The sequence below is a fragment of the Empidonax traillii genome, unplaced genomic scaffold (genome assembly GCF_003031625.1).
Source record: "Empidonax traillii isolate 1590-97213 ecotype Southwest subspecies unplaced genomic scaffold, ASM303162v1 scaffold646:size549819, whole genome shotgun sequence".
Classification (NCBI taxonomy): Eukaryota; Metazoa; Chordata; class Aves; order Passeriformes; family Tyrannidae; genus Empidonax; species Empidonax traillii.
In genome coordinates this window covers 483869-549819 of record NW_020955839.1, presented here as the reverse complement: position 1 = coordinate 549819, position 65951 = coordinate 483869, and the positions used below count along the sequence as shown (strand labels likewise).

The window sequence follows — 65951 nt, the reverse complement described above, 5'->3', positions numbered from 1 at the left end:
AATACAAGCTTTTCTGTCTATGAAACACAATTTATACATTGTTTTACAAACCAATTTCAGTTTTACAAGAATTAAAGCTGGTTTGATTATACATTTTTACAATATTGGTGACAGCAAAAATAGACATAAACCACTAGCTTGGAACTAGAAAATAATACTTCATGTTTGCTACTGTTTAAACAAAGTCCCATTTAAATCCTTGCATACTGGCTCAAATGAAAATTGAAGAAAATGGAGCCAGATCCCATGTTCCTCTGACATTAAGAATTCAGTCCTACAAAACTGCTGTTGGGACTTCAAACACCCATTTGCTTTAACTGAATGGAGAGATTTCAGCAGTATGCAGGAGAGTACATGCTTACTGATTTGCCAAATAAAGCCTCTAAAATTTCCATCCAAGTCCTCAGATCAGCCATAAAGAGGACAGACATGTTGGGTATTTCAAAGCAATTTACGCAAGTGTCTTTGTAAAGAGCATACACACCTTGTCTGTCAGAATTATCCAGGATTAGCAAGGTGACATACTGGAGGATTTTTCAGGGGTTATCCCCATCAAGTTTCCTACCATTCTAAAAATTAATGGCATTTACAATGTCTTTAAAGTATTAAAGTCTCCTAATTTTACCTAAATATTTCCAAATGGAAAAACAGCATTTAAATTCCCTTTATAAAAGTTAGGCACCTTCTGAAACTGTACTCATAAAACTAATAATTTGGTAGTTTTGGTTGTTGCATATCTGAACCAAAAGAATGTTACAATATCTACAGACTTGCTCTCTGACTTGCCACAGGCTGGATCTGTTGTAAACTCTGTTCATCAGATTCTTTAAATTTGATTTCTATCTTCATCCCCTAAGTAGAGCTGAAGAATAGACTTCTACAAAGCAAATACCCTGGATATTATTCTTCACCACTGAACGCAGCATCACGTGGAAAATAGCAAAGAATAGAACCAAAGGCTATTTAGCAAAAGTTTTTTGAAATGTTCATTGAAGGTAACAAATCTTTTTTTTTTTTTTCCAGCTCAGTTAGACCTTAAAGTAACATATGTGATTCCAACAGAATACACCAAGATAGCTGGTCCCCAGCAGGATCTTCCTAAGAAATGTTATTCTTTAACTTGTTTTTACAGACATGTTTACAACAAGTTTAAGATTTTTTCCCTTACCTTAGCACAGTATTACATTATTTTAATGTACCTGCTTTGCAAATGCTGGACTGCAACAGATCTTCTAAGCACAGGTTAAATTCTGTATTCCAAGAGCCTCTTTGTCAGCCCAGCCTTAAATTGGTGCAACTCGCACCAACTGTAAACACCTGGCTTCATTCATAACATATTCAGACTTTCAAATCATCTCACCTGCATCCATTAGAAGTCATCACTGCCAAATTACAAAAAAAAATGCCTATTCCCCCTGCATTTTGCATCTGTAAAACCAGAGGCTGTGGTTTGAAAAATCTGACCTTTAATAATTAAACAGAAATTGAGTTGACAGATTTTATTCAATACAGTTGGAAAGGAAGATACGTAAAAATAACAGCCTCTGAAAAAATATTTGGAGTTTAAAAAAAATCACATTTTAAAAAGCCAGTAAAAATAACACCTATGACTACATATTCACTTACCCTACCATGCCATGAAAAACATACCATATGACTCAAACCTTTCTAGCAGCTCTGCTGCAGATACAAAACATTCCAAATCCTCCTCCAAATGCCTTCTGCCACTCTTCAAATCCTCACTGTCTATGTCCAAAATTTTGAATTCTCTTGTCCAAAACAAGACAATTTCTTCTGAATTCTCAGCTACTTTTCCTCTGAATGCTGTACCTTCCTGTATGCACATTCCTGCTGCATTCTTTTGGTTAATTCTTGTAATCTGTATTTAAATTTAAAGCAGACATGTGAGCATTCATGCCTGAAGGGCTCAAGCTTTCATTGGGAATAAGCCCATTTTAATTCCCACAGAAGAACTGCAGGAATTTTGCATTTTGCAGGACTGGACTCTGGCTTTGCATGACTTTGCAGTATTTTAAAAAGCCAAAATCAAAACCACCCTAAACTCTAAAGCACTGAGTTCTTAGCAACTGAAGCACTGATTCTTTTAAATTAATAATTTGAACTAGCTATTGAAATATAGTAATGGGTTCACTATTTTTAAGTCCAGGGATTTAATAATGCTACTGATATTAAAACTGAGGTCTCATTACACAGCTAGCTTGTATGATAAACAACCCTGCAGCTCCCAAGTTTGGTCCAGAGGCCATTGAAATCTATGAGCTACTCAACTTTAACAGCTGCTCCAACAGGAAATATGTAGCAGCAGCCTCAGGTAGTCTTACTTATTAAATTTAAAGGAGCTATTTTGGAGAAAATTGCTCCAAGTGTTGTCCACTTCAAACAGATACACAGAGGATTATATGAGAAACCAGAAATAAATTTCTCAAAATGTCAAGAATCTTTTCCATTTTAGTACAAATTTATTTTACTTTTATTTGTTATTACTTTATTTTACTTTCTGACCTAAATATTGACGATAACTTAGAGCAGCTCTTCATCCACAAAAATACAGGGACCCTGCCTTGCTCACCTGCTTTGAATTAAATATATTTCTACATATGAACTGTAGCACCCTGCACTTGTAGTGTTTATTGTTCACTTGTGCAAAAGGTATTGCAATGAGTGCAACACTAAGGCATAAAAGTTTTCCTGCTCTTCCCAGGGTACAGCAGAGATGGAGGGCACTGCTGTGCAGGCTGCACAGACTGTGCAAAACTCCCCAGTGTGGCACAGAGCTTCTCCCTCACCCACCAGGGCCGGGAGGGAGCTGCAGCCTACAGATAATCCAGCTAAGTCAGTGACATCTTTGCAATGGACAGGGCTCTGACTTAGCTTCTTAGAGAAGAGCTTCTAGCCCAAAACTACCAAGATTCACTGGCCAAAAATCTCCCATCAGAACAACCAAGAAAGAAATGAAATGTGCAGAAGTCCTTGCTACAATTTGCGGGTTCTTCTCCTGACTCTTCGAAAAATTTGATCCTAAAAAGCATCTTCCACCTAGCCAACAAAAGACAGTCAAATCTGTCTCTTGACAGTTCATAGCACCTTTATTTGTCCCTGAGAGCTCTGATATCCCTAGAGATCAGCATCATTTTTGCCATTTACTGCAAGAATGTCTTCATACAACTTTTCTTACTAAACAAAATCTGTTCAAATCTTGCATAATGATCTGGTTTCATCCCTGTAAAAACAGAAACACATTTGGCAAAATGGACAGGCTTATAGTGAAATTTTAAGCTTTTGACAAATAAATCTTTGTCCGACTCACACTGTGACCGGATTTGGACAGTGGATGTTCTTCTAACGTCCAACACTTCATGAAGCACCCAGCACAACTACAAATAAAAATGCATCCCTTTCCAAGGCTCAGAACAAAGTGCTAAAAACTGAATTGTCTTTTATAAGTTAACTGAAAATCTAAACAATGGTTTTAAAAATCATTTTGTTACAGGGGATCGTGAAGTATAATTTCATTTGGTATCTTCAGAAGAGAAACTGCTTGTTTTCAATGCTCACTCAGAGCCATATGCTTACATACAAACACAATCCTGCAATCGTCAGCAGAAAAGTTCACATGAAGTCAAGTCTATTAAGGTCAAGTCTATTAAGGCAAAAACAGACTGCTGATGGACAAAACTGAAAGCTGAAGGGGAGGAGGTAGCAATGTTATGCTTAAAAATAAAAATCAAGACTGTCACTTTCAGATTGGAGAGCAACTGCCTCTAAAAGTGAACACAAATTCTTTCAGCAAAACAGAAACAGAAAAATAAGCCAAAAGACACATTTCTCACCCACTTCAGATAATCCTATAAGTTTTGCATTAAATTGTTTCTTATAACTGTTCCTTCTAATGCCTAGCAGCTGATATTCTGTTCCAGTAACTGCTGAACAGCTAAAAGCTGTTGTTTGAAGTTCTAGTTGTCCATCATGTCATTAGAACTGTATTTATGAGGTTATGAAGATCACAGTCCAAAATTTAGACACAGAAAAGGTACAAGCTACATTTTAAAGCCTGCCCTTCCATTCAAAAAGATTTCTGCAGATAGCAGTAAACTGTGGCAAAAATGAAACATGTTTTTGAAACACAGCATGATACAAATAGCTAAGAATGTTTGTTTCCTTCAATATGTCTTTCAACACAGAAATGTCAGCTTGGTTTGTTTGCAAGATTTATATGTAAAGAATCAGTCTTCAATAACTGGTTTCCTCTGGACTTCCAGTTTTGCATTTGGCAATTAATAATTCCTAGGAAATTTATGTAAGAACAACATTTCTTTTCCCTAGTCTGAAATATTCGATCTAACTTATACTGAGAGTACAAAAATTCAGACCGCCTCCAAGCAGACCTAAAAGCATCAGATCAATACAGTGTGCCTTAAAGTAAAAGATTTTGTACAGAATTACATATTAGCACAATGTCATTTGGACTGTGTGTTTTGTGGAAGTAGCTTATTATAGAGAAAATTAAGGCAACTTATCTATCATTCTTAATTAATGTTTTGGGACACAATTATTATTTTGAAAGGGTTTTAATAGTTTCCAAACCCTTGTGAGAGCTCAGAAAAATAATATCATTTCAGCACTGATAAAAAATACTTTTAGTTTCATTTCATTTCATTTCACTAAGCAGGTATCAAGGGAAATGGACACTTAAGCGTTCCAGCAGACTGATCTACTATAGGGTTTTTTTGAAATTAAACCAGATATCTAAAAGCTATAGCTCATTTTTTAATAGGTTTTCAACTCAGCATCTCAAAAGGCAGCTAAAACCACACTGTCCCCATCTGAAAACCACAGACAGAGGATTATTTAGAGATACTGCCATTAGATCAGCCCCCATGGGACAAAATAGAAACTACCAAAGGCATGACTCATCTTCAGGTCCATGCCACAGCCATTGACTCAGCCACCTACACAGCTACTAAAATACCCACATCTCCAGTGTTACCTCCAACAGCTCTTACATTCTACAAGTGTTCTCAAATACTCTTCTTTGCAATGCTGTGCAGCACTGGCAAAAGCTGTTCTAGTGCTGACAAAATAATCTGGAGGATTCTACAGAAACTTTCAGTGCTTTAACGGCTTTCTTGGCTGGGAACACTAACATTTTGAATAGTCATCTTTGCACTGTGTAAACCAGCAATCACAGCTGCCACGCCTCCTCCATTCTGCTTCATACAACCATTTCTGCTTCACCACTGTGCACCTTCTTACTGCCATTTTGGTTCTCTCATTTCATCAGCTTAAAAGGCTCTTCCTAAAATATCAGGTTAGTAATGGTATATTACCATATGCAACAATGCATGATTATATTACCTATGTTTAACTACATAAATAACAGAGAAAAAAAAAGTGCTTAAAACATTTGCATCCACTTTGATTTCAGCCAGTAAAATCAAACTGTCCTCTAAACATATGAATAATACTGAATACGTACTTTCTCTCATCCATTTGTTTCCAATAACCTCGTAGATACTTAAAATATTTTTCCTCTGCTTATTTCAGGTAGAAATGCCTCCACTAAAATGGAAGTTACCAACAGATGGCATTATCTTTCTACTTGTCAATTCTATTACATGGCACTACAGCTAATTACCAATAGCTTCCCCTAGGACTTTCTGCATGATTTTTGAAAAGTTTGTTCAAACATTGTCAGTCTTCTTCTCTGAAAATATTGTTCTGCTTCAAAAGTTTTGTGTTGTGGTGTTTTGGTTTTTTTTAATTTAAAAATTATGAATATAAAAATAACTGTCATTAGAGGAATAGCTTGAAATATCTACGCTGCTAATTTTTCTAAATAAACCAGAGGAAACCAAAAGTTCATTTTTAAAAATATAGATGTATTGTTCTAAATATAAAATTGAAAGCAGAATGAAACTGCATAAGACCTTGACATTCCCAAGGAGCAGGTTTCTCACCCCATGTGCTCCTACAGATTTTAGCTTTCACACAGTCAAAAATTATGTTTCAAAACATAATGTTAGTAAAATTGTGCTGTGTACTTCCATTCCGTGATATTTTGCCCAGAGTAACACCATTCCAAAGAACATGTATAAGTACTACAGACCAGTACAAGTGAAATTCTTCCTTAATATGATTGCAGCTGAACATACGAAGAATTTAGTCCAGCGAAGATCCTACTTTGTAGGGACTGTTACACTTTTAACAGGCACACAGCAGCCCTAAAAGGTAACTGTGTGATTCATCATACAAAGAAAACACCAGGTCTATCTGGACAACTGTGATTTCCTTTCTGTAAACTCTTGCAGTGTCCCTTAGGAAGTGGCAAGGATTAGATAAGTCTAGAACTTTTGAGAAACTGAATGAGAACTCCATAGACAAAAGTGTACTGCGAAAGAGTCTGCACCATCATCATTCTCTGCTGCCTCAACATGTCCAGCACTCGTGGGATGTCCAGCATCTGAAAGAAGAGAACAAATCATTACAAGTGACTGGTGAGCAAGGAAACTGGGTTGCACTTTCTCTGCTGGAGGTTCAGAGCAGTACCTTGGTGATCTAAGGGCAGCTGTTATAATTTCATCCCTCCCAATTCACTGCCCATGTCTGCAGTATGGACTGTACTACACCACTGATCCTGTGTGAAATATGCAGAATGGTAAAGATACCTATCTCATGGGGTATTGGTCTTCACAAATATAATGGCTGCAAAAGTCTGTCACAGTGTTAGGACAGCAATGTACAACGAAACAATAAGCTTGTTGAGTCTCAGCTGGCATATTATTAATAAACGCTTTACAGCTGTTCACTTCTGGTTAAAAGCTGATAGGACTAGGTTTTATTCTATTAAACTAGCACTTTGTCCTTTGCTGAGACTGATACTACAAGTACACTACACTTACAAACAAAATAATTAATAACAAGCATAGAGATTGCCTACAAAGCATGTTCTTGAATATTATCCATTCTAATTAAGGCAAGAAGTGTTAAAGTCAGGATGAAATCCTGAAATATGCTCAGTAGGCTAGGGCACACCTTGTTCCATCAGTGACTCAACATCTTACAGAGTCAGGAATCCAAATGAGCATTCCAGCACCTGGTGTGTATGTGGGCAACTCTAGAAGATCATTAACTTCTGTTGAATTTCCAAGAGCTCTTTCAAGCGTAGTTGTAAGGGCTCTTCCAAAGACTGCTCAGATGAACAGCCATAAAATATTTTAGGCAGGTTATTTTGTGTTCTACTACCTAACATTACTGACAACACGAGAAAGAAAAAGAGATCACCTCATTGTGTTCCAAGCAAGCAATCATGATCTCTGATAGTATGACCACTCCTGTTCGCCCCACACCTGCACTGCAGTGCACCAGGACAGGGGGATTGGAGCTTTTAGGATCCGCAGTGCTGTTCGTATGGCGCCGCACGGACTGTATCTCTTCCAAGTATGCTATTAAGTTCAACAAGAAAAGATAATTCATTCAGGACATGAAGCCCCAAAAGCCATGCTATTATGCTGTATGACCACCAGAAAAGTAGTAATTTTACAAGTGACATCCCACAGAAAAATAGATTATATAAATCACAAGTCATACCCCAATGAAAGCAATGTAGATCTACAAAGATCATCTAACTTTTATAAGGATTTCCATGTCTTGTTACCCTATTCCCCCCTAAAGGTGGCTCATGGCCATCTTGCTACCGCCGCAACATACTCAAATATGCAGTATGTGATGCAACTATGTTTTAATCTATATGAACTTTTAGTAAATTATTGGCTTCAGACTTAAACAGTCCCTTATTAAACTGTCAGGTATTTTCCTGCTAAAAGTATAATTCAGTATCTCTTGCTCGTGTGAAGAAACCTTTCACAGCAGAATACTTGGCATACTTATCAAAAGCTAATTGCTATATAGCAGCCATTTTAGAAGGTATTAAAAGAAAACAACACAAACCACACCCCAAAACAAAGCTATTAAATATAACTTACATAAAAATCCCTTTAAATCTTCTGGACAGCCATGCTCTGGCCAGTCAGTGTACTGCAAATGCCAAACCGTCCTCTCCTGTCCTGTGAGAAGATGTTTAATCTTCAAACCTGTAGTTGCATAGCAGCCTGAGTCTGTACGGAATCGCGTGGTAATCTTAAATCTTCCATAGGTTACGGTGTTGTGTCGTGAACCAAGACGTGGCCAGTATCTGAAGCTTTTTTCTCGCCCACTTTCCTTAAAAGTAAAACACTTGCTTAACAAAAACAACCATTCATACAACTAATTCTATTGTAGTAACAACTGTATCTCTCCTCTATTAAATACTACCAGAATGTTATGGTTTCTTACTGAGTAAAACAACTTTCCAGCAGAAAGAGTTTGCGAATTCATCTTTCTACCAAAGAAAGCAAGAGAGAATAGCAAAGGAGTCACTAGAAATTTGTCTTTGATTGTTCTTGTTAGAGCAAAGATCCCTTCCCTCTAACAGATTATAAAAAACTCTTTGTGGAATATTTGGGAGAAACCCAACTCAATTTATACTCACTTCCTCTGCCGTCACCATAGCTATGATGGCAATTCCTTGTTCCCAGATCATCTGCCAGAAATCCTGACATGTATTCTGCAAAGGGCCCTGTGTAGCAATGTAATCCCACTCTATGCCCCCAACAGAGATCTGTAAAAAAGAAAGACATTGTATTAGTAATTATGCAAAACCCTTTCCCCAATTCTGAAGATGCACAAAATTAAAAAAGACAGCAACACTGCAGAAGTAGGAGCCCATTTTGAGTTATATCTGTCCCAATTTTCAGCTGTGTCTTGTCACGTTAGATGCAGAAGAGACAGAATTGTATAGGCACATGACTAAGTAAATGTACTTTACATCATAAGCATAATGTAAAACTGAGAAAATAAAACTGTATTTTTCTTTTGAAGGTACTGTAGCAAATTCAGGTTCAGAGAAGCTTGCATATCTTGGTGCTGTAAATGCTATTATAAGTAATAAAAATTCAGAAATTTCTGTTTCCCCCAAAAATATTATTTTGCTTGAGAAGGGTCAGAAGATTCACACAACATTTGTGAATGAAGCAGAGAAACAATGGTACTGTGTCAGTGTACAAACAGATTGATTAAAAAAAGAGAGCAACACAGGTACAACTGCTGCTTTGAGGATCTCAGCTCTTTTCAGAGAAAGCATGGAGCCAAGAATAGTTGCACTTTAAGCAGGTAAATGTATTGAAAAATGAATGAGCTGCCTTGAAGGTTCTTGAAGTCACCCTGCAAATTCTTCAGTTTTTTTAACAGAGTTTAAAGAATTAAGGATGGCAAAGGGGGACAACTGAAGATTTTGAAAAAGCAGATTTCCCCCTGGCTCCATCAATTCCTCTAATCTACCAAAAAAGCTTAAGCTGGGAGCTCACTTACTCCCTGTTGTACATACAGTCTGAGAGTACAGAAAAAGAAGAAAAACTGATTATCACTGCAGAGCAAAGATACCATAACCATTCCAGAGGATCCAAGTTTGTTTTAAAGCTATTTGCCTTTTTAACTCTGAGACACATGCCTTCTGTTAGCACTAATCTCCAGAGAGATGATATAGAGAGAGAAAGGAGACAGTAGATCAATAGAGGAGTGAAATGCAGAAGATCCCTCCAATAATTAACCCTCCTAAGTAATGATGAAAACAGGATCCTCCTTTCTCCAAAGAAACCTCTGGAGAACAAGGGGAAGAGAGAGAGATGGAGAGATTCTCACTCATCTTAGCAACCTAAAATTGACAGCCAAATGCATTTTTAGATACCTCATGAACCGCAAAATATTTTCCCAACAGTATTCCTCTCACCTTGATATGAGATGCATTGATGTAACCCGTGTTATTCTCTTTGGTTGGGACTAGCTCTACTCTGGTATCATCATAAGGCAGGACGTCCTGGAACCGGTTTCTTTCAGCATTTTCAGGAAGCCGAGCTATTGAGCACTCACCATCGATAAGCCTTTTTTTCTGGATGCGCTCGTATTCAGTGAACACCATGCCCTGCTCTAACCGCTGTTCCAGAATTTTACACTGAAAGACAGAAGACAGATAATGATACAAACTCACTCTAAGGTGAGTCAGTTTTAACAGAGTATTCATGAAGGATAAAATGTATGTAATTTTGTCTCCTACATACTTCTTCAATGCTTTCCCAGCTGTTAATGTTTTCACAAATATACCAGAATGAATTAGAAGCAGCCCTAACCAGCAGGAATTTTGTTCAAGTGAAAACTAAGAAGCCTGTTATACTTCATTAGGTCACAAAGACCTACGTGAATACTGCTGGTGAAGGAAAAATTACTTCATAGTTTCTATAGTACTGCATACTGCCTCAAATACCTTTGAACAAGGAATACTTATTAACCCACCTGCTCAATTTAGCATGTTAAATGCCATTATTTGAAATGTCTCCTTTAACCTTGTAATAAAACAAACAAAACCCAAAAGTAATAAACAAACAATCCAAACTTTATTGTTTGGATGGAGAAAAAATAAACTTTTCATAAAGCAGCTGCACCTTCTTAGAATCTCTTGCTCCAGCTGAGATTTTTTTCTAATAGTATAACTCAATCTGTTCTATTTAATAAGCTGCTCTCCCTCTCGCCCTCCCTTTATTCTTTTGAAACCAAGTTCTTTCTAAATCATAAGACACTTCTGGAATTTCAGCATCTCTTTGCCAACAATAATTAGAGGAATAATATGTAAGATTTCAGCCAGAAAATTTCATCTATGTCACATGCCCCCAGATTCTCACAGCAACTGCTCTGTGGTATCAGGTCATAAAAGTATCTTGTATCAAGCAAGTACGCCAAATGTTGCAGAGGAAGGTGTAAAACCTCAATCATATGCAATTTGCACACCAATATATCAACTGTACAAACTCCTTTATTACCTTTAGGCTAAATTCCCTTATTTAAACTGATAATAACATGAAGCTGACCAATGAAACAGGCACTGAATCAACACTAAATTCATCTTCTAAAATATCTGCACTCTGGACTTCCTTTCACGTCATGTGTCTACTTTGCATTGCCCCTTCTCAACTGTTTTAGACACTACTCCCATTTCATGGTATCTATTCTGCCCCTACATGACTGCCTCAAAAGAAAGTGCAGTGACATGTCTCTTTCATAACATCACTTCATGGCTTCTTCTTTACCTCAACCCTTTTGGGCAGTGCTAGCTGAATAATGAATATGGCTGAATTTAGTGAAGATCAACCCAGAAAGAAATGATGGCAACTTTCCTGCACTTGTTTAATGATCTATGAGAAAGGGTGAAGCGTATTTACTGAGGTTTTTTATCCTGACACAAGTAGATGGAGTCTTGTATTTCTCAAAGATCCTCAAATTCTAGAACCTGATGTCGTCTCATTGATCTGAGATCTTTTACTGTGTTTAAAATTTCTGCAGATAGAACAAGTTCCATCTATCTTTTACGGGAGCCACCTGAGGAAAACATAAATACAATCTGTGCAAACTGTACTCTGGGGATGCAATTTAGCTGCATAACTTACTCTAAACTCTCTATGAATTACTAATAATTACAACTAAATTCAATCTCACACTCAGAATTACAAGTTTCAGTCTGGAAACCCAAAATTAAGAAACAAAACAGAAAGAATTTCATTAAAATGTATCAGTAAGTACTAATAATTTCTTCCTATATATTCAAAAGGTAAACTATAATTGAATCAGTGTCTTAAAAATCTAAGCTACACCCCATACTTCTAGCAATAATTTGTCAATCAGAAATCTCATTCTTCATTGTTTTATTCTCAGCATTTGATTTGAATCTGAAGCATTTTAAAGTCAACAAAAAGCACCATTCATATGCGCTTCATTTTGACAAATTACTACTGTAAATCAAGCACTAAACATACCCTTTCATCATTTGTTGCTCTTGTTGGTTCTTCCTTCCCCTCATCTGGCAGAGGCATTCTAGTCAATGCCAGTCCATTCAGGGCAGCTAGCTTTAAAGGCCCCATTTTTTTTGCATCATTTTTATTCTTTTTCATACCCTGCAAAAGAAAATACAAATTTGTTAATATTCTTAAATACCTGATGAAGTTATAAACAGAAAACAGCTGACTTCAACTAAGCAAAGGATACATCTTTGACCCCTTCTCCAAACAGATCTGACCTTTTTTTTTGATAAGCACTGCAGTGAGAGATTAGGGTGGTGGGACTACATTCCTCCAAGAACACAACACAAGTCTGTCTTCATTCCAGACAGGCTAATGAAACTGCATGAGAATGACAAATATTGTTCCCTACAAAGCTCCCAACTGAGGGTGTGAGGTGACAACTCTGGATAATTAACATTCTTGAATAGAACTGAAATCACTTCCCAACCCCAAAAATACATACAAATTATTCCTTCCTAGACTATTCAGTTTGCAGGCACTTTTCTTCCCCACAAGCAGGCATAAAAATGAGCATATACATTTCAGACATTTGGATATAGTTAAATGCTTTACTACATTTGCAACAAACTGTACATATAAATCATGAACACAGAACTGCAGACAGATTTGAGTCCTAGGCCAGGCCATGAATCTAAATTATTTAAGTAACTATTCATTATTTGAGAAAAATATCCAAGGGGGATTTCTATGAAAGAATAAATTCAAATTATTCTTTTAAAAAGTGTAAGAGAAAATGTCATCCTTCCTGCAATTGCAAAGTTTATGTGTTACCAAAAATACAGTAAAAATAGGAGTGCATATGCTGCTTGAATGATAATCAATGCTTTCAAAAGCTAAATGGTGGTAAAAAATAGAAAGACAAAGCTAAAAGGATGAGACCACATTTAGAATTGAACACAAACACAACAATAAAAGTTCACTGAGAAGCAAAACATGCAAACATTAGTAGGGACCAGCTTTGTAACTAGGATATTCATCTCAGTTATGAATATAAAAAGGTAATATTCTGTAGTACGCAGTGGCACTCTTAAGTGTTACTGCATTAGAAACTATGTTACTGAACACTTCCAATGAAAAAGTTGTAATATCAATTTAATTTCAAAGGTTGACTGGAACATTTACATAACTGTCGAAAGGAAAAGCAGGGTATGGTTTTGGTAGACACGTTACTGTCTGAAAATGTATCTTTTGGAGAAAAAATACTAAGTGACTATCAATATGTGAACACAAGGAGAAAGGTATCACTTTTTTTTTTCCAGTATCCACATAAAAACTCAGGAGGAAGGGATGTAGAAAAACATACATAATTATAAAATTAATCGAAGCTGATGAAGGTTCATTTCATTGTGTTCAGCTCCATGTACAGCATGTCTGACAGACAAAACATTGTGACAGCAGTAACTATTTCAATGCATAGCTTTTGCATATGTTAGTTTTTGCAGCATCAGCTGTAAGTTACCACAGCACTAGAAGTTATATCTAGTAGTTCCACTGCAGTCCAATTTGTGCAGAAAACAATTTGACACTAAATCAGACATGCAAAATTAACACCAATCAATTTAAAAAGCCAAAATAATAATAAAAAATATCTTCCTCTATTAGTACCTGAAATCTGCCACAGACTACATAAAACTGGACAAAAGTTTAAAACAAAATGGGTGGTAAGGAGTACCAGTAAAACTGTACGATCCACAAAGACCTTGACACTTCTGTGATATGGGAATTATAGGAAAGGTGGAACTTGTGGGTTTTTACTATTTATGGCTTCATAAGATTGGAGTAGGAGAAAGAGGCATGGCAAGGAAGAAATACCTTTACTGGGATAAAATGTCTTGAAGAGAAGGCAAAAGGGAAAGGATTTGGAAAGGGAAAGGCATGGAGTAAAGAAGAGAATGCAAGGAATGAATTTATTGTTTAATGTGTCAGGTCCCCACTTAGGTCAGAAGAAGAAAGCAATTTTTTTAAAAAGTAAACATTCAGCTACATCTGACTTTTCTGTGAAAGGAAGATTAGAAAGCTAGTGGTTGAATGGAAAGAATTGGTTCTGTTCCAGATAAGGACAGATAGGACAGAACTGGGATCTAGAGCTGACTTTAAAACAGCTCATTTTAAAGTTCCTGGCCAGGTTAGGTGTATCAGATGGATGGAGGTTGCACAGCTGGATTTTTGTGGGAGGACTACACAAACAGAACTCAGACATGGCAGAGAAGGGGATAAAAGACAGCTAAGCAAAGTTAATCATGGAAACACAGAAAAATAAAGGTCAAGCTTAAGGTAGCTTTCAATTCACATGTTTTAAAAGCATTTCAAGTTGATTAAAAGAACCCCAAACCTCAAAAAAAAAAAACAAAAAAAACCAAAAAAAAACCCCAAACAACTTCTGCTACAGATAACCCAAAACAAGATGAATAGTATCCACTTACACCTAGGGGGGGAAGGCCTTCCACAATATTCTTCTTCCCAGACAAAAGATCGGATACAGGTCTCTTCTTTACTGAATCTTTCCTTACTCTGTATCTCCCTGATGTTGTAAGATCAGATTCTGACATGGATGGAGTAAGCAGTCCTTCCCCTCTTCTCTGGACCTGGCTTTCTACTAGTAAATGAACGGGGCTCATATCTTTCATTCTCTTCTCTGCCTCTGTAATATGCAATTTAGGCTCAAGAATATGCAAAGGGCCAGCAGATGAAGCAACAGAGCTATAAGGGTAGTTCAGTACTGAATCATGAGAATAACCTCCCATAACAGATGAAAGTTGGGTTTGATCTTCGGGAAGAGGAGAAAGACTTGTATTAGCCTTGTTTTCTTCTTCAAATTCTTCTTCTTCCTCACTACTGTGAATCAGCATAGTGGCATCTGAAAGGGTTTTCTTATGATCACAGTTCACACATTCTTCCTGCTCACCTTCTTTTTGCTTCGCTCTCTCCATCAGAATGTTAGGCTGTGACCCTTCTGAGATAACTCTTGGAAGAGCCACATCTGCTGCAGAAGCTGACATGGTCCTCTCTTTAATCCTTATTCCTTCAAAGCTGGGAGCCAAGCCTGCTATTTCAATACTGTTCCTTTTCTGCAGCTGCGCATGGCGTGCCGATGTTAGAGGCTCACTGACTTCCTGAAGAGAATGTGCCACAGGCAGGCTGTCTTCCTGAAATGTCTGGACAGAATGGTGCACTCGCCTTGTGATAAGATCTGGATTGCTGCTGCTGATGTAGATATGCCGGGAAAGGTCTGGAGTACTGTTTGCAGGCCTTGGGTACGGGTACGGGGGAGGTGGTCGATAGACTTGGGTCTTCATTATATTTGGTGCTGGATAATCCTGAGCCTGGAGCTGCACATTTGTCAACTCAGGCACACTGACTGCCCCAACAACTGGGCGCTTTTCAGCAGGATAGGGGTAGGGGGATTGGCTATGAAAGCTGTAGTTCAGGTTAAATGGATAATGGTTAGACTGTGGGGCAGCAAAGTGAGCATGTTCTCGTATTTCAGGCTGACTGTAAACTAAGGCATCAGGTCTGCTGTAAGCATAGGAATTGCTGATGTTAAGATTTCTCATTGAATGACTCTGCCTATCTGTGTGCACCATTCCCCTGTTGAGCTGTCTCATCACAGTCTCATAGTCCGGTGTGGGACGATAAGAAGGTGGTATTAGTGCACTGTGTCTGTGTGAGGGGACATAATCAGTTCTGAGGACATCACTTCCAGTAATGCTTGGGTTAGAGGACATGGGGGATGGCTGCAAGTAATGCTGTGGGTTGTTCAAGGAGTTTGTGCTGTGTGCACTATAGACACTACCATTGCGGATCCGACCACTGTAGTCATGAGGGGCTCTATCCAAGCTAGTCTGAGAGTGATAGTAGTATCCATTCTGATTGCTCACAAAGAGGTTATCTGAAAGTAAAGTTTAAGAACAGTCTTTATGTCCAAGACATCAAACAAAGTTATCTTCTATTAAGACATAGCTAAGCAACATTTGAGAACCTCAGTTATTCTTAGCTCTGTATTGAAATGGGAAGGAAAAAAAACCAAACCCAAACCCCAACTTTTGCTGTTGTTGATACCTAAAGTATGTAGACCAGAATAACCTATTATATTTATTTCAATTATTCAAATTCCTATGGGAAAACACTGTCTGTTTAAGAGTGGCTTTCTTCTGTTTAGGATAGGTTTGCTAAGGTTCAGTCCAAATTCAACAAAGTCCCTGTCAGTGTTACATCACACCACTTGAAAAAAAGAATGTCCACATGGATTTGCACTAATGGGGTAATATCCGTTTAAACAGTAAAGAAAGGAAAAAATACTAAAAACAGCCCCACGACAACCAAACAAAAAAACTCTTGCTCTTCTCTCTTCTACCCCCTTATGACATAAGTAGATATAGTACCACAAGGTCTTAAAAAAAAAAATCAAATTAACTTTTCTCCAGAAATTTTGGAGACAGTTTAAACTGCCACCATCTATTGCTTGCAGATTAACATATACCTACTCTGATGGGTAAAGGAAATGATCTAACAGTTTATGCATCTAGCACTAAACTGGAAAGAATTCAGCTACATTCTGAATGTAGCTGAGTACCTGTATTTCATGAAGACTTGCCTAACTCTGTTTAGATAGAAAATGTGCTTATTCCCTTCCCACTGAGTTGTTAAAGTATTATTTATCCAGCAGACTAGTAGGACTGGAAGAACCCTATGAAAACTGAGACAACTTTGCAAAAGATTAGATTCAACCCTGGAGGGTAGCAAGTTTTTTAATTTAAATGTGTAACAATCAAAAACATGCAAGAAATCAGCCATGACTCTTCTGTAAACCACTTACATTAGGAGTCTACATTTCTTGAGAATATTAGTTAGGGGTTGCTTGGGGTTTTTGATTTCTTGGTTTCAATCAAATATATACCAGTTCCATAACCTGCAAACTTCCTCAGCCTTTGAATTCCCCACCACCTTGTAGTCGAGTAAACACTGAGAGAAACTCCTCTCTTCCTGCATCCTAGGTTCAATTATTTTTTTTTTAATTTTTCAATTTTGTGAGTTGTCTGGGGGTTCAGTTACTCTTTGCAGCTATTGACGTCAATATTGACAAGGATCTCAAAATGCCATAACATGGATACAAGAAACAAAAAAAGTGATGGTCAGCTTCAACTCACACAAGACACCAGTCATCTTGAGAGATGAGTAAAGCTATGTTAACTAGCTTTACTCATCTCTCATAGGAGAGGATGTGAAGGAGGAGCACTGGAAGGAACTGGGATTGTTTAGCCTGAAGAAAAAGAGGCTCAGGGACCTAATCACTCTCTACACCTATGTGAAAGAAGGTTGCAGTGAGGTGTGTGTCTGTGTCTTCTCACAGGTAACAAGGAACAGGACAAGAGGAAATGGCCTCAAGTTGCACGAGGGGAGGTTTAGATTGGATGTTAGGAGATTTCTTCAGAGAAAGGGTGGTCAGGCATTGGAATAGGCTGCCCAAGGAAGTGGTGGAGCCACCGGCCCCGGTGGTATTTAACAGACATGTAGATGTGGCACTTAGGTTTAGGGTGGACTTCACAGTGCTGCAATGATGGTTGGACTTGATGATCTTAAAGGTCTTTTCCAACCTAAAGGATTCTATGATTGATTCTATGATTGTATTTCACATCAGCCTGTATGTCTAGAGCAGCAGCAAGCACTTCAGTGAGTGTTCTAGTACAAACCTACCCCATGTTCACCTTATTAATTTATTCAGCTCTAAATAAAGTAGCTACAAATACAAACTGTAGTTTTTGCCTTCCAAAGTTGTGTAGTGTGGTGGTGGATTTAATGAACTTACCTTGGGAAGATGCATATGGTTCAGTATAATGACCATTGTAATGCAGCTGAGGTGGTGGAGGCATCATATAAGGCTGAGGCTTAGGCTAAGAAAGAAAACATCCTACTATTACTTAAGAACTGATTTTTTTTTAAAAAGTAATTTTTGAAAAAAATTTATGCATAATGTATACTATTATATATGTATAATATTATATATATTATATATATAAATCTGCAATGGAAATTTCTCCTGTGAGGTCACACAAAAAGTAAGTAAAGAACTGGGGAAAAAACTCCAAACACACACCACCAAACCAAGACTGTATCTTGCCATCTGACATCTAGGACACTCTCCTAGAGACAGAGTGATCAAACTAAAAATAGAAATGTTTAAAATATTTTTTCATTGCAATTACTTTAATCTCATTATTTATATATTACATAGCAGCTTTTTCTACAAGTCAGAAACAGTTCCTCACATACTAGACTCATCTTTTTCACTGCTCATTTTATTTCATTGAAGGACACTAATATTTGATTCAAAGTCCCTTAAAATCCATAAAACTGCAAACTTAAATCTATTTGCACTCCTTACCATAGACATTCTGGACGAAGACCGTCTCCTAACAGGATTCACTGTAACGGGCTGAGTTTGTCTGCAGAAGAAATTTTATGGTAAGAAATGATTCTTAACAATAGGAAGACCTATGTCAAACACTGGAAAGCACTCCCAAGTTCAATTAAAATCACTCTACATTTCTTGGAGCCAGGCCTATGTTAAATAGTCCTCCCCAAAAGTTTCAAAAGGAAAAAGCTCTGTGCATAAACCACCATCACAAAGCAAAAATCACAAAGCCAGGATCAAAATACCTCAGTTATTTGTTTGCCTCTTCTCTATGAAGCATAAAAAGGAGATGTCCCTGAAGCACTGCAGTAGGGCAGAAAAAGCAGTGGAGTAACTGGGGACAAGTTCCAAAGTTGAACCCCATATAAAATCTCATACTGTGAGTTACCTATTCTACAAGTCAGACGTAAAACTGCTAAGGGACTGTAACGTTACAGGAACTGGAAAGCAGGACTATACTGCATGAGGATTCGTATGTTCTAACATTCAAGCTAACAGTAATGAATTTTCATAATTTGTTGGATTGCACACAGGATGTGAGTCTTAAGGTCGTTTCCCCCTACCCTACACTGCACCTGTTCTCTGTGTCTTGCAGCAAGATGGAGGCCAAAAGACAGCAGCATAATATTAATGTTATTTTTATTTTTTTAATGTTATTTTTCAGGAAGAAAGATGTTGTTTAGCTCACCCTTTAGGAAGTGAAGGACGAGAAAGGATTGGAAAGCGTGGAAGGGAAAGAATGAGGGAAGATTTCTGAGAGCCCTCCTCAGGTGGAGAGTCCAGGGAGTCTCTAAAGATAAAGTATGTACAGATTAAGAAAAAAAAACCTTGAAGTTAATACAGGCATGCATAAGACAGTTTTCAGCAGCAGGACCAGACAACAGGAAATTTTAAGAGTAGAGATAATCAGAAAAGTTTCTTTGAGGACTTAACTTCATGCAAAACCATGCTGAGGTGAAACCATAGTAATTAAGTAATCCTAGAGCCTGGCATTCAATATGGAACTACAGAACTGACATTATTCAGAGAGCAATGCACAATTCACACAAATGCACTACTTCTACCAATACTTCTGATCACTCTCAAAAGGCAGTCAGGTTTACAAACTTTGAGGTATGAGGTTTACTCTGTTTCAAAGTAATCTTACTTCTCAAATAAATTAGCATTAAACACACTGTTGAGTCACCTGTGGCAAAAATATTTCATTATCTTTCCACTGGCCTCAGCAGATCTCAGAGCCACCCCTCCACAGCTATCTTCCCACATACAAAGGAATATGGGAATCGTGCTTCCTTTATGACAGAATATTCACTCTAATTCCCTAATTTTTGACTGAAGAAACTTAACTGAAGGAAAGCTGTATCAGTAAAGTAGCTCAGATTCCAGCCGTTAATTTACAAGCTGGAGACCAGCCCAATTAAACTTAATTTGACGAATTGATTAAATTTACCTTCCACTGGTGCTACTTGAGCTATGCAGATTCCATGGATATCTAAAGAACCACATACCCCTCAGCTGTCAAACCAGCACATTTCAGGAGTGCTTCACATACACTTCCCGCCCTTTGAAAGCCTCTAGTGTCCTTTCAGAGCAGTCCACCCAAACCCAGGCCAAAACTCGAGTGATTCCAGTGGCTCACAAGCACTGGCAATATTGGATCCCAAAGCAACTGAAGTCTGTCACAGCCCTGAGATCCAGAAGCAAAGACCAAATGCTCACAGTTGGAAAGTATTTAATATTTTCCTCTGTCATAAAGCAGAAAGTGTTTCAAAAACTGGTGATAAGTGTTTTCTCAAAGAAAGATTAAGAAAATTAACCCAAGTCATTAATTACTACCATCTAAAAAGGACAGTAAAGATATTACAGAAGTAGAAGAAGATTTTACTTCCCAGTGGAAGCTTCAAGGCAACAAGAGTTGTGCTAATGTATTCTACTTACAGGCTGCATTTATTTAGTCTATAAAATTTATGTCTAGCCACACACATCCTCCACACATATTTTGCTGTTTCCATATCTTCCTGCCAAAAAAAAAGAAAAAAAAAGGCAAAATTTGCATTAAGTCATATATGCATTAAGCCATATATGCATACCCTTTACTTGCTTTCAAATAAGCCACTGAAATTTTTAAGATTAAACTAGCATTGACCTATTTTGTTTTAATGTAACTTCATTAGTGTCACCAGGTTTTCCCTAAAACTCTACTTTGCAGGCGCAAACCTCCACTCCAACCTAACACTGCTATTAGATTTATGAAATTTTAGAGGAGAAGCCTTTTGTTGAAGACACTCTTATCAGCTGTAATACTAACACAATTAATAAAGATTAAAAAGTTAATAAGAAAGATTAAAAAGTTAATAAAGACTGTCAACAGCTGCCTTTTGACAAATCAAAGGGCAGATGCCACATAACATTAATTCTGGAAGAAATCCCATAGCCCATTCCAGCAAAGCTCTAAGACCATATTTACCTTTAATTGCCACTGATTTAAAAGTCAAAAAAACATGCTACAAATTTTACTGGAATGAATGACAATGTTTATGAACACCTGACCAAACGTGTCAATGTATTCAACATAAAACATCTGATTTTAATGCCTTCCTGTAAAAAGCTTGCCAAAGACTGTATTATTACTTTTGGCTCACTCGTACAATTCAAAGCTGCTAAATATACATAAAGTAGGTTTTAATCTTTGAGTTAAATTATCAGTCTTAATTGTGTTTATATTTACTGATGTCTTAGCACAAAAAAAAATGTACTCACAGTTTGGAATTGAATTGTCTCTTCTTTGTTGGTCAGCTCTAATGCGAAAAAGGATTTATTGTGGGACATGTTGGCAATATCATGCCACCTGCAGACAAAAGGGATAAAATGTTACTGGCAAACTCTGATTTTCAAACCACAGAAAATGCAACTGAAGAACAAAACCATCACCAAGAATATGGACAAAGAGCTGAGGACATACTCATAAGGAGAAGCAGAGGGGCAAGTACTGGTCTTTTCACTCTGGTGACCAGTGGCAGGACTAAAGAACACAGCATGAAGCTAAGCCAGGAGTGGTTGAGGTTGGATATCAGGAAAACACTTTTCACCCAGAGGCTGGTTGAGCACTGGAACAGGCTCCCTAGGGAAGTGGTTACAGCACCAAGAGTGATGGAATTTAAGAAGTGCTTGGACAGGGTTTTCAGGCACTCGGTGTGATTCTTGGGGATGGTCCTGTGCAGGGCTAAGAGCTGGATTCAATGATCCTGATGTGCCCATTCCAATTCAGAATATTCTATGATTCTGTGAAAAGGTTCATTAATCTATCTGAACAAGTTGCAGGCCATCACTTCCATACCCATTAAATGGCTGCTGAAAGGAAAATGCGCATGTGACTAACTTGGGAAAATGCTCAATATGTACAGTATTAAGTTTATTACTTGTCTTCCACTTGAGATTCTTTCAAGTGTTCTTTTAAAAAAAAAAAATCAAATTTAGATAAATTTAGTTATCGGTAAATTGTAATAGCCCAACTCCTTGAAAGCAAATCATACAATCCAGGAAAAAAAGAAATTAAATCTACACTGAACAAAGGCATTATTATACATATTTTCTAGAACTGTTGCACACTGACAGATGAGAAAAAGATGGATTACATAAAATATAATATCGTATATTTATTCATCTTCTTGTTAAATATAAATGGAGCTTGACCCATTAGTATTATGTTAGTATAAATAAAGTTTACATAATTGATTCATTAGAAGAAGATTCTGCAGTGCACAAACACATGGAAGAAGAATGAAAGATATAGGACTCTTTCTAAAGGTATTTATAAGACTCACATTTTCATTACATAGATAAGTCTGACACCATTTTCTATAGCTACTCCCAATCATATGCATGAGGTAAAGAAAACTAATGTCCCCATTTTGATGTAGAATAAAAATCCCTCAAATTTAAGGCCTTAGTTCATAGGCATTTGTGGACACAATTATGAAATTACCTGAACAATCTGAACCACAACCCAGCCTGTGTAAATTATACTATTGGTCATTTGTCTATGCATGATACATCTATCCATGGTGGAATTACCAATAGTCATACAACAAACAAGCAAAGAGCAGGAAACTGGATGCTGAAACTGAAACATGAATATTTTTCTGATGCATCCCAATGTGCTTTTTTTTTTTTTTCTACGTTTACAGACACTGCATCCACAACCCTTTAGGAAATTATGCAAAGTGCATGGACAATGCTTTATTCCTCTCCCCTGTGCTTGAAAAGTATAGCTGTTGTCTAACACTGCAAGAAAGTAGAGTAGAGCACTTGGACAACTCCAGACAATTAAAAAGAGCTTGGCATCAGCTCTCCTATCAACAGCAGACAGAAATTTTGTGAAGGACATTTAACAGTACTGAATTTATAAATTCTGTTAAACAAAACTACTAAGAGAAATAAGCACAGTTGCTACTTTCTCTAACCCCAAAAATGAACTGGTAGTGAAGTTCCAGTAATTGTTGGACCACGGGATTTCAAGATTTCTGTTAGATTCAAAGATTCAATTCTAGAAAGCTAAAGTTCACTAAGAATGAAGCCTTTCTTGCTCTAGCAATAACTACAAATTGCTGAGACTCATCTTTTAAAAATCTAAAAATGTATTTTTTAAAATTTATTTCAAATTCTGCCCAAAGATGCCCAAGCAACTCCTCTTGAAGTAAGTGAGGATAAAGCCATTTCACAAGAAGACTGAATTTTAAGTGTTAGGAAAGTCACACTGCTGTCTACAAGTTAACAGACCATTAAATAATAAACTAAAAAATGTATGAATCCAAAATAATGAAACAAATGTTATCATGTAACTCTTCAAACTTTATTTTATTTATAATACATGAAAGGAGCTCCTGAACAATTTTACAACTGGGTATTTCTACATAAATTGATGTGACCATCGCAGGATTTGAGATACTGTGTGCCCAGAATTGCTCCTTTTTGATTTAATAAATGCTTCACAATGGAACTGCATATTAAATGTTCATCTCTTACAATGAATCTGGCTTAAAGACATTCATTCTGCAGTCACTACATTGAAAAATTCCAATGGAATTCAGTGTTCACTGTAGTGTGATAACCACAAGACTATATTCAGGTTTATCAAATTAATAAATACACATCATATCTAAGAGTCATTCATGCTTGTGAGGAACACATATAAAATGTGAAGCACATAAACACATTTTAAGAAAGAACAATACTGACCTAAATACAACAGGAGGACGACCATTTTTGTGTTTCACAAAGATACCATCAAGACATGCTCCAATGAATATGTCACTTCCTTGGCTGTCCTGTAAGAAGTTGCAAAAAGTTATATAAATACAGAAAAAAGTCTTTGAAAGCAGAGTTACAAGAGAAATAACTGCTTTTATAATTCTACCAGGAGGAGAAAATTCTGAGTGGTGTGGGTTTGGGGTTTTATTTATTTATGGTAGGAAGCAACCCTTCTAAAGAGGGGAAAAAAAAGGTAACTGAGACAAAGATCAAAGCCCTGTTTACCTTTGCAGGGTAGGTCTCTTCACCATAGCCCTCCATTCGTTCTACTTCTTGCATATATAACATTTCCGCATCAGGAGGAGTAAGGCCTCTACAAATAAAAACAACAATCAGCTATTACTGCCAATACGAAAAAAAAAAAATCTTAATTTTACTCTGAATGACATCATCAAAGCTTGAAAAGCATTCCCAAGACATCCAGGAAATCATCAAATCATGCTGTTTCTATCTGTTCCAATGGCTTATATTTTTCTCAGCCTTTACACTTTGATTCTAGTAACTTCTTTCTCTCAGGCATCTTTAGGGGTAAATGGCAACAAAGACCAGTTAAAATTATCTTCTAATGGCAGACAATTATCTCATTCATTTTTGAATCCACCACTGTCTTCATGTTTCCTCACTTTTTCAGAATGATTACACTGGCACATGTGTTCAAGACCTTAATTTTCCCTGTAGCAATATTCACAATGAAGTTTGATGTTCCACATTTCAGGAAAGACAGATTAATTTTCTAAATGCTGACAGAGTTTTAACGGTAATGTGTGAGAACATGAGGACAAGATCTGTAGGTAAAAGTAGCGGTTTTTGTACCTACACCAAGTGACAAAGACAGTTTTCTCACAGACTTGCAGTAGTGTCACAGGAATTCAAAGCTTGTGTTTACCTACCACCAACATACCTCAGTTATCTCCTAAAAGTCATAATTTCTACCTGCAAAATCCTGTCATATTCATTGCTATGTCTCTCAGTACTTTTTCAATCGTCAATCTCTCTGTTTCTTCACTTTTTCCTAACATCATGCAGATTAAGTTTTCTTTGCTGAACTTTAACTATGCAATCTTATTACAAATCCATTTCAAAGATAAATTGAATCGAAATTTTCAAACTGTTGTTTTAAAACAATACAGTGACAAATTTTCAGTATTACTCACATAGTCACAAACATTTTCCTCTGATGAACTGACATTTCTTTGTCCTGGACTACTGCACCTTAGCTACCTTTTGCCTAAGATCATAAGCCATCTGGCACAGTTAACTGTCTCTACATTTCTACTGCCCTCATTATCTGTCAAAGATGTTTATCAAGAAATATCCTTATGGAGTCACAACTTCATATTAGAAAGTTTCAGAAACATAAAGGTGAAACCACACTATTTAATATTGTCCTGCATCCTTAATTTTCAAGCCAAATCCTCTTACGTATTTTACTAGGTGCTCTGTTGTCTTTTCACTTTCATTCAGTAGAATATCTGGTAACTTTGATGCAGAAGTATTAGAGAAAAACTCATTTAAATAAGAGGTGAAATTAATCCCACTGTCTTCTGAGATTCACAACTTTCTGAGCTACTGAAGATCATAATTAAGCAATAAAGAGTTTTAGGCATGTTACCTGTACTTCTGATGCAGCAAGGCAACTTTCTGTGTTGCTTCTTCCAATATTTTCTCTTCTTGTAGCCAACCCTTAAGGTAAGACAGCATTTATGCAATGAGATACAAAAAAAGTTCTACAAAATTAAATGGTTATAGTTTCCTTACAGAGGTGAATCAACTCACCACTCTAATATTGAAGCTCAGATGCTGTTATATGCACACAAATAAACCCAAAAAGCATAAACACTGTTCTGAAGTGGTTTTACTCACTTTCCCATCTACACCCAACCTTCTTCTCAGTGTAATATACAAAAAAATTGAAAAGGTCCTGCAACATCTTTACTTCTGTGTAATATAAGGTGTGGTATCTCACCCCAACCTCAAAGAAAACCTTCACTGAATCTGATAACCCAGTGAGCAGTAAGCTGGATGGATCATGGAGTCTTATTAATAATGATTTGTTTTTACCAATTTTAAGAAAGCTTTAAATTTAAATTTTTCAATTCAAGAATAGAAATGTGTCAATTTAAACTAAGTACTTACCACTGGAAACAAAGCAAATCTTTGTAAAAACTCCTGAGATTCATACTGATCATAGTCTCCAAAATCAGCTAAAAAAAAAAAGAAAAAAATTCTTGGAGTCAAACATTTTAAACAAAATTATTTAACACCCAATTAGTTGCAGCAGGATCTCCAAGTAGCAAATCTCTCCATCCTACTGAACTGTGATCTGGAAGTAAAGCAGTGAAATAAACTAACCAATAGTGTTTAGGAAGAGGAATGGTAAAAACATATCCCATCTTCTTACGTTGTTCATAAAAATTGATAAAACTCCTTGTGGTTAGAGAAGAAGAAATTATAAAACAATCAGAATCCAAGTTCCTTAGTACTTTGAGGTTTCAATAGTTTGATTTTTTAATCACAGAATGGTTAAGGTTAAGAAGGGGCCTCCTGAGATTCAGCCCTAAGCAGGGTCAGCTACAGCAGATTGTCTCAGAGCTTTCCCCAGATAAATTTTTAATATTCCAGCTCTATCTTCTTTACTCCCTCCTGTCAGACACTTGCAGTACAGCACCAATAGACTGCTCTAACTTTCAGCTCTACTCAAATACTGCACAGAGCAGCTGGAGCATCCTTTGGCTCACAAGACTTCTACAGCTCCCTGCACCCAGATATGCAGAAATTGGGAGCTAGAAGCCTTCCCAGACTCAGGGGTATGCTCAGAAAGCACTTAACTAACTGAGTTGGGTCTTTGAGTGATAAATAGAAAACATGCAATAGAGAAAATATATCATCAGAGTTTCTGATGCAACATTAGCTAGTTGGCACAATTCCTTACTTACCCTGAACAGCCAAACCAGCCAAATGTATTGCTTGTTCCAGTGTGCAAGGAATGTTGCCCTCCAAGATATCTTTCTTTAATTGCAGATAATACTGATACCTACATGGAAAAAAAAAAGAAAAAGAAAAAGCTAACAGAGGTTTCTTAATTTAAAGAGAGAGCAGATTAATATGCCTGCATTTCCTATTCCTCTCTGCATTCTAGTTTGAGTGGAGGGTAGTCACCCTCATCATTCAGATCAACTATTTCAAGGCTTTTGTTAACTCCTGCCTCCCTTAACTTTCACATATTCCAGAATCAGTGATCCTTAAGAATCTCCACAATTTCTATCTACTAGCATACTCTCTTTTTTTTATTATTATTTTTACCTCTTCTGTCCTTAATGTTGTTATTACTGTGTCTAAACAACGTTCAGTAAACTGTTGCTGTATTACGGCCTTCTATTCCAGTAGATCTAATATTGTACTCAATCCTGATAGTGACTTTCATTTCTGCATTACAACTTCTGACTGCACTTTGTTCTGACTTTCAAGGCACCATTTTTGTTCTTTTATCTAACTTTTCCCTTTCTTCCCCCCGTTCAGCTCTCCATGGAAGTCCCTACTTTGAGCCCAAAACACCTCAAAACTGCCATTACAGCTACACAGACTTGTCCAAGAGGTACATTTGTCTTCTACAATCCTAGGTTTAAAAACTTCTTGGTTTTATACAATGGCATATTGTATGTCAACTTTTGTGAAGTAAGGCTTTAATACTGAGAACGTGGAAGTATGTGCTATAAATCATTCAGTGGTTAGAAAGCTCAGGTAAACCCCACATAAATTTTATTTATATTAATTGTTGGCTCTCTTCCCTCACTGTTTACTAGCCTGTTAAATACAGTGACAATTCATAAATATTGTTTAGACTCTTCAGGATCTTACTATAAAGAACCAGTACACCATAAAATAGTACATGACATCCTTATACAACACACAGAAGAACAGATGGGACTAAACCCAGGCCTTAAAAACAAAGAAAGGAAAAAGCCACCACATATCAAGGCATTTGGGGAAACAAGTCTCCCCAGTCAAGAAGTGGAATGTAAACCCTTTCCATAGAAACACTATTAAAAGTAAACATACAGATGAAGAATCTTAACGTTACCTCGAGATAGCACAAATACCATCTCTTTTCATCTATGACATTTCCATTTCCTGGTGTACATTAAAGTTGCTTAAACATGCTCAACCTCATCTATATTAAAAAGGCATGAAAAAATTCACAGATTTCTGAAATTAATCCAAACTCTTACTATCACATATCAAAGCAAGTACCATCCTATAGGACTTGAGTATAAGGTTGACACATAGATGTCTGCTTTCTACCTGGCAGCACACTGTAAAATTGTTGTTAAAGCTCCAGCATAAACATCATATTCTTTAAATAAATGCCAGAGAAGATTATTCAAGGTTTTTCAGGCAATTTAGCTATTCAGTGCAACACCATGACATTTATCTTACTTTAATACATCCTCGTACACCAACAAACATAGAATCTGAATCAAAGATTTTCAAGCCAGTAAAATTGCTGAGAAATAGCACAAAACTTTAGAGTTTTCAGGAAAAATAAAATCTTTCAGAAATTACACATCAAACGAACACTAAAGCTGCCAAGCATTGAGCAATAAATAACAGCAGCAGTGTCTGCACCAAGAGGCTTATCTCCCTGAAAAGCTTTCACACCACATTTAGCAGGAAAGGTGTCTGGCAGGGTATTTTAGCAACACAGTATATAAACACAGTTTCATGTAACCACAGAATAACTTAATTGAAAAGGATCTCTGAGTGATCACCTGGTTCAACTCCCTACTCAAAACAAGGCCCATTGGAAGTTATCAGCTTAAATGGGTTAATTAATGCAAGCACATAGTTCTCAAATAACAAATACATGTTTGTAATCCAGTTACTGGTTTTGTACTCATTTGCCTATTAAAAAGAATCATTAAATCATAACAACTATACACATTAAGCCACTAGAAGCCAATGTATAGGCTCATAAGAATAACTGGTCAGTATAAATGCTCAGTTTTACTTTTCCCCCTGTAGTCAGCACCAATTATGAGATGTTCCCCAGTTTCACAGTAGAAATGTGTACATAATATCAGAAATAGCATCCATATTTATGGCTCAGTGATACACAAAAAAAGTCACAAGCTGAAACTTAGCCTGTAGCTTGCCAATGTATTGTACTGAAAGTACAGAAAGTACTGAAAGCAAGACAAAGGAAAGCATAGCTCAATAAAATCTGCACGTGCTTTGTACAGGATGGATGTCCACAAAAGCAACATATGGCTCTTCAAAACAAACAAAAAGGAGACAAACATAAAGAGACTAAAACAATCAAAAGTCTGACCATGTAAGTTTGCCTGTTACTTAAAACAGGTTTGAACAGATTCTTAAGATCACAAAGAAGTTAGTTCTTTGCTTAATTTATCACATATTTTAAGTATTCCAAAGGTAAATAAATACACATTTTGAACATAAATTCTGCCTCAAGTAATTTTCATTTCTATAAAGGTGGGGGAGAGGAAAGCACACACCTTTTAAGTAAACCATACATTGCAGAATGCTGAAAGCAAATTTTTAGACACATGTAAGAAGTTTACCTGGTAATCTCCTGCTGAAGCTGAGAAACAGTAGGCACATAGAACACTACTCCAAAATACACAGTTGGCTCCAAGGCATATTTGTCCAGCTGCTTTTTCAGAGGCTTGTCCAAATCTACCCATCTGCGCTGATTCTGCTTATTATAATACCACAGACTAAAATACGTAATCTGAAAGAGAGGCATTTCAGTGAAGAAAAAAAGTTAATATTTCGATATTAGATAAAATGTATTGTATGAAACTCCTGCTACCTAGAAATAAATGGCTTAAAACACTAAGGTTATGGGTTATTGAAAACTTAGAGAACTGCAGAGACATTTAACATCAAAAGCAGACATTACTCCCAGATAACCAACCCTCATACGTAAAGTACTCCACCTAAAAAAATACCAAGCCTACTTTTTATTTGCAAACAGTTCATAACTCTTTTGTGTCGACTCACAGATGTTAATAGTAAGCATTCATGTGTGACAGGAAAGTTAAGGGAAGTGAGGAAGGCAAACAGAAACTGACACTGGACAGCAGGAGAGCAGAGCATGGCTTCTGTGGGGAAATGGCAGTCAGGCTCACATGGGATGCTGAAGGACAAAAGAGCACAGGACAGCTGGTCAGTCAAAGGCAAGCTCATTAAAGCATATGCATGGCTCATCCCACGAGGGAGAAAATCAGCAGATACACAGAAGGATACACAGAAGCAGCTTGTGTGGGCAACTCCTGCCCAAGCCCAAACACAAAACACAGTTTGCACTGGAACAGACCACCCTAAGAGGCTGAGAGGTGTCACTCCTGGAAAGTCAAAATGCCACTGGATAGCATCCTGAGCAACACAATCTAACTTGGATTAGATCTCTCCAAGAAGGAGTCTGGATCAGAATATTTTTCCATTGCTCCACAACATGGTTCTAAATCCATGCTCCACAGTCATTCATTCAAATTTAAATTTCTCCATTATGTTTAAACTGATTAAAATCTGCTCCCACAGTGTTTATTTCATTCAGTACTGGACCAGCAAACATACATGGACTGGAAACTATTCATGCCATTATCATAGAAAAACCAGATATCATAATTAGAAGTGTTTTAACTGAGGGAGGGAGATATGTGAGTATTACGAATTCCCAATTATGTCTTTAGGCATTTACATGGAAATTCTCCAAGTCCTTGCTACATACATTTTATTATATCTAGAAATGGTAAAAATACCAACACCTTTAATCCAACACTTTTGTACACTAATGTTCCCTTGACATTGCATACTGGCAAAATATACTTCTTTGCTTCTCTCTAAATTAGCATCGACACAGTTCTATGTGACTGTTGGAAGGTTTTGGTGTTTTGGGGTTTTTTCCCCCAGTGTTTAAAAAAAATCCTCTCAGTTAAAACTACTGTTACCATGTAATTGAAAAATTACTATTCATAAGATAAAAATAAATATCTTAGGATGAAATCTGTCCATTTAGCCTTAAGATTCTTTCTATAAACTCTAAAACAACTCTGGTACTCTCTGATAAAAAGGCACACTGTAATACAGAAAATAAATTGAATTACAACTGTTCATACAAGAAAAAAGCAGCTTTTTCAGTATAGAGGAAGATATCTGGAAGAAGTGCAGAATGCTGATATAGACAAAATAGCTTCATGGCTGGAAGGTTTAAAAATCACCACAGAGAACCAGACTACTCCCACATCAGAAACAGAGTTCTCTTGAAAAGCAAGCCCTACAAACCAAATTTTTCACAGGTGGATGCTGTGTGCTCATCAATTATGAATTCTGAAAGCCAAGAGTTAAATTTAGGAAGTCATAAATACTCTGAGTTTCCAGGAATATTCCACTGAATATGGGTCTGAATACAAATTCTATAAACACTATTTTCTAAATTTCTCAGTCCAGGCATACAAAGTTTGCTGATACCTTAGAGAACATTTGCTTTTATTTCTATTCTTCAATCCACTAACCATTAGGCACAGTGTGTGGGGTAACCTCTAGCACCCCACAAAGATACTGTGAAGACAGTATCTCAAGATTCCATAAGATATTAGGAAAAAAACCCCAAGCAGTAGCACCACAGAAACTCTATTATGAAAGAAATATTGTGTTTATTGCAATATCACATGTGGAAAATAATAAAATGTTCCAAATGACTGAGTACTCCTCAATCCTTCCCGCAGACTAAGTAGGGAAAAGAACGCACGTAAAAAGTTGTATTTCTCTTTCATTACAGGACTGCTGGCACCACGCACTCGGTCACAGGAGACAAAGTCAGACTGTGATGCTGACATTCTGTAACTTCTGAGGGTTATCAATGCAATGAATGTAAGTAAACTAGAGAACAAAAAATTAAAACAACAGTTAAAGTTGATATATGCCAGGAGCTACTTGATCTCACTTGCTAAGAACAGCTCAAAGAAAGCCTTCTGTGCTGGCCCAGCCCAATCATCGGACAGGTCAACCACATCAGCCTCAGGCTGAGCGCAATCTAAAATGTGGAACCACAACATTCTGTGCAAGAGCAGCGGCCATGGCAGAGACTGAAAGCGAAGGGTAACAGCTACAGCTGAAAGACTTCTATAAAGGACATCACACAAACACGTTTGGAAACCAACTAAAAATATGCAAAACAAATGTGTAACACTTGTTTGAATAACTCATTTGCAGCCTTGGCATACTTAAAACTGAAGCACAGCTGTATAACAAAGGTGAGGAGAAAAAGAGCACAAACTTCTCTTAACATCACCACTGGTTAAAACTCTCTGATGTAAGATACTCCTGGGTTTACACTCTGAATTTAAACTGAATGTATAGACAATATTTAAGGCATGATGATCACTTATACAGATCTGTTCCTTTGAAACACTGACCGTTTTTTCTTGCCTACACACAGAACAGAGTAGTAACTGGCACAACAGACTAAGACAAATGTTTCGATGTTTTAAAATACTCTCTGGAATCCAGCATATCTTTAACCAAGCCAAGCAAAATACTATGGACCAAAGCTAGTCTTCTGACTTCTATGCAAACCTTTCACTTTACTTCAAGGGCAGAATTTGATCCTGTGAGTTTTCAGAGGAGCTTATGCACCCTGGAATATTCGCACTGATTAAAATAGAATCCACTTTTATTCATTGCTAAAACATTTTATTATTAGCAGCTCAGGACAACGTCCAATACTAAAAAGAATGTCATGACATAATTCTTAAAATATGTTAAGCTGTTAAGATTAACACTGCTTTGAGGTTTGTTTATTTTAGTGACTTATTCATGACCCAACCCCTCTAAAGAAAATCAAATAGAAAGAAAAAGAACATATAATTTCTGCACAGTTATTTTCTTCCTATTTGCTTTCTGACACTAGCAACAGGAATGGTAAATATTTTTGCATAAAAGTTCAGGAACTATCAAGAACACAAAAGTACAAAAAGCCCAACACAGTATTGCATCTCACAAGTTGGTAGGCGTGGAGTGACCTCATGACTGAAGTCCACCAGATTTTCTAAGCTAAGCAGAGGAGTTTCATCAGGTATGAAGGGCCACAAAACTACATTACTGTAGGTGATTCTGTTAAATCTTCTGGCATGATGTACAATGAGAGTCAGAGAAGTGGGGCTGATCAGTCTTAAGAGGAGATTAAAGTAAAATCTTACTCTGGAGTTCAATTGCCTAAGAGTAGGGTATAGAGAAGATAAAGCCAGAGTCTTCTTGTAAGTAATCACTGCAAGTATGAGAAGCACTGGGGACAAGCTGCAACGTGGGAAATTCCAATTAGATCAGGAAAAAAATTTCACAACAAGACTAGCCAAACACTGGAACAGATAGCCCAAAGAGGTGTCAAATCTCTATCCTTGGAGGCACGTAAACTCAGCCAGGCAACTCCTGAACCATCTGATCCAAGCCAGCCCTCCTGAGCAGAGGGTGGGACCATGCAACCCTCAGAGGTCCCCTGAGGCATAACAGTGTTCAGAGTTTACTTTGAACTTATGGATTTAATAAAATATTTCCCAGTTAATTTCATATCCTATATTATAAATTTTACAAAATATGTTGTAGTATACAAGCAGACTGGGAAAGAGAATAGTTTTCTAATGGTTAACACATTGCCTTCTAATTAATGCATTCACCTACCTGCCTCAAGGGTACAGTGACCTGAGGAATCACCATCCTAAGATGTGAGGCAAGAAATTAAAAAAGAGAAAACAATAACAGTGTTTACAGAAGAATGCAATCAAAATATATTTTCCGACTTTTCCTCTTTTACACTGACACACACAAATAAAACATGTCATAAGACTTTCCCGATAAGAGAGCTGAAAACAACTTATTATTGTTGAAGGACAAGCACTGCAGCCGAACTCATAAAATCCCAGTTAACCCAAGGACTCCACCACATCTGGCTTTATTATATGCTTGGATACAAAACAGCTCCTGCTATCAGGGTACTATGGTTTAAACAAACTAACCACATGCAGGAGAACTGGGTCAATAATTCTATACTCTGCACAATCGCCAGATACCAAGGGAAAGCTTTACCCTATGCCCAATTAAGAGCTATGGAAGGAGACAAGAGGCCTTGAAAATTACCCAGAAAATCCATTTTTATCACAGCTGAGAACCTCCTCCATAAAACTTCCCCGTCTCTAGGGGAGAAAGAATTTGGAGCAGCCTGGACTGGCCAGTGTAGAAGATCCAAGACCTTCTGGAAGTGGTAGAGAAAAAAGCCCCGTGAGTCTTGTTATGTACTAGCCACCAAGTGGAAAGCTGCACTTCTCTACACACTATCACGTCCAATTCTTCTTTCAGAAATAGGAGGAGCACTGACAAAAATTCCTCCCTTTTTCTCATCTTGAAGCAATTCACTTAAAGGTTCTTTGCCTATACCGTTTTTGTTGCTCTAGCACTGACAAGCACTTCAACCGTTGCTGTGGGACAAAATATTTAGCAGGGTAGCTCTATGAGTAAAGAGAGAACTCAGTCTTAAATTTTTTTTTTTTCATAATGGAAATCTTTTTTCCAACACCCACCCACACAATTATTTTCTCCTAACTACTCTAATAAGGGTTTCACAAACGCTATTTAAACAAAGTAATTGCCAACTATAGCTTAAAGCAAAACGGCAGGGATAGAAATAAATAAACAAAATCAATACCTTGCAAGGTAATTAACAAATTCTAGCTCATTTGAATGAAAACACTGCATGAATCACAATACACTCTGTTTTACACCCTTCAAAAACTTTGAATAAATAATCTTCTAACAGGCAAGGTACATTCTACTTATCAGTACATTTGGCAAAGGTAAACTGACTAATTTACAAGCTGAAGAGCCATACCTTCATAGTGTACAGAAAACACAATATCCAACACATATTTTAACCTCTTTCAGAAAGAGGTCAGTTATCAAAATAACACAGAGATGTAGATGTACACTTTTTTAAAAAAAAAAATCATGTTATTTTTTTCCCACCACTGCCAAGGCACTGAGAAGGGTGGACTCACAGAATTGCTTTTCACTCACACCTTCCACAGCACTGACATTAGGAGAAGTATCATGTTCCCATTCATCAGAGGCTTAAATTTTGATTGCTTTACAAAAGACAAAAGCTAAATTCCAAAGCAGTCTAAAAATACTAACCAATAAATTAATGCCTTTCCTTCAGAAGTAAAGGAAATGTCTTCTGTCAAAATTAGTATAAAATTGAAACCTGATTCACAGACACAACAGAGAAAAAGTACAATTAATTGGTATATTCAAATTCTGCCCTAACTTTATAAAGAAGCTAAAGAAACCAAGGGCAAGGCTTCCTAACTGCCACTATTGCTTTCATGGAAAATCCTTAATTTCATGCTGCTCAGTATAATAAGACTTTATCTGCAAATCCTTTATCTGAATGTATATCTTTTTACGTTCAGAGAAAGGAAGAACTGAGGTAGTGATTTTGAGTAACTTGGTACTTCAGTTTATCTTGGTTCCCACATTATAAATATAGCACACTTATAATATGTTTTAGATGAAGTCAAGTTTGCTTTTCAATAAAGTAGCATCTTTTAAATTAATCGGATTACACACTGGAGGTCTGCATTTTTATATACATTCCTCCACGACAATTTCTCCTTTCCTAATTTTAAAGAAAATTTGGTTCAGAGAGGCAACCATAGCAGTTCTTCAACTATGAGCACTGCTTCTCCTCTTATTTCTCCAAGCATCAGCTACAAATTTGTCAGACTCTGATAAAAGGCATAAACATAACTATGTCAGTAACCCCTCTGTCATACTTGGCCTAACTTTTATTTGCCAGTCAATATGGTTAATGATACATATAGATGCAAGAATATTTATGGTTGCACTTGGTTTTATTTTAAATAAACTCTTTTCATCTGAAAAACACGTTAAAGAAATCACCACAATGAATTAAAGACTTTTTTGTGCGTGTGTTTTCTCCAAAAAAAGAGCTGGTATTTTAGAATTCAGAATAAAGCTTTACAGCATAGTTCAAGCATTTCTGAAGCACTGTTCCAGAACTTCGAAGCATTATTCAGGATCCGGATAACCTTGGTTCCTTTTCCTATTCATGTCCAAAACAAACACAGGAACTTGCATATGCACAACACATACTCTTCCCAGAAGTCCTCTACCATTGGTTCTTGTACTCTACCACATATCTGCAGTTAAGTCAGACTCTGCCTGTACACGGGAGCAGAATCTGTCCCCTTCTTTCTTGTTTAGAAGTGTTATTAGAAAACGGAAAAAAAAGAAAATCCAACAAGAGAGAGAAACCAGTTACAGCACCTCCTGCCAAACACTCCAGAGATATCTAGCTATATTACAATTTTTTTTAAAAATCTCTGTACTTTCAAGGATTTTATTTGTGTACTCATAGCCTAGATGCAAGATGAGCAGTGTTACACATACTTTAGGAGGTGGTGAACAATCAGAGCTCTCAGCAGTTTTTAAAAACTTGTAATTCCAGAATGGTTTTCTGTGACAGCTTTTTGCATAAATCAAGTTTGGTTAAAGTTCTCTCACAGGATGAAAGGCAGACTGTGCTACAAAGGATAAGTAACTTATGTTTACTGTTCCCTTTGGCTTCTTTCCCCAGTTCCTCAGTTTAAGAGCGTTGGATTACATACCCATTGCTGATGAGTCACATTCTGGGAATACCAGAAGATATTCTTCTTAGTTTAATGCTTTCATTTCACTTTTCTATGAAGTTTACCATTCAGTAAAAACATAAAATTGTCAACATATATAAGACTTCCTAAACTCTGTGTCCTTACTAGTATACAACTTGGAAATTGAGCAGTACTAATTGGAAAACTGAAAGAAAAATAGTGTTTTGCCACACAAAGCATAATTTCAAGATGATTGATTTATACCTGTTAAAACAAATATCTTAAAAAACAGCACACTATTAAAAATAAGCAGTTGAGTTCACTGTCCAAATTCAGTAATTTCAGACTACACCAGAGAGTAAGAGGCATTCACAAATGTTACCACTGAATGTGTAAAAAAAGGTAGAGATTCCCCTTGTGTCTCATGCAATAAACTGGTTTGAAGATGCATGGGAACTGCCTGTCCTAACTGTGTAGGCCATATACAGTAATCCGAGACCGACCTTGGATTTCAGAATGGCACCGAGTCTCAGCATTCAAATAAACACTCATACTTTCATGTTTAACACTTTGAATTCACACTCATGCTTTAAGGGTGCTCAGTACACTAAAAATACGCAACATCTTATGGAAAACCCTTTGTATTTTACAGTATCAAGGACTAAAGTTGTCTTTGCAGCTTTAAGAAAAGTGCTGAACTGATTTTTCTTTCTGAGAACTTTCTACCAAACAAGCAGCCAGGAATGATCCAGTATCAGCTTGGCAAACCTGACTGTTTAAAGGCAGAACAACGTTTTTTGAACGCAAGCTCTGGAAAGTAATTTATATCCCTATTTTCCATTCCCTTTTATTGCAACACATTTTCCCGCCAAAATAATCCATGCAAGAATGCATGACTGAAGGAATCTGCTCAGAGTTCAATAGTGTACTGTCAACTCCCCTAGTCTGATATATGGCTCTTAATTGAGGGAATTGCATCTTTTGCTCTCTCTTTTTTTTTAAACAGATTTTTAGGAGTGACTCCAAAGAAAGAGATAATGAAGAATAGCTGAAGAAAACCTGCCTCTCCAATGATCTGTGACTAGTTCAATAAAAGCTAGCAGTCATCATTCAAGAAGATAAAACATTTGTGTTTTGCAACCTAAATACAGTAAAAATTCTATATTTTCTGTTGACTTAGAAGTTACATTTGAAAGTTGATAGATAAAATCAACAAACTCTATTCACACAACAGTAACTGAATTCTAAATATATGATATCTGATGTGTTCTAAGCAAACAAGAGTAGTTAGATTCTCCCTTTGCCAGAAAGGGAAATATTAAAAAAAAAAAAAAAAAAAAAAAAAAAAAAAAAAAAAAAAAAAAAAAAAAAAAAAAAAAAGTCACACTGTTGCAGAGAATTGCATTTTCCAAAATAACTGTACACTAAAAAACGTATTTGGAGACTCTACAAGAACGTATATTGCAACTGAAAACAACCATAAAAAACAAGCACTTACAGGTTAATGGATTCACACCTATTTCATTCATATCCTATTCTCCAGACAGAAAAAAGGAAAAGTATTTCTGAAAACAACTGACTACATACAGCATTTCCTACTGAGGATTCTACAATAGTGCATGCTGTGTAGAGTAATAAATGTTTGCAGGATTGAGTCCTAAATATATTTGCTCAGTATTTGAGCAAAGTTACAAGCAGTTGCCATTGCTTGACAGTAAAAAGGAAACATTTTAAAAGATCATAGTTATAAAGACAAACATAGTTATAAAGACAAACATCAGTTAATTGTTTTCACAATTACTCCTACTTTTATTACCTAAATCCATGGTTTTCATCCTGTATTTGAAACCCATAATCAAAACACCGTTCTATGGCAGACCACATGACAGAAGCATATTTTTCAGAACAATGTTAGCAACACTAAACTTCTATTATTAGTTTTCTCTCTCCTGCCCCCCAGAATTGCACATGCTGCCACAGTTCAATGACTACAAAATGAACTAAACCTTTTGAGACTCTAGTGGGAAACGTCAGTTCATCCAGGACTGAGAGCATTCAAATACTGTAATCAAACCACCAGTGTTCAACATTATAAAACATTGATTCATATGTTGGTAATCTATGTAGATTTCTATAAACTTCTTGCAGGTCGGTATTTCAGAAGGGAATCACTCAATACAGGAAATATATGAATAATCACTAAATGCAAGGAAAAGTAAATTTCAGTTGCAAAAGGATCCTTCAAAATATCAAGTAAGCAATTTTTGGGGAAAAAGCCAGGTTGAATAGATATATACAGATTTAATTAGTGCAAGCCAGGTTTCCTCATGAAGCCAGAACTCAATCTGTATGCCTATATGCGTGCTCCAAGACAGTGCTTGCAAACATGTTTGTGGTATTTCAACAAGCATGATAAATAGTTGGTCATTGGTACACTTATCACATTTTGTGCTTTACGTTCTTTTCACAGCACTAATCCATCAGAAAAAAAAAGACATGCACACAAATAACAGTCTTTAATATCCCTAGATAAAAGTTGACTCAAGTCTTGCAGTAATTCTCAACCATGTGGCTTAGTCAGAATTTTTTCTTGCTTTGTGGGGTTTTTTTAAACAGAATTCTCAGCATTGTCAGGTTTAAAAAATAGTCGCTTTCTTTATCACTGTTAAGTCTTATGCACTGACACTTTTCTCATGTTCTCCCCTTGGATATTCCCTAAGCTCTAACCTAAGTTTGCAACTGTTGGAGCAATTCAAGTCCCCCTAAAGAACAGAAGATGAATAAACCAAGGGAACGCAGGATAGCAGCTCCAGTAAATAAGCTGATTGCCCTACATGGTAAGGATTTACCACATAGGATATCTCTCACCAGAGATAAAAATTAAGCTTTCGCCTTGAGAGTTCACTTACCTCCCGCAATTCAAGCCTCTGAGCCACTGCTTCCAGACTTTCCTGGCCCGTGCTTTCCACTGACAGCGTGAACTCCACGAATTCATTGTTGAGCAGCTGGATACGAGCCACCAAGCAGCTCTTGCTAGATACTGTGTAACGTCGAGTTCGTTTCAATTTTAACCCAAAAGGTAGAGGCATCTTCTTTCTCCCCCACAGATGGTTACTATTAAAGAGGTACTACCACCAGGACCTTGAGAGGGGACGGGAAGTCGTCTGCTCTCAACAGGTAAGAAGCTGTAAAGTCTCCAGAGATCAACCCGCAGCAGCAGTATCCATTAAAGACAAGTAAGTTTTCCACCAAGAAACAAGCAGAAGAGACATCCACTGGAATTCTAGTATGGAGCAAAAGAGAAAACAAATAAATGCAAGAATCAGAAATACTTTGATTGAAAGGGGAATGGTAACATGGGAAAAATAACATGTATATTTTTTCTAAATCTAAATAATCAGTCTACTTTTCCAAAACGCAGAGCTGTTATGTATTCAAATAATGAAATAAGTACCAGAGTTTCTGGTTTTTCCACAGACAACACTGTTTTTTGGCAAGTTGATTTCTTTTTTTTTAAACTCACAAGAGAATAATGAGTCTTAGTCAAATGTAGTTGCAATACCTTAAGTAAGTATCTATAAACTGAATCGGTACGTAAATGAAATACATCTACTAAGTCCAAGTTACCTACGGTATTTCTAATACTGAACAAAGCCACTTTCTCTACCAGCAAATGCAGCAATCTGGCTTGTTTTTCAGAGTGTCATACAGCCGCAGCCACTATCTGCTGCTGAATTAAAGGCAAAACTAAGCCCCATAAAAGATTAAGGGGGAAAAAAAGAAAGGCAGGGAGGCATCAAAGCTCACACCTCAGCCATTTTCTACCAGACAATTAAAATGTAATTCCTCTAATTTTCCCTGAATTACAGCTAGCTGTGCCATTATTCCTCATGCTAAACTTCTGTATGACGCTTCAGTTATGCTTTGCTTCACCAAAAGAGTACATGAATTCTGAGAACCCTTTATTTTCTACTTTTTCCTTGAAAAACATACTCATTTCCAGGTTACAGGTAGCCCACCCATTTCCCCACCTTTTGCAAACACCTTCACGTCTCCTCTCCTGTCAACTCCATCCAAAGCTTTGCCTTTCTCCTTTTTCAGGTGTTGGCTTACCACGCAAACCCTGACCTAAGAAATTTGTCATAGAATCACAGAAAGGTTTAGGTTGGAAGGGACCTTAAAGATCATCTATTTCCAGCCCTCCTGCCATGGGCAGGGATTCCATTTACTAGACCAGGCTGCTCCAGCCTGGGGCTGCAAGAGCTACGTGGGCCATGCCGGTGGGCCAGGCATTGCTGCCTGGGATAAAGCCACGCTGCTTCCTCTCCTCTCTGCCCGTGGACCTCTAGTGGCAGCGTCACCCCGCCTGAAAAAGGAAAGAAAACAGCCGCCTGCTTTTTTTTTTTTTTTCCTTCCCCCTCGGGTTGGTATGTATTAGTAGCACCTATTAAAAGGCGCTCGATTTCTGAGGATTCTCAGGATGACCAGACAGGAGCAACGTGAGGATATCCATTTCTTTGGAATGGGAGAACCAGAAGAAGTAGTCTTCCTATCACACCTGTTTTTAAACTCAAAGGTATAGCTATAAACAAACAGATACCACATACCGCTTGGACCTTTATACACCTACCTAGAAAATTAATGTTATCCAACACAACCTCAAACTCTTTAGGCTGAAAACCTTGCATCAGCCTCCCTATTCCCCTGCAAGCAGCACAGCACAGAAGAAAGGGAGGCAGAAAGACACTACAGGCCTTAAATGGGGAGAAAGAAGAGGCAGCGTGGCATTTTTCCCCAATGACATCTTTGCAACCCTACTCCAAAGAATGACCAGAAGCATATTTCATGACCGTATTTCTGATAATCTGGAAGCATCTCTACCATCCAACACAGTCCCTGTCCTCAACAGATATCACCTAAAATCTTAGCTGAATGAGAAAAAAACCCTGACCCAAACATAAACTAATTTTTTTTTGGGTGCAGCAGTAAAATAAATAACAACGGATAACAGGTTTCCCTGAAAAATGCAGGGATATACAGGGAATCCTAACTTCATTACTTGCTCTGCACTTTCATCCTCCAAATCCAGCCCTGCTTGAGCAGCATGCAGGGAATGCTCTACAGACAGAAGCTTTTAGTCCCCTGCTCACTGCCAGCAGAATCTCTCCCTGGGTTTATTCCTGTTAGAGTAACTTTTGGCTGACTGACCTCAGCCCATGTCCCCAAGCTTCCACCCCCTATTTTCCAATACATTCTTTGCACAGTTACGCTCTTTCTTTGGTGCTACAGCAATAAATAAAACCAACTCACTTCTCTCTTTGAAAGCTGCAGTCAGAAATGCGGTGCTGTTTAACCTCAGGTTTTACGTAGCACCACTGAATATGAAAGACTTTTCAAACTTTTGTGCCCATATCAGGCCCTTAAAAAGTATTCTAAGGGCATGGAAAGAAACAAAAAAATAAAAAAAAAAATCATTAAACAAAGGCCAATCAGACAGGTGAAATTTTCAAACCATTTAATGCTGACATGAGGAAGTCTCAGACTTTCAGTTATTTCTCTATGCAGTCAGGTAACAATGCAAGTGTAGGAAGAAGTTTAGAGCAGAATTTTCAGAACATGCCAGCCAGAAGCATTCTTCAGGTTAAGATCCCTTGTTTGGATTTATTGCTCCACTGAGCATTTTCCCTAAATCATTTCATTTTAACTCAGTACATGCCTGACATAATCTTCGTAACTCCTGAAACACACTTATAACAAGTAATTAATTTCCAGACCATGTCACAAAGGACCAACTAAAAGAAAAAAACTCCTGACCTATAAGAAATATTGTAGAATAAAGGTAAATTTGATGAATAACACTGAGGTATCATTCAGTATCTTCTACTGCTAGCCATGTGTAGTTCCTGCAAACACAGCTGTGCTGGTTTTATTTAGCAGCTGAATATTCTGCAGTGCTAGGTACTCTCATATTTGCCTTCTGCTTTACTTTAAATTCAGATACATCCGCATTGTTTTCAAGCTCCTTTAGCAAAAATGAACTACATACTGCCAGGAGTTACAAATCCAACTGATGACCTTTACAGTAACAGGCCTTTATTTACCAAGCCTGGAATTTTCATGCAACAGCTAAAAATACTGTTAGTGGCCAAAGTTTGTATACTTATATTTTAACAGAATCCTGTAGTTTCAAAAATGCTATATTAGAATTTCAGCAACATGGCCATGACGGATGTGTGATTACTGAACACTTTCTCTTTTGCCTACACCTCCCACTCCCTCAATTACTAGCATTTTACTTTATAAAGACTTTTTAAACAGCCTGCATGAATGACAGCAATCAAAATAAAACTGCAATACATGATGGTGAAAAGGGGTTCCTATTATTTCAAAGGCTTGAAATACATATATTTATTTCAGAAATATTTGGGGAGCCAAAAAAAAATAATCAGAATACTCCACCCTTCCCCTGTTTTACCAGTTAATCTTTGACATGACTCTTGGACTGAGAGAGCAGCAATAAGTGCGTATCTCAAACCTCCCCTACCTCCAGAAGCACAGTCCCCCGCCTTTACTTTTCAAAAACTAAATGCCTGAAACTCCCCAGCCTTACACTACACAGCAGAGAAGTTCACCCGCTATGTTTTCACTCTGCCTGCTGTTTTCCCCTTACCTTGCACAGCGATCCAAAGACACCGAGTCTCCTTTCACATACGTGTAGCTGAAAAAAGCCCTCAGTGCTCCAAGACTTTTTCTCCCGGAGCCATCTCATCTGTATTCCTCGGGAGCTGACTTACTGTGTTCCTCTTGTCCGAAACAGCTGCTATCTCGGCTAACCCACCTTCTTCTCAGATCACTCATAGTGAAAACATTCCTCACTTCCTGTCTCAAAAAACTTGCTCTGGATATCATTCCACTGGGTAAAGAGCTGGGGGGTGGAAGAAAATATTACAACAAAATAAACCTGTGCCAGCCAGCTCTTCAGGCGGCCTCTTTCATGGGACGCTGTGCCGCATGAGCGCAAATTGCATTCTCAGGAATATTTTCAAATCGCCCGTCCCTGTGTGCCTCTGTGTGTGTGCATTTAATTTCTTTTCCTGGAGGCGTTCCCCTCGCTCTATCCATGCGGAAGGATACGCTGAAAGAATTAAAGCGAAGGCCCGTATGCTTGTAGCCCATTACCTCAGAGAGTTGGAATGCTTGGCAGGGAGAATGTCAGCAATGAACAGCTGCTTCTCTGGCTACAGGGGCACTACAGAAATAGGGGTTACAACAAATAGCAGGCAATCCTTGCTTTTTTTAATCATATGATCATTTATTTTAAGCCTTTCCAATTAAGGCAAATCTCTTACCAAATTTCTGGTGGTCTTATTTTCACGCAGCTTGGAAATATTTTCAAGGTTTAATCAGTTTGTGCCTTATCAAATGACCTAAGCACATACATTTATATCTGCAGCTGAAAACAAAAGCCCTTGCAAAGTTTCAGCTGTTGGTAAGATACACAGCAAGAAAATGCAGACTAGAGGCTGATCTTTCAGCCCTTGTCTGGACTTAAAACTCCCAAAGGTGTCAATAGAAACCCTTAGTAACAACTGTCTTAGCAAGCTTTAAATGCATATCAAATCAGAAATATTTACAGTGTTTAATACAAACCGTACCAAGGGCTGCACTCAAGTCTCACAAGTATATGGAGACCTCTGCGTGTTTGTGTGCCTGTGAAATCTGCAACTGTTGCGTGCTATTTGGAATATTATGGCTCTCCCCATTGTGTGAGCCAGGCAAAAGTATATACAAACTTGAAATGGGTCAGGGATGAGGAAAAAGTAAAGTATGTGAATGCTGACTCATAACTGTAAAACCTAGAAAGTGTTTTGGTAATGTGAAGTGCACAAACATGCTACTGTCTGAGCAGGTCTAACCTGTAGGTCAACTATGCAAATAGCATGTTACTCAGGAGGACACTAATCTCAGCTGAAATATGTAGGTAATTTTGTACTATAATGAATTCTTCTGAGTTATTTCTCTGAGACACATTTGTCTTTCCTCAGATCAGAGAAATATCTCTTTTTTTCCTCTCCATACATCAGTCACAGTTATGATGAGCAGTCCATAAGCAAAACATAAAACACTAATTTGGGGGAATCTTATATTGAGTAAAAGTAACTTCGAACTAACCAAAATTTTGAACTAACTTTGAACTAACCAACCCTTTTCTAATGGTGTCTGCTACAGGTCAGAACTACGGTTACTTACTGGAAAAAAATCTCTAATACAGCATATGACAAATCCAAGCCATGAAAATTCAGAGTTACAAAGGCAACCCCTCCTATTTCTAAACAATTCATACTGGAAACAAGGTCTCAATTCTCTTATCTGTCACATTTCCTATTCTAATTCTTCATCACACCCATTTCCTGCCTGATTCCCTGCCTAGAAGTTGCGTTTATTAGACTTCCCTTGTTTTCCATAGTTAGTTCTTGCTGCATTTTCTTTCTTTGCATTTACATTAAAGACAATACCTCATCTTAAAAGAGACAGCTAGGATGTCAATATACTCCTCTACAGCCTGCATCGTCTTTAGAAGCTCCTCACATTTTTATACACAAATAATTTTTTTCTTCTACTGTTTTTTTTCATTTTGTAACCCAAGATTGTATTCCAACTTTGCATTTTTCTGCCCTTTCTCCATTTAGCCCTATCTCATTTTTTTTCCTCATTAGCTCTATATTACTTGCTTTGCTTCAACTATCAATTCTAATAAAAGGGGCAAAGAGACAAAGGCATCCATGAACATGGGATGATCTTTGATAAAGACACATCAATAAGATTTAGAGTGATTGTCTCAGGCCACATACTCTGCTTCTGCTTCCTTCTTTAAGCTCTGGTCAACACTCATGACGTTCATGGATGTTGACTACATTTTTGCTGCACTCTTTACTCTCTTGTTGAAGTTTATGTGAGGAAATGATTAATATCCTACTGCTGAATGCTGCAACCCTTGTTCTATGAGGACAAGGGAAAGTTTCTGCCCCTTAGGTTGGATAAGGCCTTCTCATAATGGAACAGGGATAAATCTATTTTGTTCCTATTGGCATTGTCCCTTCTGGAGCAGGTTTTTGTTGAGCTTTTTTTTTTTTTTCATCTTGGTCCAAATATCTGATTGCAGTTGAGTGTATCAACCAACAGGGTGAAGGTTGATGCAAATATTCACCTTATTTTGATTCTAGAAGCTCTCTCCAGCATCAGGTCTTTGCCTTGATGTAAACAGAAAGTTGGAAGTGAGCCAACAAGGAAGCAGAATCGGCCACCCTCGAGGCAGAAAAGTGGTATGCATGTGTACACTCCTCAGCCTAGTGGAGAGTTACCCATTCACAATAAAAACACAAGCAGGACAATCCGGAAACTGCTAGTTATAGGGGCTTTCCCACAATGCTGAAACAATGAAGAAGTCATGTGGAAAAAGATCTTGATTTACCCCATGCAAAATAGTGGCTTCATGAACTGAAAAGTCAGAATACTTCTGATTCTACATGTGATGCAAAGCTGTTCTCTGGACAAATTCATTTTATTCATCACTTGCATGTTTGGCTCTGTGTCTGAAGCCTCCTTGCTTTTTCATCATTCCATTTCTTATTTGTGAAAAACAAGAGATAGCTGGGACTTTGTGCATCCTTATATATTTGTTATGGTAATAGAGATAATCGAGTGCCAGAAAAATGAGTATACAATATGTCTATTACATACTTGAAGCATGCAATTTCATGTGTGCAAGATTCATTTTTACTTACGAGGTGCTGTAAAGTGTTGAACATGTTCTACTAGGTAACTAATTAGGGTTATAGAATTTTCCTGTTAGAAAAACAGGCAGTTTTCCTGCACAGAATACAGTGTTGAACTTGAAGCAATGAGCTCCTTTGTTATTTGCAAAGAAAACTTTTTTTTAACACAGTATTTCTTTCTAAAGTAAATCCCTTAGTTATGAAATAAACTTAATTCTTGTTTCTGCACTGCAATAATTATTTTTCTTGCTCCAATAATACTTTCTTAAGAGCATAAAGTGTCTCTTAAAGGTTAAAATCGTGTAATAATACTAATCTGTTACTAGTTCCATCTCACTGTAACACCAAAGTGTTATAACTACAGTCAGGCAAACAGCTCAGATCATTAGCAATAATTAGTCTAAGCTATCTTTGTATGATATTTGGTTTAAATCAGGAGCGGTGATGCAGAAAGAGATTAGCACAGCTGTTAACTACAATGCCTGGAGTTTATTTTAACCAGTGGCATTACTTGTAAAAGATCCTTTATCTGTAGGCTGGGCTTTCTATAATGTTACTACTCACTAGATCAGCTGAAGTGAAGCTGGGACACTGGTGCAAAAGATAAATGGTTTGCCTCAAACATAACTTCTTTTTTGCTTTCTTCTATCCTTACCCTGTACCTTTTCTCCACATAGTTCTTCCTCCCTCTGCAACTCCTCCCTTGTAGCAGTAAGACCAGCTGATATTTGTGTTGGGTTTGTGTCGCCAGGTTTTGGTAGTGGAGGAGCTACAGGGGTAACTTGTGTGAGAAGCTGTCAGAAACTTCCACCATGTCTGACCGAGCAAATGCTGGATGGCTCCAAGATAGACCGACCACTGGCCAAGGCTGAGCCCATCAGCTACAGTGGTAGCACTTCTGGGATGACGTGTTTAAGAAGGGAAGAAATGTTATGGGGCAGAAGCAAATTGTAGCCAGAGGAGTGAGAATATGTGAGAACAGCTCTGCAGACACAAAGGTCAGTGAAAAGGGAGGAGGGAGAGGTTCTCCAGGTGCTGGAGCAGAGATTCCCCTGCAGCCTGGGGTGCAGATCGTGGTGAGGCAGCTGTGCCCCTGCAGCCCACGGAGGCCTATAGTGGTGCACAGATCTACCTGCAGCCCACGCTGATCACACATGGTTGCCTGGAAGCTGTGAAACTGAAGGAAGCCCGTGGCAGAGCAGGCTCCTGGCAGGATCTGTGGCCCCATGAAGAGAGGAGGCCATGCTGGAGGAGTTTTGCTGCCAGGACTTGTGACTCCATGGGGGGCCCACACTGGAGCAGCCTGTTCCTGAAGAACTGCATCCCATGGAAGGGATCCACGCTGGGACAGTTCGTGAACTGCAGCCTGTGGGAACAATTTGTGGAAGACTGTTTCTCGTGGGAGCAGAGGAAGTATTCTTCCCCCTGAGGAGTGAAGAGTGTCAGAGACAACAGGTGATGAACTGACCATTAACACCCATTCCTGTTTTCCTGTGCTGCTGGGTGAAGGAGGTAGAGAACCGGGAGTAACGTTAAGCCCTGGAAGAAGGAAGGGGTGTGGGGAAGGTATTTTAAGATTTGGGTTTATTTCTTATTATCCTACACTGATTTGATTGTTAATAAATTAAACTAATTTCCCTAAGTCTATTTTGTCTGTGACAGTAATTGTTGAGTGATCTCTCCTGTCCTTGACCCACGAGCCTTTTGTTATATTTTTTTGCTCTTGCCCTGCCAAGAAAGGGGGATGATACAGCAGCTTTGATGGACACTTGGCAACCTTTTTCTTAGGAAAAAAAACCCCATGTTGTTTTAAGGCTTATCAATCTACTGTGGGATCACAAAATTAAAATTCAGTGCTAAAATCCTTTTATTATATAGCTGTAGTGGGACAGTAACAGTTACTTGGATACTGTGTGTAGTGCTATACCATCATTTATTTGGTTTTTAGCAAATAACCATTGAAAGCTTCAATTTGTGTGGTCCGTAAGAGAGAGCATTAACATTAAAATAACCTTGTAGTTGGTGTAAGGGCATTCGCTTACCCTAAGCCACGTGGCAGGGCCTTAAAAGAACCTGGAACGAAGAAACAGAGGCAACTTTACAAACGGTGAGTGTGTCCCTCTGGCAACGAGGAGCAGCCCACGGCACGCGGCAGTTTGGAAGCCCAGCAGAGGGACAGATTCCTTTATTCCCGTTGCTCCAGGCCGGCTCCCGCATGTCCAGCAGCGCCGGGCCGGGGCCGCCTCCGCCCGCCAGGGGGCGCCGCCGGCGGAGGCCGCGCGCTGCTCGCGCGGCGCTCGGTACCCGCGCGGGGGCGACGGGAGCGGCCCCGGGGGAGCGGGAGCGGGATCGGGAGCGGGGGGGGGGCACGGAGACACCATGGAGATCGGCACCGAGATCAGCCGCAAGATCCGGGTGAGACAGAGCCGGCCGGGCCGCCCCCTCAGCAGCCCGGCCCCGCTTGTGGGGCAGGCCCGACCGGGGACTGAGGCGCCGGGCGGCGAGCGGCCCTCGGGGCTCCCGGGGAGGGGCGGGAGCAGGACAGTCCTTTTTCTGGGAAGCAGAGCGGGGCCCGCCCGTACCCCGGCGGGCAGCTGCCAGGTGCTGTCTGTGCCCAGAGCTGCGGGTCTCGCCCTGCAGAGCCCGCCCGGCCAGGCCCGGCGCTGCCCGGCATTGGCACCGCTCGGCCGGTGCGAGCCCCGGCACCGGCGGGCCTGGAGCTGCTCCCGCTCGGCAGTTGAGTTTGGAAAGCCTGGCAGGTTTCCGTTTCCTTGCTGAGCCGGGAGTGACCTTTTGTCAAACCGTCTGGGATCCGTTTTCTTTGCACCTTACCAGTCCCGATGGTCTCTGCTTGAAAAAGATTAGCAGGGGCTTGGAGGCTGTCTGGTAGCACCAGGAACTGGTGTAGGAAATATGGTAGCGAGTGTGAGATTCTTGGAAGTTCCCATTATTCTGCTGTCAGTCCCTCGCACTTATAATGTGTCTACCATGAGCAGGGGAGAATAGGAAAAATTAACATGTTAAACCAATGTGTTCAAACAATTAATAAGAAAAACTTTACTAAGTCTCCCACCACATTGCAGTTAGAAATACTTTGTTGATCCATCCCTTAAATGCTATTTCATTATTTTTTAGGGTGCTATAAAAGGAAAGTTGCAGGAGCTTGGGGCTTATGTTGGTAAGTTTTGTCATGTGTTTAGCAATCTTCTCCGGGTCATTGTAGTTACATAGGAAAAAAACAGATAGTTAATGGAAACTTATTATTACTTCTGTTACTGCATACAGAAACCTTAAGCATGAGAAGAGTTATCTGAAGTGCTGGAGTAGTATGAAACAAACTGACTTACTTCACAAAACATGCGTAGTCTAAGCATAGGAGAAGCAGTACATGAATATCAATATATGAAGAAGTAAAAGGAAATTAACTAAGAAGTCAGTCCAACAATCTCCCCTTTAAAGAAGAAATGGTGGCAAGGGTTTTGAAAGAAAAACAAACTATGATGCTGTGAGCATTTAAGGAAATTTCTTGAAAGCACTAGGTGAAACATTATATAAAGCAAGACCTGTGCAAATATAGCAGCAGTTAGCGTTGACCACTCTGAGACAGTCAGTCTTTCTTAGGCACCTTTTTTAACAGCCTCTTGAATTTGGGGTGAGACATTTATCAAAATTAGGAGAGGTGCAAAGATTGACTGTTTTAGGAAATGAAAAGGCCTCATCATGTGGGACAAATCTTCAAAATGTAAAAAGCTCGACTGTTAAGGGGACAACTAAGAGCTATGTTGAACTAATGTGGATGAAATACATCTATCTGGGTCTTAGAGGCAGGCTTGTGAGGAGAGAGGTGAGCAGTGTGAATGTCTGTGGTTTTCTTGTGCATTTGTTTTTTCTGAATCCAGGATTAGATGGATATTGCACTTCAGAGCAGCTGTTTTGTGCAGCAGTAAAAGTTGGTAACTTAACACAGTGTTCTGTTGGAAACAGAACACTGTAGTTCTGTAACTGCTTTGTTGTTGTCTCTGATACTTCTTGGATTTCAAATGAAAGAAAGAAATTGAGAGCATAGTTTTGAGGTCCCGTGAGTTGCAGGGCCAAGTTCAAAGTTTGTAGTTTGATCCTGAATTGATCTTTCCTATTTCAGCGGGGGGATTGCATTTATGGAAAAATGTATTGACTCTATAGAAGGGGGTTACCTGCAAGCTGACATTCAGGGCTCAGCTGGTGCTAAGGAACTGCGTTTAGAATTTTTCATTGTAAAGTTGTCCTTTTTTTTTTTCCACTATCTCAAAGTTTGTCTTTTTCAGAAACTCATTTTTTGTTGTTGGTTTGGGGTTTTTTACTGTAATTCCGTGTTTCAGTTTCTTAGTCCTGGATTCTTTGCTTTCTCGTGCATCTCTGGAAAAAAATCTTTCTTATCTCCAATAGTAAGATACTCTTAAAATACCAGCAATCTTTGATTTCAACTATGACTGATTATTCTTTCTTGTTTTCCTTCTGTTTCCTGTATTCAGAGGGCAGGTTTCCTATATTCCCAGGATCAGCATTCAATGTTTGCAGTTTTTTCTCAGTCAGCTTATGGACTTCTTTAAATAACTTTGTATTCTGTATTACCAAGTCTGATTTGTTTTGGCCTCTTTTTTTGTTTTTAAACCACTGTTTCCAAATTTATGTAACTTTTCACTTTTTTTTTCTTTACTGTAGTATTTTGGACAGCTTTTCAAGTAATGTTTTTTCAAAAACTCTCCATTTCTTCTTTTAATTAACTGGTAAAAATTAGTTCTCCCTCATTGTAGCCTCTGTGGAAGAACCATGCTTTTGTTTCTTTCTGTAACTGCTAGTTCTTTTCTTTTGAAAAGTGTTCTACAACAAGACATGTTGAAACTTTATTGTATGTTGAATCACCTGAAGACTTATCAGGTTTAAAATTAGCTTAGCCAATAAATAAAATTCATTTGAGTTCTTAGGTCTGTGCATTAATCCATCTTGTACAACTTGTAGTTTGCATTAAAAAAACCACCAAACCCAAAGCAGCAACAATAAAAACAAGCCCTCCCAGAAACACTAAAAAGAAGATAGGGTTTAAGCTAGGAATCTGTTATGTTGGGACAAGTAGCAGTGGCATGCAGGTGCAATGTATGAATGTTATTTCTGTAGTCTAGGGTAGACATGAATTATTTACATAGACATAGAAGAAAGGCAGTTCCTTCATTTGGGTTTTGATTTCTATTTTTCATTTTTTAGGTCTTTTTAGTCTTGTGTGCTGGTTTAACTTGATGAAATAAGTACAGCTCTCTTGGTGCCTTAGTTCAAACTCACAATTTGAAGTGCATTTTCCAACTGTCATCTCTCACTATTGTTACGTTCATGTCAAGGATGTGGTATTGGAGGGCATGAGATGTTTGATAAACTGAATTGATGTCCGTGCTCAGGAAGCACACCTAATGCCTTTGAGCAGCAATTGCACTAGTCAGGCCTTGAGCAGAGCCCAGAGCTAGGCCAAAGTAAAAAGCCAAATAGCAAACTCCCCAAACCCTTCATATATTAATGTTGGATTCTAAGCACCCTCCTACCCATTATGTTGGGTAGTTGTACCCTGGATGAGCAGTCCAGCAAGGCAATGGATTTCTTACTGTGTATAAAATTGCATATGTTAGGGGGTTGCAGATTCACTCTCAAGGTTGCTGGGGTTTGGGTTTGTTCTATTTTTGTAGGTAGAGAATCTGTAAGTTAATACTATTTTAGTTTGTTTAATGTACATATCAGAAGTGGATATTTATTTGTTTGGTTTTTGTAACTAGAGGAAATTTGGCAAGGATAATGTGCTATATTTGGTGATGTTTGAAGTGATAAAAATTGTAGGTGTTTTTAGTATTCAAGTAAAAGGATATAGGCAGCACAGTGACTCTTTTTTATTTTGTTCTTTTTTCTGTTCTATTTACTCACCTTTTAAATACTTTGATCTTCAGCTTATGCACTTGTGAAGTTCGTGATCTTTTATTCCTCACTTTTAGATGAGACTTGTATTGACCCTCAGAGGAAATGGAAGTCTTGTTAATTTGCTTACCTAGTCCTTTTCCCTCAGAGTCGAGTCTTTGTAGTAGAACTGGGAAAAAAATCTGGTTACATGTTTAAAAATGTTTGCTATCTCTTCTGTGATTTGTTATACTTCAAAACAACTTATTTCTCTTTCTATTAGATGAAGAGCTCCCTGATTATATTATGGTTATGGTGGCCAATAAGAAGAGTCAAGAGCAGATGACAGAAGACCTTTCCCTTTTCCTTGGGAACAATACTGTCAGGTTTACTGTCTGGTATGTTTGCAAGCTACTTGTTGCACTTCTTTAGTAGTCAGGAGTGTTTTCTAGAAGTGAAACCTGACAACTAAAGAAGTTACTTATCTTCACATGATGTAATTTGCATTAATCAAAACTTACACTTTGTAGGTCTAAGTCTTAGCCCGTCAAAAGTTAGGCTATTGAGGTGATAATTAAATGGCAAGGAATTGAAGGACTTACATTCTTTGTTTGCTTATAATCCAGTCAGATTTGTGAATGAAGTGCTCAGGTTAGCAAGGGCTGTAATGTTGATTTAAAAAAAGATTTATTCCTGCGAAACCCACTCTCATAGCATGGGAGTGTTATTCAGTGTAGTTGGATGTAAAAGACAAACTTGTTTACTTTTATGTTAATAGTGCTCCAGATTGCTGTTGTACATGGGAATTACTATATCAGGACAGATGAGCTGTGGATCTAATTCTGTGTACTGTCTTTGACAAGGCTTAGCACCAAATGCTTAGGTATTCCCACCTCTCAGGCTATTTATTTATTACCACCACCCAACTCTACAAATCAAAAGTAGAACCACAGAATTACTGTGAGCAGGACAAGTTAGCAACAGTTCAACTTACTCTCCTGACAGTGTAGGTTCATTTATCCTTTGTTGCATGACAACCTTAGCCATTATATTTCTCATGGAATTTCTAATACTGGATTTGGTTTACAGTATAAACCTGTCATTAACTTCATGTTTCAGAGGATCCAAACAGACATTTGACATTAGAGATTTTTGTTGCTTTCAGAGATGCATATTTTTTCAAGTTAATCATTTGAGTCTCCTACCTAATACAGCTTTAAGGAACACAATTTTCTTTTGTATAGATGAAATACTACTTTTTCTTCCCTGCTTTTTCAGTCTATTCCCTTTGAAATTTTCATCCTGACAGGTTACAATCACTTCCAGTATTTCTTCTATGTGATCAGTTCCTGTGAGCTTTTGTTATAAAACAGCAGAGGGGAAGCATTTTAGAAGTTGGGTGTTATGAAACCATAAACATTAACAAAAAGTTAAAAAAATCCTGTTGGTTGGCCACAACTTCTTACTCTGAATCAAGTGTTGGGTCACAGTTGTCCTGAGGTTGGTGTGAAAAGTGATAGGCATCACCAGAGCTCAGCTGATGAGTGTCCTAGTGAAAACTCACAAGGAGCATGAGTGTAAGCCTTCCTTATATTCGCATGTTATCTTACTTCTCCCAGTTTTCAATGTGTTTTTGTTCTTGAGCTACTTTCTAATACTCAGTCTAAATTACGGACATGCCTGTGATCAACTTTGAATTCCAAGTAAAATATGCATTTAAGTGTTGGGATTTTTTTTTTCTTTCTTCTTGCTGTAATGTAGGTTTATTTTTAAGCAGCCTTATTATTTTATAGCCTTCTGATATTCTGTATTTTCTGTATTACTTCAGCTTGGTGCCTTTTTCACAGGCAAATGGCAAATTTGACACCTCACTAAAATGCTTTTACTTACCAGCATGTCTCAGAGAATATTGTTGCTATAATCAAAGCATGCTGGAAGAATCCTGAGAATATTAAGTGATATGAGTTGTGTATTCTTTGGGTTTATACTTCAATTACATTTAACTCTGCTGTGTAAATAAAGTTTTGTATACAAAGTAAAATTTTAGGCCATGCTTTAGGCTTCTAACAAGTTTTTTGAATCACTCCTTTTGATACTTCACTGATTGTAGTGAAAGGTGGAAAGTACTGGCTTTGATTGTGTAAACCAACTAAATACCAAGAGTAGATGACGTGATGAATACTCTACTTGCATGTGTAAGACACACTGTAAGCAAGATACTTCAGTCCTCCCTACCTTGCTTGATGGAAAGTGTAGTCTTAGATAAATGTGGTGCTTGTTATGGAGGGGAAGAGCAGTTGGTTTCTGAAAGATGATTATTCTGAATGTAATACAAAATTCCTTATTTCTCCTTTTTTTCTTCCTTCCCTGTCTGCTATCTATTTCAGGCTCCATGGGGTTTTGGATAAGCTGCGATCTGTGACTACTGGTAAGTAAGAAAATTAATGTTGAGTGAAGGTAGTTTTATCTTTTGTGTATAGATTGTGCTCTATGGGGAACTTGCCACTGACTACCGCAAGAGAGGAGGCCCGAAGAGGAGATACAAGGACTGCCTGAAACAATCCCTCAGCCTTGGCCATACTGATCACCACCATTGGTCTACTCTGGCCTCCAGTCGGGAGGCCTGGAGACACACCATCTATAACGCTGCTGCTGCTTTTGAGAACACACGCAGGATCACTCTCGAGGAGAAAAGACAATGCAGAAGGAATCGCATCTCATCGATATCACCTGGGGAGTCTTTCTGCTGTACCTTCTGCAACCGGACTTGTCTATCTTGCATTGGCCTTTTTAGCCATCAGTGCGCTTGCAGCAAGCGTGGGTAGAGCCCTTCTCAAATCTTCATTCGCGAAGCCCAGCCATGATGATGATGATGATGATGAGTGTTGCATGTTTAATGAGTTTCAGAAAAATCTTGGCTGTTTTGTAATTTTTGATTTATATGGTCTTTTGGGTCCAGACTTTTTAGAAAATTGTTTTTTATTTTGAGGTAAGGAATTTCTTTTTGAGTCCAGAATTTATTTCTCTGTGTTTCTTGCTGACATTTTCAGCTTGTTATATTTTCAGGTCTGTGGAACGTCTTGTTTGCAGTTTCTTAGCTACTTTTATTACAAAATCTGTATTGCTTGTACTTAAATGTAAAAATTAAAGGTACCTGTCTCCACAGAGCCAACTAGTGTAAAATCTTCAGAATCCAGTATCTTTGAGAGCAACCTGCCTTCCAGCAAAAGCACTTCCTGCGTGAGTGATGACAGGAGGCGTGAGGATATCTTGCCACCTCTTACAGTTTCCAGCACTCGGACTGAAAGAAATGACTCAAGAGTTACAACGAGCTCTCAGGAGCAGAGGAACGCTGCTTCACGGTAAGGCTGCTGGTTACTTACTAACACTCAGTCAGACCTCAGTAGTTGTGTGAGTGTAGTAGCCATTCTGAGGAGTACAGACACTTGGAAAGATCGAAGCAGTTCTGAAGAGTAAAGCGTTGCTGCAATTTGTTGGAGGAAAACATTAAATCAGAATTCAGTTCTTTAAGCAACAGATGGGCTTAAATTAATTAACCAAACTAAAAATATTGATTAGTGTGTTAGATTTGTATAAACAATTATACCTTAATGATTCTTCCCTGCTGGATTTAATTAAAAGATGGTTCTCATTTTCCAGGACTTGACTTGCAGATAATAGTTGGCAATTTTTTATTTTATCAGACAGTCCTGTGAAGATGGCTCTGCATCCCACTTAACGTCTACATTCAAGCCTTTGAGGGAACTGTCACCTTCTGAAGCTGTAATTGACATTAAACCTGAACCAGATGATCTAATTGATGAAGACCTAAACTTTGTACAGGAGAATCCTTTGTCACGGAAGAAGCCTATTGTAACTGTAACTTATGGTTCTTCTCGTCCCTCCACGGAGATCTACCGACCACCAGCCATCAGGAGTGCAGAAGGCAATGCACAGGTGCCCAGACTGTCACAGCAGGGCAGCTTGCAAGGGAGCAGGCTGTTGGACGCACAAAGCTGCAGGTCTTTGGAAACAGGCCAGCTGTGCAATCCCGAAGCATTTGGAAGCTTAGCGGAAGGGCACAGACCCACCTCCAAACTCACTGCAGATAAAGTAGGCGGTGAGGTTAGTATGATCTAAACTGTAACAAGTTTATTCCTGCCAGAAACCTAAATTACTATATACGCTTCAAGGAAAATCTTCGCTTCAAAGAAGTCAAAAGACTTCTGTCACTGGTACCAGTAGAGTTGAGATTTCATTCTTTGGGTCCACTGATAAAACCAGATTTCATAGTTTGACATCGTCACCTGATAGCTTGCTGCATCTCAGAGTTAATTACCGTGTACAACTTCATGCCATACTTAGTTGGACTGACGGGCCAGCATGTTGTTAAGTTGCATGTGATGAATTAGAAATAATAATTCTGATCTTTAGATCATTGAAACAGCATGATCTTTCCTCAGTGCTATGTATAGCCCCAGCTTTACAGAATTCTGAAAATCAGGATTTTTGGGATGCTATTAATTAACCTCTAATCCCCAGATACCTTAGTTTTTAGGATTATTATACTATTTGGAACAATGTCAATTAAGAATTCTTTGGGTTGGATATTGGACAAGGATAAACTATGTGCTTTGGAGGCCAAGCTAAGCCTGGCAGGGTGATAATCCAACCTGATAGTTTTAAGACTATCCATATGAACAAGTTAAGAGCCTCTTGTGAGGGGTATGAAGATTGTTATGGCTGCTACTGCTGTAATGAAGCACGTATTTTACATACCTTGTATTTGCAAGTGCCTCTGTGTTTATTGCTTCTTACACAGTTATGTGTCTTTGCTCTATCTTACTTGGTTCTGTATAAAGGACAATGAATTTTATTTGGAAATCTGGAATCCTCTACAAGATAGAGGGTAGAAGCTGTCTTTGTTTTTAAAAATGAGGAAGTGAAAATGAGAATATAGTGATTTGCTTAGGCTTGTACATAAGTCATTGATAAATGACAGTCACATCTCTCCTTGGAAATGTTAGAAAAAGGTCTTTGTGATATTTTTCTTCTATTACTATTCTATTAATAATGTCCAGAAGAGACAGAATGGGGACCTTGCAGTGCTGAAATTGGACCATTCTGACTGTTTAGCAATTAGCATCCTTTGGAATATGTCAACTCGCTAGAAATGAATCCTTACACTTTTCTGAAATTAGGCTTGAGGAGAAAGTAATTTATACTGATTCCACTTCTCTCCCTCAGACTTCCAACAGGTTCATCTTGAAGGGTAGTATGAATTTCTTTGGAAAACCTTGATTTTCTGTAGGTGTTGGATAATTTGTCTGTACTTGAGAGACTTTTTTCTTCCCTTTTTCTTAAATGTTATTTACAGTTACATTTTCAATGAGATGTTTGTGTAAACATGTCTGATTTTCATATTATCCAGTGCAGTTACTTGTATTTGCAGACAGCACCTAGTCCTAGACTCGTGTGACTGTAATGGAAGATCTCCATCTCCTGGCTGTGGGTACAATTGCAGTGTTTTCTTTGCTGGTTTATTGATGCATTGTTTATGCTGAACGAACTGCTTTGGCTGCTCTGGTTGTTGTAGGAAGAAAGCTCCAGGAAGAGACGGTTGCCTGTTGTGAGCTCGGTAGTGAAAGTGAAGAAGTTCTGTAATGAAGGGGAAGATGAGGAGGAAGAGGAAGAATATGGATTGCGAACAGGAAGCATCTCCAGCAGCGTGTCTGTGCCTGCAAAGCCAGAAAGGAGGTACTTCAGATCTCAGTGATTTTGTGGGGTTTCAAGAATGAATTTAATGAACACAACTTGGAAAGTGGAAGTGGGGGAAACCTGTTTGCACTTTAGAAAATTGACAGATAAAATTCAGTAAACCAGTTTAATATTTTTTTTGTACCATCTCACAACTCTGGGGGTGAGATGCTTGTTTCTACCACCCTTTTGCCTCTGATTTTGTGACCTGCTTTTTTTATTGCACGTAAGCTGCAATGGAGTCTGAATTTTTACATTATTTGTGTAAAGTTGATTGGCAAAAGAACATTATGTTGCCATGTTTCAGACCAGGTATTTATTGTGGCAAAATAATTTTTCAAGAGTTTTGATTGCTTTGATTTTATTTCAGGAATAGTTATCACTTGTTTTTTAAGGTGATTATTACTTTTCAGACAGATTTGAGAGATTTTTCCTTTTTTTCTGCTCCCTATTTCTGTCTCAGCTGTCAAAGTACATCAGTCGTTTTTATCTGATTTTCAACAATAGAGAAAGAATGCTTAAAATAGAGAAGAGATGGTTCTACTGACCTACAGTGCTAGTCTATGTAAGGTTTGTTTTAAGCTGATACACTGTCTTGAATTTAACTTCAGTGCCACAGCACATATATCTGATTTAAACTTCTTTATTGTTGATGTTAAAGACAAGCAGAAAGCCTTTTTTTACAGCAAATATGTTTTTGATAGACTCATTTTTCAGCTGGACCTTACTTATCAGGGCATAATTATTGGTGCCATCACAAACATAGCAACAGATGTGTGATGATGGGCAGAGGTGGGAGGAAATGAATGGCAGAACGTGTACCTTTCAGATGCGGCATGATTTGACAACAGCTTAAGCTGTGACATGAAATCACACATCTGGACTTCCATTCTTGAAAGCATTTTGTGGAAACCCATCCCCTCAGAGAATAGATTAACAAACTGAGAACAGATTTGGATGAAATATTTTTAAATTTTCATTTCTATCAGTGATGTTAACCTGTTAAAATACATGGATATGGTTACTGTGCAATTCATGTACAATTAATTATTTTTTTTATTTCCTTTAGACCTTCATTGCCACCTTCAAAACAGGCCAATAAGAATTTAATACTGAAAGCAATCTCTGAAGCACAGGAATCAGTTACAAAAACAACCAATTATTCCACTGGTAATTACCTTTTTTTTCTTTGTGCTAAGATATAATACTTCCAAGCTCTACTGTATAAATCGAAGCTAAAGATAGCGCTTAGAGATGACAGAATGCTGAATGACACATCAGTGATAGATGTGAGGGATTTACCATGTCCTGTGAACATTACATTCATCTTCAGTGATGAATTAGGAAAGCATAAACGAGGGAGGAAAGAGTTATTTAAAAAGTATTAATCAGGATAGTAACTCTGTAAAGTGCATAGTTACAAAATGGAAGTGCCAGAGTAGTTGCCAAGAGGAAAGTCATCAGAATCATCAGAATTAGGCAGGTGGTTTGAGCTGTTTACTTTATCTTTTGTCCCTTCCTGCACTCTGCTCCTTTCTTCTGAGATTAGAGGAGAAAGATGCCAAATAACAAAAAAATGCAAATGTACTGGATCTATGTAATAGAAGTGCAAACTAACAAGGAACAAGTGACTGATGTTTATCAGGGTATGTTGTCCTTTGACAGCAAAGTGGCAATTCCAGTCCAGTGATTTTAGGCTTTGAGTTGCAGTTGACACAACAACTGAGCAGTTGTCTCTGTGTAGCCATTCAGCTCTCTGAGCCTGGATAGACTTGTGCTCAAGAAGGACAAATCCAGCTGTTGTCTTGTGTGCTTTCATTTCGTTGTGTCACTTAGGATTGCCAGCAGGAAGCATTGCACCTTGCCAGGGAAGGAGCATTCACTAAACTACCTAAACCATGACTTTTATACTGTCTGAAGCAAGACAGAGCTTTCCACAATGTCTTGCCTACTCTTTTTCAAATTCTGCCAGCTAACTGTAACAAATGGTATTTTGAGGCGATGCAGAAAGCTCTTTCCTGTGTACACAGCAATACAGCAGCAAATGGGATGTAGCCAGAAAATTTTAAATTATTTAAAACTTAATTTTGTTAATAGTGGTGATCTTGTAGTTTGACTTGTCAACATGAAAATATTTCAGTGGAGAGACCAAAAAGCACCACTTAGTCATTTAATACTGAGGTGATTTGTGAATTTTATCTGAAGTAACATGCAGGTTCTTCCACTTCAGAAGTAATATGTCACATATTTTTCTAAGTATTTTGAATGGAATATGGAAGTAAGCCAATTAAAAACATATAGTTAAAACAGTAAGTTCATAAATAATCTCATACTGAGCAGTACCTTTTAGTTATTTGTGTCAGAAGTTGAGCTGATCTGATATTCAGCCAAGGGAAGAGTATGCTTAGCTTTTCGCAACCAGTTCTGGCGGCCTTGGCAGAAGCCAAGTAAGAAGTCAACCTTTCACTCTGCTGCCTTCAAACTCCACGCTACAACTACCTGAAAGGCTTAGATCTACCTGAAAGGAGGTTGTAGTGAGGTGGGGGGTCGATCTCTTTTCCCAAGTAACAAGTGATAGGACAAGGGGAAATGGCCTGAAGTTGTGCCAAGGAAGGTTTAGATTGGATATTAGGAAAGTCTTTTTCACGGAAAGAGTTGTAAGGCACCAGAATTGACTGCCTCGGGAAGTAGTAGAGTCACCAACCCTGGAGGTATTTACCAGAGATCTTCCCACTTAGGGACATGGTTTAGTGGTGCATTGGCAGTGGCAGACTAGGTTTATGTTGCACTTGGTGATCTTAAGGGTCTTTTCCAACCTAAAGGATTTTGTGATTCTGCTGTCTTTAAGTTTTATGATCTATTTGCAGACACCTTAGCATAGGGTAGCTGGCATCATATGAAGAGACACATTGATAATCCATGTTTGTTTATATGAAAGGTAGGATGAAATGTGATTTCAAAACTGTTAGAAAGTACCACATTATTATATATAGAAGTGGATGAACAAGTACTTTGCTGATGTCTTTCTAATCCTTCTCTTGTTGTTTTGTCTTACAAGTAGGTAGGTGTTCTGAGGTGGTACTCACAGTGTGCTCTGTGCACATGCACTAATGTGCTTGCACACTAAGGATTTTACAGGTAGCTAAAGTTGCTTTTTGTGGATACAGATGCTTGGGATTTTGCGCGTGTGTGCACGCGTGTGTAGGAATTTATTAGTTATTTTAGCACCATATGTAAAAACAGTACTGTTGTGTGATTGAGTAGTATGTAAATGATTTGCCATTGTTTGTTTATTTAAAGTTCCACAGAAACAGACTGTTCCGGTTGCACCAAGAACTCGAATTAGCCCAGAAGAATCTCAGTTAGAAGTAATTCATGTGCAAAACAGACTGCCTGTTCTGAGTTCTCAGCTTCAAGTAGAAGAGCCAAAGGAGCAGACAGTTGAAGGAATTCAAGGTCATCTGATAATATTCTTTAAAAATTTTTACCAGGGAATGTCACTTTACAACAGGCTAAGCAGAGAAAAGAAATGCTTTTAATTTTTAAGTCTGCATCAAAATTTGCATGCAGAACTGCCCTGAAAACCAAGCAGCTTTCTAAAGCATGGCTGTCAGATAGATACATATCTGTATCTCTATACGTATACACACACAAACACACAGAACCTCAGAGGAATTAATCAGTAAGCAAAGGATGTTATAGCACTCTGGCACATCACCGAAGAATAGTTTTGCATAAGCATTTATATTGGGATAACTTCTCGTTTCCCCATCCTTTGCATATTTTCCTTAGTATCTTGTAGGAATAATTCTGTCACAAAGCTTACATGAGAGTTACACTACTCTACAGTATTTGGAGCAATTTTACATCATATGAAGTATTGAAGGATTCCTTCCAACACATGGTTTCCACATAAATAGTTCTAATGTTTTATTTTTTAGTTTAAATATAGGAGTACTGTATTTGCTCTTACAGGACAGCTGATACCAGGCTTTGTCAGCTTTGTTTTTTTACTGCTGTTTTGAAACTCCAGAAGGAAGATGGCATAACATTTAAAGGCAATCTTAGTGTCTTTTCAGCATGATTTTGTTACAAAGAAAAGAAGACGTTTGTCTGTGTTAGTCACAAGGAATCATAGGTGTAAGGCAGTGGAAAAAAACCTAATGTAAGAAGTAGTTTATACTTGCTATGCACTTGGATATTTACACTGTTGAGTAAAATTTGGGTTGATTAAGATTTTTGTTATGTCATCTCATGGTCTCATTCTTAAGGAATGGTAAACATGATTTAAAAAAATATGTATTTTTTCAATCTCTTATTTCTCATATAGATGTATTCGGAATCTTTCTGCCAACATAAAATAGTTGATATTGTATCTCTATAGTATGTAAGAAGATGCTTTATTAGACTTTGAATTAATGTCCACACCAAATATTTTCACCCTTTTGCCACTGAAATGAAAATGACAGCTTGCTTAGGAAATCTACAGAAAGCAAAAAGAATTTCTTCAAATCCTAGCTCAAATGTAGAGCAGTGCTGCTCTGATTTGTTTCACCTCTTTTAAGAAGACCACAGAGTGGTCCCTTGTTGTTAGTTGCTTTCCTGCATGTGTTCTCTGAATGGTCAGCTCCTCTATAAGGAGGAGAAAGACCTTGGCCTTCCTAAGTTGCCGTGCCTACAGACCTAGTTTGTACTGAATAGTGATTATGGGAAAGAGTAGCTTCTTTCAGTATTTAGATTTTGCCATGTTGCTGTTTCTGAAACAACGAGAAAGGGGTTCATCATAATGACAATGGCTTGCTTTTTTTTTTTTTTTTTTTAAGAGTGGGTTTTTTGCTGTTTTGAGGGTTTTTAAATAAGAAGAATTAGAGTGTGCCTCAGCTCTCTAAAATATAGTTTCATGTTGACATGCAGTAAAATATGCTTCTTATTGCTGTTTTTTTTTTAGGACTTGAACAAAAGGAGCTCTCTTCTCGGCTTCAGATTGAACCCATGATTGAAGATACCTTGCAAGTGACTCAAGGTTAAGTCTTGTGATCTTTTATTTTCGAAATTATTACTCTTGGCCAGTGAATGTTAAGATATAACTTCCTTTTCAATTAATTATACTAATTTCTAGGATTTTCTAGTTTCTACGTCTCTAAGGAGTGAAAACATTATATCAGTAGGTGTTCAAAGCATGAGAGATGTTGGGGGTGGGGGGTTGACCCCCTTTAAAGCTGTTTCAGCACAGCTATTCTTTAATAGAATTTCCTAGGCTGTCCTAATATGACCTATGGCTTTTGTTGATCCTCCTCTATGGAACCAGCAAGGAAGTAAAAATGTTTTCTGGAAGCTACTATGAAGAAATGTAGAAAACCCCCCAAATTAGTTAATTGGCTGTGTAAATTGATATTAAAAATAGGCTATAAGGTAAGAGCACAACTACAACCTTACTTTTTTGTTTCCTATGTAATTTTTCTCCCAATTCAGATTACTGTGATGCAGAATCTATGGTCCACACAGATACTAGGTCATTTATCCTGAAAAAGCCCAAGTTATCTGAGGAAATAGCAGCACAGAACCAGCAATTGGCAAAGAAGGGCATAGAGGCAGTACGAGCTCACTCGGGACGTCTAATACAGACACGGTAAAAAGTTACTTCCTTTGGGACTGTTAATAGTCAAAATGCTTGTTCATGGTTTAGATGGAGTCATTTAGTTGTACTTGTGCTTTGCCAGTCCAGTCAGGAGCCATGGAATCATGGAAAATGGACTGACATTGAATAGCAGAGGAAAAGAAGCAGGGGCAAAAAACCTCCCAGAAATCCTTCTAAATGGAAAATAATCCCAAGGTCAACTGTATCTTGAGCATGTCCTTGATTTTCAAGAAAGAAGAAGAAGGAACTGAAAAGTCCTGCTCTTTTGTCGTAGCTGTTCTGATTTCTGAAATCTTAGTCAAGTAATTATTTTGCTTAAATTGTCTTAATTGTATACCTGTTTGACCCTGAGATTACGTTTCTTAAGGAAACATGTTTTAACACAGTACTGAGTTTGGTGAATCGTGGATGAGGATTTAAAGCTCCTTACTGGTGAGTTTGACCAAGAGAAGTTTAAAGTTCATGTCAGCTTCAGACAAAGTTCCTGATAACAAATAGTCTTACCTGGTAAGAGTTAAAATCACTCAGAACAACGTGATGTACTTCATCCAAGTGAGCTGCTCTGTTTGAGAAACTGTTGTTGTTTCCTTTCCATGAGTGGCTTTAAACAGCATGTGTTAATTAAAAATAAAACCAACAGTGAGCTGGCAAACCCAAAAAACCTGATACATCACAGTTGAAAACCTGGTGCTACAGGAGAGTAGTACATTTTTGCATGTGAATAGGTCAGTTTCTAACTGCTTGAATTTCAGAATTCTAGCTAGTGATGTTTTTAAAGAGTTATTTTTCTTTCTTCTTAAAGACCTTCTACACTATATTTGCTTTTAACCTTATTTCATGGAGAAGCAAAGTTTATCCCATCAGTGTTTGTCAAAGATGAGAACTCTGGGGTTCTGCAAACAGTTAGAATCACATGTCATTCAGGAAATCCCTCAGGTGAAATGGATGGGATAGTGAAAGGCTGGAGAAAGTGTGTGTCTCCCCTGTTTTTATACTCCCTCGTATCTACTCTGACTGCTGTCAGATCCAGGACAGAAGGCTAGACTCACCTTTCAGTCAGGCTCAGTGTCAAGTTTGTAGTGTCAGTATTTCATTGTCTCCTCCTAGTTCTAAAAACTTTTACACCCACTGTTTCCTAACTTACTGTTCAATAATTTTGAGGAGATACCTGTTTTCTGTGTTGAAGGATTTGTGCTTCCAAGAATGGTATTTATACTTACCCTCACTTTTTTTTTTGTCTCAAATCTGTAAATTCCACAAGATTAATCTCCTTCATTTAACTGTGTTTGTAAATGAGCTTTTGGATCCATCTGTTGAGCAGAATGCAATAAGCTGAAGTGTACCTGAGAGCTGGAGTTCTTATTAGAGCCTCAAGGAGATCAGAAGGCAAACTGCTAACTGGAGTGCATTGTCAGTAGTATTAAAAGAAGGTCTATTACTGCTTGACTCCCCATAGATAAGTTTGTGCTACTTTTAGTTATTAGTACAGCTCACATTCACTCAAACCTCTTGAGTCAGAAAATCTAAATTTACTGCATTTCTTTGTTTGATAGAGACCAACTTGCACAGCCAGAGAAGCCTGCCAGTCCCAAGTTCATTGTGACACTGGATGGCGTGCCCAGTCCACCAGGATACCTTTCTGATCAGGAGGAGGATGATATGTGTCTAATGGAAGGATTAAAGCCAGTTACCCAAGACATATGTGCTGGGAAGGGATTAAAAGGCCTTCGAGCACAGCAGACACAAACTGTAACCAGGCAGCTGGAGGACTCCGATGGTAATTATCCTTACCAGCAGGATCTGACACTGATGTGGCAATTTGATCATGGCTAGAACTCTTTGATACATCATTCTTAAGAAACCAAAGTGATGCTGTTTATTCTTCAAATAACATTCTTCATGCAAATGAAATGTGGCTGTTCAGGGGGACCATCTCCTTAGAAACCTTTATCTTGGTACATTTGAGCAATGCAGCACGGATGTAGTTCTCAACACATCTTAGTGGTGCTAAAATTTGGCTTATTTCTTTTGCAAATATAGTTGGTCTTCATTGCCAGAAATCTGCATTTCTGGTTGACTCATAGTTTGTCTCCATGCTGATGGACAGGAGATGTTACAGTGGACATTTTGCCATACCTTGAACTTTCAGAAATACATCAGATGGTATTAAGGTTTCGCTCTAGATTTGTGATATTAAAAGGAACCTGTTAAGTGGAAGGTATTGGTAGAGTCCAGTGGCTATAATCTAAAAGTAGAACTTACAGTGAATGACCTTACTTGAAGGCTTCCATATTCTCTTCATGTGTTTCTTTTGGATAGTAAGGGAAATTGCTTGCTGAACCACACCTTTGAATTGTTTGGAATGCTGACATGGTGATGAAAATCACAGAGACTACTGTTTTGTCTTAGGCCTGTTGAATACTTGCCTAAAGGCCATGCTTGGATTCATGTGTTTTACTTTGCTTTCTTATGAAGATCTTTATTTTCCAGAGTAGG

General features: G+C 38.0%; 2 protein-coding genes across 3 annotated transcripts in view; one reads left to right on the top strand and one right to left on the bottom strand.

Annotated features, from left to right (window-relative positions):
• Positions 1-5847: 5847 nt before the first annotated feature.
• Positions 5848-43456, bottom strand: PTPN21 (protein tyrosine phosphatase, non-receptor type 21). Of its 2 annotated transcripts, XM_027899144.1 has the most exons (20): positions 43042-43456; positions 39281-39654; positions 29268-29437; positions 26622-26719; positions 25822-25889; positions 25298-25368; positions 23911-23998; positions 23614-23702; positions 21136-21223; positions 20314-20393; positions 19064-19165; positions 18346-18406; positions 17770-17854; positions 14387-15852; positions 11919-12056; positions 9845-10066; positions 8549-8677; positions 8004-8238; positions 7303-7463; positions 5848-6481 (listed from the first exon to the last, which is right to left on the bottom strand). In XM_027899144.1, the coding sequence occupies exons 2-20, from the start codon at positions 39458-39460 to the stop codon at positions 6353-6355; spliced, it is 3660 nt and encodes a 1219-aa protein (XP_027754945.1). In that variant the 5' UTR covers positions 39461-39654; positions 43042-43456; the 3' UTR covers positions 5848-6352. The 2 variants fall into 2 exon arrangements, with proteins under 2 accessions (XP_027754945.1, XP_027754947.1); XM_027899146.1 differs by lacking the exon at positions 19064-19165 and having other exon boundaries at positions 6353-6481.
• Positions 43457-48455: 4999 nt separating this feature from the next.
• Positions 48456-65951, top strand: part of ZC3H14 (zinc finger CCCH-type containing 14) — a 22940-nt gene continuing 5444 nt past the window's right edge. The window contains exons 1-12 of the mRNA XM_027899143.1: positions 48456-48562; positions 49283-49325; positions 52344-52458; positions 54448-54488; positions 55227-55422; positions 55765-56185; positions 57657-57817; positions 58887-58987; positions 61118-61273; positions 62766-62840; positions 63290-63446; positions 65009-65232. Coding sequence (XP_027754944.1) covers positions 48527-48562; positions 49283-49325; positions 52344-52458; positions 54448-54488; positions 55227-55422; positions 55765-56185; positions 57657-57817; positions 58887-58987; positions 61118-61273; positions 62766-62840; positions 63290-63446; positions 65009-65232 — 1726 coding nt within the window. The 5' untranslated portion in view covers positions 48456-48526. The remainder of the gene's footprint in view (positions 48563-49282; positions 49326-52343; positions 52459-54447; positions 54489-55226; positions 55423-55764; positions 56186-57656; positions 57818-58886; positions 58988-61117; positions 61274-62765; positions 62841-63289; positions 63447-65008; positions 65233-65951) is intronic.

What these genes read in the sequence shown, in the direction of transcription:
- PTPN21 (XM_027899144.1), bottom strand. Translation starts at nt 39,460, where the DNA reads ATGCCTCTACCTTTTGGGTTAAAATTGAAACGAACTCGACGTTACACA. An exon ending in CTTCGTCCAGAATGTCTATG is followed by an intron (nt 17,855 to 18,345) that starts GTAAGGAGTGCA and finishes TTTCTTTCTTAG; the next exon opens with CCTAAGCCTCAGCCTTATAT. An exon ending in GAGCAACAAATGATGAAAGG is followed by an intron (nt 10,067 to 11,918) that starts GTATGTTTAGTG and finishes TCTGTCTTTCAG; the next exon opens with TGTAAAATTCTGGAACAGCG.